This window comes from Typopeltis vanoorti, chromosome 13 (genome assembly GCF_054136105.1).
Source record: "Typopeltis vanoorti isolate ZY-2024b chromosome 13, IOZ_Tvanoo_1.0, whole genome shotgun sequence".
NCBI lineage: Eukaryota > Metazoa > Arthropoda > Arachnida > Uropygi > Thelyphonidae > Typopeltis > Typopeltis vanoorti.
In genome coordinates this window covers 68,551,115-68,615,303 of record NC_143561.1, presented here as the reverse complement: position 1 = coordinate 68,615,303, position 64,189 = coordinate 68,551,115, and the positions used below count along the sequence as shown (strand labels likewise).

At 35.9% G+C, this 64,189-nt stretch overlaps 1 protein-coding gene across 2 annotated transcripts; it reads right to left on the bottom strand.

The window, feature by feature from the left end:
• Window positions 1–3,705: 3,705 nt before the first annotated feature.
• On the bottom strand, window positions 3,706–61,003 carry Alg11 (ALG11 alpha-1,2-mannosyltransferase). 2 transcript variants are annotated; one of them, XM_090402755.1, is made up of 4 exons: window positions 60,761–61,003; window positions 41,342–41,581; window positions 24,689–25,614; window positions 3,706–5,000 (listed from the first exon to the last, which is right to left on the bottom strand). In XM_090402755.1, exons 1-4 carry the CDS (start codon window positions 60,808–60,810, stop codon window positions 4,723–4,725), a joined length of 1,494 nt encoding a protein of 497 aa, XP_090258881.1. In that variant the 5' UTR covers window positions 60,811–61,003; the 3' UTR covers window positions 3,706–4,722. The 2 variants fall into 2 exon arrangements, with proteins under 2 accessions (XP_090258881.1, XP_090258882.1); XM_090402756.1 differs by having other exon boundaries at window positions 60,690–60,824.
• Window positions 61,004–64,189: the final 3,186 nt, after the last annotated feature.

Sequence of the window (64,189 nt, the reverse complement as noted above, 5' to 3'; positions counted from 1 at the left end):
TACCACGAGTTGCCCCAGCTTGCACTACCCTTTGGGATCAGTGCTGCAGTATCCAGGTATTTGCTTACGCTTGGAATCGCCGAACTTTATATATATAGTTTCTACTATATTCGGCATGAAACTCTTTGAGTTTCTTATTCGGCTAAGAAACTATATGGGATGTAATATCCCTTAACTTAACTTGTGACTGTTGTTCTTCCTTTGGACAAACAGGATGCTCAGTAGAAAAGAGAATGCATTAACATCCAGACATCTTATCTAAATAAGATGATGTGCTCACACTACATGCTCTATACCTAAACAATTACAGCAAGAACTCTTAAACATCAAACAATATATGAAACTTGATGGTTTCTCAGGACTGTACAACAGCTTTTTAATGCCTTTAATCCTAGCTCAAATAACAAGGAAACAATATGCCACATCCCAATCCCATACATTTTGGCATTTCAGAACCCATTTCCAGAATTCTTAAGAAATACAATTTAGTGACCACTTTTCTTTCTATCAACAAATTATCATGGTTTCCATCTTTCTCCTCTGGTTCTTCCTGATATCTACTAAGTTCCTTGTGACTGTTGTTCTTCCTTTGGACAAACAGGATGCTCAGTAGAAAAGAGAATGCATTAACATCCAGACATCTTATCTTAATAAGAAATCTAAGAAATATGGCTTAACACAGCACAGAATAGATATAGACCACAATATCTTATGGTCAGAAACAAGCTTACTTCATCGGTGTTGCTATAAATTTGAACATTTGTTTAAAGAAGACGGAGAGACCTTACTTTACCATCCAAACTTAAACTGGAACAACTGCCTCTCGCTATCTAAGATAGGGAAAGTCTTATTCTAATCACACAAAGTTTTTTTTTTAAATACAGTTAATGAATAATTAATATGAAACCCTCAGTTTTATAATTGTATTGTTTTATGCATAACATAACCAGCTCTTACTGTTTCAAATCAATCCATTGAGTAATACCCTATAATAATTATCATTGCCACTGATATATTCTGGCTGAAATATATGACATTAAATATTCTTACTCATTTCCTTGTGTTTTTCCGGAGAGAGGTTAAAGGAAAGTAAATTGCAAAGTTTGAATATGTGGAAAAAGGTGATATGATAGACATTTATACTAGTGAGGGGGGGGGGGGTATTACTGGATTAATATGACTATAAGGGATAGAAAGTGCAAGAGGAAAAAGAGGCTATCCCTGGAGATTGTATAAAGGTGAGGTGAAGAGCTAAAGCATTTGACTTGTGTCAGGTGGGAGGACTTGTGGAAAATACTAAACAAAATGGGGATCCCAGAACACTTGAAACCCTTTTAAAATAATTATGATAGGAATCATGCTGGAGTGAAGATGGATGGAAAAACATCTCAGTGGTTCAAAATTGAGAAAGGCGTGAGACAAAGATGCATACTCTTCCCTGCTCCATACACTCTTCATGGAGAATACATTATGAGAAAGGCACTTAACCATGCTACTGGCCATGACGTCTATAGGCGTCATGGTTATCATGGATGCGAAGTGCATATTAAAATTGTAATACCATTGATATTACATTGAAATATATGATGGATACGAAGCATATGAGGATGCGTATTTGATCTATAAGTAGATCAAATACGCATCTATAAGTAGGGCAAATAAGTTGGTAAGGTGGTTAATGGACGTGATAGTGGTTTCTCAGTTGGTGGCAAAAAGATAATCTCAGGTATGATGACGAAACCGTTCTTATTGCCAGCAGCAAAGGAGAACTGGAGTCCCTCATTAAGAGTTGAATAGGAAAGTCTGAAATATGGTTTAAGAATTAATCGTGATAAAACAAAATACAGGGCTATAGATGAAAATGACAATTTCGCCCATAACACTGATTTTGAGAAGGTGGATGAATTCATTTACCTTGGAGCTCTAATAAGCACCAAGAGTAGATGTCAACCAGAAATTAAAAGAATTACCATAGAGAGGTCAGCAATATTGCAATTGCAGAAAATATAGAAAAACAAACATTTCTATCATCATTAAATCAAGACTGGTCAAAAGCTGTGTTTTCGATTTTCATTTATGGTGCTGAGTCTCCTGGATAGACTGAAAGTCTAATGAAAGTATAGCAAGTCAACTAAAAATCAAGAGGCAGCTATGTGATATTGTAAATGAAAGAATTCTCAAATATTTCAGTCACATTTCAAGATGTGAAAATGACAATCTGGAAAAACTTATCATCCAGGACAAAGAAAAAGAGGATGCCCAAGATGGCTGGGACCAGATTAAAAAGATCACCACTGCTGCAACAAAAGACAACGAAATGGAGGAGACATTGTGGCTAGGGTCATGTGTCCTCAGACATGAAGAGCAAATTTTTAAAGGTTCCCCCTCACCCACAATTCTCCATTGTGGGTGAGGGGAACGCATTACAGGAAAGCATTGTGGATGCTAGAAGTGTTAAGGATTTTAAGGCTCAATAAAATGTATTGTTGGTTTCATGGAGGTTGATGTGATAACAATAAACTATCACCCCACCTCTCATCTTATTGCTCTCAAAAATAATTGAAATTAACAGTATCATCACGTGAAGGCCTACCAAGCCTTCTCGGTGAAGTATGAATACTGGTACTTTCAATCCACAGCAGCACATTACCTACCTCTGAACATAGTGATGGAAATATGAGAAACTTATGTGGTCTTTCCTAATATTTTCAAAGCATTTGATTGTGTGTGTAAATTGAAACTTAATTCATATAGTTACCAATTATGGTTTACCTTTTGTAATCAGGTGGCAAATTTCCAATCCTGGTGTTCACTAGTGGAATTCTATCTACAACTATCTAGCCAATGCCTCATTATGAAGCAATGGCTAGACATCTAAAGATAGGAATAATTTATATATACCACTGTGGTGTGTATATATATATATATATATATATATATATATATATAAAAATGACCTTAAATCCTATCCATAGTTTTGCAGATGATGTTGCCCTATTCCTCCCATTCATTTGAGAGATTTTACAGCACTTAAAACCTGGTAGATCTTAGTGTACTTTACTCACATTTGGAGCATTGCACAGAAAATCTTAAAAATTTTTGATTCTATTCAGAAGAGAACAATCCAGTTACTAGATACACTTCTCTCACACTCATAAGCTCACTACCACCACTTTCCTCCCAATATTTTGTTTCTGTGTTATGCCTTTTCTGAAGCATTTTCATAGAGGCTTTTCTAATGAAATGATTTTCATCATTCCTCCCACTTTCTTTTAGGGAGCAGATGCTGGTCAACATTTACTCACAGGGATGACTTCAAACCATACATTTAAAGTTAACCTGTAAGTAAATATTTTTCTCAGTCTTTTCTGGCTCTTAAAAACTTCGATCTTTTATTTGATACTTCCTACCCATATGTGGCACTAGTGCTGTAAGTTTTGCAATCTCTGGTAGAATTAATAGGTTAAAAAAACTTTTTTTTTTATTCCAGCATAAGGCTTTTGTTCTAATATTAAGAAATATATATTTCATAATATATGGCCTTTTCTCTGTCCATAATAATCTGCAATTTTTTTTTTTTTTTTTTTTAGCATTCAAAGCTGCTAATATTGAAGTTCTTACCTGTAACCCAAGAAAATCAGCTTGAAATAGTGGTGCTTGGTAACAAGAAACTTTTAAAATATACTGATAAGAGACAAATTCTTTGGCAGTTCACATCTTTTATTAATACAATATCACAATGTATGTATTGCAAAGGTCTTAATTTAACTGCACAGTCACACAGAGCTGCTAATGTTAATAAAAATTGGTTATTAATAGGATCTCAAAGAAAACATGCTTTTTATTCTTATGTGCGACTTTGCACTAACAGAATAAATACCTAATCCATCTTCTTATGTTGTAAATGGCTGAATTTCTATAATTTTGTTTCATTTCACATCCTAATTTACAATGTACCATTTTTAGTCATTTTTTTTTTTATATAACAATTGAAAAATCCTTTGTTTTATAGCACAAAAAAAAGTTGAAATAGTATGCCAGCATTTAACCACAAAATTCTGTGATATAGAAAACCCCATACATTGCTTAATGTAAGAACTGATTACTGCAATTGTAGAAAGCATTTTTTTGGTATAGTAGGTCAGTTATAACTTTCTGCAATAAGATCCCCCATACTATTATATTATAAACTTTGGGACTAGATCATCATATAATGATAATCCTAACATGAGACTATCATATGAGAGAGTAAGCTGGTGAGGCCTTAAAAATTAGTAAGCACATAAATACATCTTTGCATAATGCTTGGTTCATTTCGATGCCACTGTTAAATGTACTACAATTAACAGTGGTGTAATTATTACATTATACTCTTACAATAAAATGTCAATTAAAAAATCAAAAAGACAAAAGCTCCATAAGACTTTTAAAAAACATACCTTAAACTATTCTTTTGGTCAATTCTTAAAGTGAACCTTTAGGGAAAGGTTCGCTATAAGAATTGACTGTAGTAATAAATGCTGCTGTAATCAACTGAAATTGTGGAATTCATTGAATATATATAGTTCCTAACAAACATATCTGCAGATATAAATGTTCATATAAAGACCATAAAAATAACAGTAACCAGCTATTGCTAGCAAAACTTTGATTCTGTTATTATTTCTTTCTCAAATAGCAGCATCTGAGAAGTGGTCTATATATTAACATAGCTTCTGTTAACTAAGAGTTAGAAAATAAAGCAGTTGTAACATTTAAAAAATTTCTTTCAAACTCTTCATCAGAAAAACGTTCCACACAACACCGTGAATTATTTCTAATTGCCATTTTTTCTTCATCAGACATACTTATAACATTTTTCATTGCATCAGCATATGTTTGTACATCTTCGGCAAGAAATCCTGTTTTCTGTCCATTGTAATTCACTATTATGTCCATTTTTGGTCCTCCAGAATTATGTGCTATCATTATCATTCCAGCAGCCATACATTCCACCACACCTATTAAAAATAAATGTAAATTTACTAAACGAACAGAGGTATTTATTTGATATGTAATGCAAAAGACTGTTTTTAAATATCAATTTAACCTGTCTAAAGTAGTGATGAATTTTATATGCTTGTGCTACTCTTCTTGGTATAATGTTTTCCATTTGACATCATAAAATCTATTTTTTTTATTAAAATACTGAGTTTTTTTTTTTTTGCTTTAAACAAAGCAAAATTATAAGTTTTGCAATTAAAACCACTTTCTTGCTCTTCAAGAATTTGCTTATCCCCTTCGATTTGTAAGCTGCTAACACAGGTTCCTACCTACCACTAAATAGACTCTTAAAAATGAACAACCAAAATGTGATTATGTCAGCTCTCGCAGAGATTATGTTTTCTATTTCAGCAAAACCAGTATACTGAAATATTCATTTCTTGCATTTCTGCGAGAAAGGGATCAAAACCTCGGCCAAAGTGTGTTGGAACCTGTGGTACAGCCCTTGAAACAACACCTTGTTTCATGAAATTTACAGAATTGATATTTTATTTTCTATTTTTGCATTTAAACTAAAATGCTGAATAAGTTCATGTAAAGATCTCACATGTTATATATACAGTCCTGCCATAAATACACCCCCCCCCCCACACACACACAGAATTGCTCAAGCATGGTCACATTAGTGGCACTGTGTACAGCCTACATTTGCATGTTTGTTAGTAGAGACAGTTGTCTGGCTGTACAGGTTAACATGCAGTGGGAAGATTATGAGAATTGTGTAGCTGTAATAGCACTTCACAAGGTTAGAATGCAGCCAGCTGTTCCTTCGTGTTTCCATAATTTTCATAATGTGGCAGCCACCTGTTATTTTCAATACGCTGAAAACACTAGGGATCAGTAGGATGTTGGTGTATTGGAATATTAACCATTACAACGATACAGAAGATGTATCTGACAGCCAACGAACAGTTCAACAATACTACAACAATAATTGTGCCTCCAATACTGGGGCACAACAGCTTATGGGCATGTGAAGGCATGCTTTTGATGTAATCCTGTGAGAAAGCAGAGATGAATGTGTCACAGAGGTAGACTCTCACCCCTAGGTCACTCATTAATGACCTGGGGTGAGAGTCTATCATCATTCCATTGGATGCTTCCTACTATTCCCACAACTTATGCATCAGAGGGTCATAAAATCAAAAGGCACTTCTCTGGCAGCATGCAAACAACAGCCACAGAAATGTCTTCTTCAAGATTTTATTTTCACCGGTGAAGTGTCATTTATCCACCAAGATGACCAGTTATTTGTCCTGGATGGTCACACAGCATGGGCCATAGCAGAGATATCATCACCCCCTGTATCAGTGATGGTTTGGTGTGTATATATGTGTGGGGGGTGGGGGTATCAGGAGGCATCCAAGTTGCATTTCTGTGAGAAAGGGATCAAAACCTCGGCAAAAGTGTATCGAGAGCTGGAACCTATGGTACAGCCCCTGAACAACACCTTGTTTCATGGTAGGCAGTGGATCTTCCAACAGGACTCAGCTCATGCACACGAGGCAAGGACCACACAACAGTGGTTGGAGGCAAATCTGAATCCATCATCATCGTCAAATTCCTAACATATACCCTCAAGAGCTATACAGGATATGATAGTACTACAAGAAAAATTTACATTATTACTAACTTCCTATCTACAATTTTCCTCCAAATCACTCTGTAACCTGTCAAGACTCAAACATTATCAGATCTTATATTTCTATCTTTTAAGGCATTTTTTACTGTATCAATCCACCTATGTTTTGGTCTTCCTCTGGGTTTTTTTCCTGTCAACTAGGCAGAGAGAGCACTTATTTTGCTAATCATTCCTCTCCCATTCTGTTTACGTGATGATACCACCTGAGATTAGTTCTGCTAACGCATTCCTGGATGTCGACAATGTCAAGTTCTTTCCTAATAACCTCATTTCTAATATGATATTGCCATTGATGCCATCTATTCATGTAACTAATCTTTCTCAGGACTCTCATATCTGCTGTCTCTAGTCTTTGGTAAAGCGTTTTACTTCTGACCCAGCTCAGATCCATAGGTTAAAATTGATTTCAACACTGTATGGTATACAGCTAATTGACTAATTTCTCTCTTATTCCACATAAATTTATTCAGTTGACTTCCTACCATACCAGCTTTGTTGATTCTGTTGTCTATTTCCGTATTTAATTCACCATCTTCACTAAAAATCATGCCTAAGTAGCTGAAATGTTTTAACTGTTCTATAGGTTCTCCATTCACAATGCAGTTGATATTTTCAATGCTTCTGCCTATTTTCATTGTCTTTGTCTTGTTATTGCCGACCTTCATACCATATCTATTACAACAGTTATTCAATTTAGTCAGAGAATCTTGCAGACTTGTATCAGATTTATTTAGAAGTATAACACCATCCACATAAAGCAAAGAGCTGAGATTAACATCTCCAATTTTGATATCAGGTTTAATACCACTTTCCTTCATAATGTGATCCATATAATGACTGCTGACTTACAACTCAAATAAAGACCAAGTATCACTATCACTTGATATAATGCTCGATTGACAACCATATAACTGTAGCATTTTGAATAGCTTCTCTCTTGGCACTTTGTCATATGCCTTTCCCAGATCTACAAAACTTAAATACAGATCGCTGTTATATTCTCATGATTTCTCAACAATTTGTTGTAAAGTGAAAATATGATCCTGACAGCCTCTATTTGGTCTGAATTATACTTGTTCTTCACCAAGCTTCTCTTCCACAATCCTTCTCAACCTTTTCTCACGTATACTTGCATATATCTTACCAGGTAGGGAAATACCTCTGTAATTCTCATATTCAGTTTTATTTCCCTTTTTATATATGGATACTATGAGAGCTCTGCTCCAATCATCCGGAATTCGTCCCTCTGGCCAGGCTTTCTGAACTATGCAGTGCAGCCACTGTAAGACGCTTATACCACCATACTTCAGCATATCTGGTCGAATATCATCTACTCCTGCTGCCTTTCCACATTTCAAGCCTTTGATGGCTTTTTCTACTTCAAGCATAGTTATGTATTCCTGATTGTTGAGTGTTTTTTTTACCACTGTGCTGTCATTACTGCTTGTTTCATTTAATTTTTTGAAGTAATTACTCCATACTTCAAGGATATCTATATTTCCTGTTTTCATGTCACCTTTATCATCTCTAATTCCTTTTACAGCACTCTTTCCTCAATTTCCGAGCTTCTTCAACAACCTGCAGAATTATCTTGCCACCGTCTTGATATTTATTTTTTATGTTATGTTGGAGGTTTAATGGGTTTTTTGGACACTACCCACAGAGTATCATGGAAGAAAACCACCATGCTCCACCACAGCAAATTCAAGAAAGAGAGACTTTTCTTAGAAGCAGCAGCAGCAGCTCTCAAAAACCAACAAAATCTTAACAAATACGGTTGTATTAAGCTTCCGAAGATTTGGGAAACGGTCATCACCAGAGGTCCCACCTTACATTCCAGGCCACCTACAACTGCCCTTAGAGGGCACTCCACCTAGATAGGACTTTAGTGTCACCCACGTGGTTGGGCTTAGTATTGTAAGTTTTTGTGTGCATGTTACATTAATTGTCTTTGTAATCCCCGTAGATGTCCTAGTGACTAGGACGAAATATAGGAAGTATTAAATTCTATTTTAATTCTTTTTGAGTGTTGTAAAAAAACCCATTAAACCTCCAACATAATGTCCTCACAGCACTTAAGCCTCTACACAAGAATATTTTTTATGTTCTTACCAAATGCTTCTCATGACTTTTGTTTAACTAGTTTTACACAGTGTTTAGCTTTCTTACATTTGTTGCTGTATTCTCTGAGAGCACAATCTGACCTATTTACCAGGAACTTTTGATATACTCTCTTCTTTTCTTTTACTGCCTCTTTAACTTCCAGTGTCCACCATGGAGTTCTGATTTTTTCTATCCTTACAGACAACTTTACCACATTCCTCTCTGGCTGAATCAATCAGTTTTCTTCAAGGCTTGCCACTGAATCTCCAAGGTTTGGTTCCTGTTCTCAAACTCTAATTTTTTCTTGAATGGTATTTGCGTATTTTAGTCTGCAGTTCACATCTGAAAGTTGCTCAACTTTTATTCACTTTAAAACTTTCTTACATGTTCTTCTTTTCAATATGAAATTCATTTTATCCTGCTCAAGATTAATGGTGATCACTTCCAATCTCAAATCTTCTGTACACTCTGGTGTCCTACACCAGGGAGAAAATATCACTATCAAAAATAACATAATCAACGAGACTTTTCTTATTTTTTGCCTCTTTTCTCCATGTATATTTGTGCACATTTTTATGTTGGAACATGGTGTTAGTAATAACCAGTCCATGTCCTGAGCAGAAATCCAACAAGTATTTGCCATTATTATTTTGCTCTTTTCTCCAAATTTTCCCCAAAATATTTTGTATGTCTAACAATCGTTTCCTACTCTGCTATTTAGATCATCAACAAGGACCAACTTTTTCTTTTTCATTGTGTTCAGTTGCTTTCTCTAAAGTCTCAAAAAATTCCTCCACTTCTACCTTAGTAGAACCTTCTGTGGAAACTTAGGCACAAATAAGTCTCACTGTCCAGTTCTCCATTCTCATATTTGACCACATTACTCTACTTGAGACTGGCTGCCATTCAAGAAGATTAGCCTTGTATTTTGTGTTGAATACTATGGCTACTCCTCCTTTTTCTGGATTGTCATTGCCTGAATATAACATTTTGTACTTATTGCTCAGAAAGATCTCACCAGTTTTTGCCTTTTTTGTTTCAGTCACCTCTACTATGTCGATAGGTACTTATCCAATTCCTCAGCTAGCTCCATTTCTTTGCCATTTAGGCTTCTTACATTTGATAGTACCGATCTTGAACTCTGGTGATGCTGAGTTGGGGTGCGTTTTAGGATTTGTTCCAGTAGCTGACTTTGAACCCAATGAACTTCAAATTATGACCAGAGCTTGAGGGAGTAGCCTGCAAGAAAAAGAAAAAAAAAACATCCCAGCACTGCCAGTCTGAAGGTGGATTTGAAGTGAGTAGTCGCAGCACATTTGGGCCTGTGTGAAGGCAAAAGGGGGACATTTTGTGTGCTGCTATATGCACCTTATATATGTGGTTTGTGTGTGTGTGTGTGCACGCTGAAAATGATTTACTGATAAAGATTTATGTGTTGTTCAAGTTGTAACAGTATTAATGGCAAGACTAAGTATAGTCAACTCTCCCAACAAACTCATAGGTATCATCACATTAATAGTTTGTGAATTTTCTTTTGAAAATTCATTATGGCAATCATTTGGCCTATAGGTTTCAATTAGGATGGTTCGGTAGGCAGTTTTTTTGGGCAATTCTGTTATAACCATATGCTTAAATTCCAACATGCAATTACCACTCCATAATAACAAGAATATCATGTTAGTACAAAACCTATATGTGAAACATAGATGAGTTCCAAATTTTGAATATTCTGATATTACATAGAATCATATTCTTGACTCATGGCTATGCTAATTTCACAACCTTCTTCACCCAGATACATAAATACAACATTGCACTCAATCTAAGCCAGTGTTTCCCAAATTTTTCTGATGACAGAACACTTCACAAATCCTGAAATTTTCAGGGAACACCTTGGTTATTTTGTAATGCATTAATTAATCATTAATTAAACATCAATGAAACATAAACATCATTGAATTAATTTGTGCTGACTTTCATTGACATATCCATTCTGATCACCAAAAATTTATAATATAAGTACTTATGAGTGAATGCAGACTTTTTCTCCTTTGTGCTGGTAGTTTTCCCCTCCTTTTGTTCATCCTGGAGATAGCTTTGTAGGCTGGTGGTGGATGACTCAGTATCTGTTGCGTCATAAACACTTTCAATAAGAGATTTTTTAATACCAAAATTAAACAAAGCCTCTTGTCTCTTATTCATATTAAAATTTAAATCTATTACTCAGGCCTATTACTTTTAAAAAAGCACGGCACTACGGTTTCGAAACTTTCACCCTACAATACGAACTTGTGAAGAAAGTATTCAGCATTACTAGATTTGAGAACTGGATACAGACTACCTTGATCTTCAATTTTAGATCAAGGTAGTCTGTATTTTCTTTATACTGTGGAAAAATTTTCTTTATACTTCCTTGTTGATTGGTTACTAACATTTGCAACACAGATGTTATTTCTTTCAGTTTTGAGAACAAAGGATATGCCGCCCATTGTTGCAATCTTTTTTTTTTTTTTGACAAACATATTGACATATCCGCAAGGAGATGTGTTTTGCATTATAGGAGATACTGAGATAGGAATGTTGGTAGCTTGCTCCACCTTTGCAACGAGTTTCCCTGGTGTTGTACCACCTTACCCCAGTCCTGAAGATACTTTCAGGCACAAACTTTGTTTGCTCACACTTGGATAAAGGATTAAACTAATTTTATTATTACATTGTTGTAATTGGCTTGCAGGCAATTTTTATGATCAGTCATAAACAGCAGTATTCTCTTTCCCGATTGTTAAAAGATTTCAATGTGTGAAAATTAACGATAATTCATGAGTATTTCCATGTTTAAAAATATGCCGCTTGGTCACTGACATTTGCTACACAGATGTCATTTCCTTCAGTTTTGAGAACAGAGGATAGCCGCCCATTGTTATAACCACTTGCAGGCAATTTTTATGACTGGTCATAAACAGTGGTATTCCCTTTCCCAAATGTTGTAAGGTTTCGATGTGTGAAAATTAACGATAATTCATGAATACTTCCATGTTTAAAAATGCATTTGCTTAATATGCAAATTAAAAACTTGGTCACTAACATTTACTACACAGATGTTATTAGGTGTTCTGGGTCTGAGGTTTGACATATTCATGAATATTATTGTCCTCAGAATATTTCCACTATAAAATATTTATTCATGAAAAATGCTTAGAAAACTAAAATGACAAATTTCAGGAGAACTTCACAGAACACAATTTGGGAAACTCTGATCTAAGCAATGACTTTGTAATGTCAGTTTGATAATGCATGCCCCCCCCCCCTCCTTTTTTTTTAATGATATCAAAACTAACAATTTTGTTTGAAGGGAATTATGGCTTATTATATGCAGAATATCAAAAACCTGTATAGTATTATTGTGGTTACTGCTGCACTTAAAAAACTGATTATTAATTTCTGAGGATCATTAGCTTACTGCACTGACATTGCTGGCCTTCATGTCAGCAGATTTAATGTATTAATTTGTTCTTTATTAACTGTACAAGAAACAATACACAATCAAAATTAATATTCAGTGTACCCAATATGAATAAATCTTATTTTGTTTGTACTTAGGTTATCACTAATTTTAATGTGTAACATACCCTCTACCAGCCAAGCTAATCCCACAAACAAGGTTAATTGAACCTGGGAAGTACTGCTCAGAGAGTATATCTTCTTCATATTCTGAAGCTAAAGGAAACATCAAGATCTCTGGGTGATATATACCTTTCAAGTGCATGGTAAATATCACCACCTTGTTTATTGGAGGCCTGAAATGCCTGCTGTCATGTTTGGTTTCGAATTTGTTTTCCACCTTTTTTTACATAAAGCATATCACACAAACATGCTATACAAACCCAAACCTCCCCAATTCAAGGTAAAAGCAGCAATGTGGTTCTGCAGGCTGGACACAGCACTGGAAAGATAGTAATATGCATTATAATTTGATATCTGAACACAATTATAATTTCCAGAAGAATTTCAAATGGTGTCCCCAACTATCCAAACCACACTTAGCATAAGTTGAGTTCATACATCATAAAGGATGATAACTGTGCATTTATCAGACATGAAATTCCATGTTAGAAAATGCCAAATAGATGTTGAAAGTTTTTTCACTTGGTTATACTATAAATTAAAGATGCCAAGAAATTATATTCTTGGTTTAATCCTTTATAAGAAGTTCCTTTCCTTTTCCAAATATTATGTACTAATGTTAATTTGATTTGCTTGTTGCTAAACTCAGTTAAACAACAGAGACAAGGTTGGACCTTCTGCAACTTTTGTCTCTTGGAAACATGCAGAAAAGAAGAGAAAGAAACTAGGGAATATAAGACAGATATTATGAAAATAGCATATGAAGAAGACACCTTAAAACCTCTGGGGAGGGTATCTCCTGATCCTTCACATCTGAAAACCAAGAATCTTCTCTTAAGGCTTACAACTTGGAATGTAAGAACCTAATATGAAGCTGGGAAGTTAGGAAACCTTATATAAGAACTTGAAGCAATGAAAATTGGCATTGCTGGTATCAGTGAAATCAAATGGACTAATAGTGGAAAAATAAACAGAAAAAGTCATTCAATCATATACTCATGTGGAGACAGTCATATGAATGAAATAGCATTTGTAAATGCCCAATCCTTACTTGGATTTTGGCCTAAATTGCTCAACCTTTTAATATTTTTATTGTCCAAATATATGCACCTACTTCTGATTACCCAGATGAAGATGTAGGATGTTCCTATGAAGGCATTCAAATTGCACTTAACGCAAAATCAAATGACATAACAATCGTTATGGGAGATCTAAATGCTAAGGTAGGCTCAGAAAAGATCTCTTCCTGTATGGGAAACCAGGACCTGGGATATAGAAATAGTATTTGCTATTACCAGGATCTGGTAATAGCAAATACTTTATTTAGCCAGCCTCCTAGAAGACTGGCTAAATAAATGAACAGATTGACTATATAATGATTAAAAAAAGATTCCGGAATAACATCTCACAATCCAAAACATACCCAGGGGCTGATATTGGATCAGACCACAACCCTGTGGTCATTAAAGCAGCAATAAAATTAAAGGAAACAATGAAACCTACACACATAGAAAAATATGATCTTGGCTCCCTTAAAAATCAAGAAATACAAGATAAATTTTTAAAGGAACTGGCACAATCCACTGCTGTTAACGTTCCTGATTCCACCAAATATCCTTACCCTAAAGATGACATGGCAGAAGGATAAATAGAGGATAGATGGCAGAAATTTAAAGAGGGCATTAAAAAAAGGCAGTAAAACAAACAATTCCCAAATTTGAGAAAAAGAAGATGGGTAAACCCTGGATGAATGATAAGATACTGAAAATGATGGAGGTAAAAAAGAAACACAAAAATCGTCCCGAATACAAGCACTTAAACAAGGAGATCGGGAAAGAATATAGGATTGCAAAAAAAAGAAATATAATGAGTGGTATAGGGAAAGGTACCCAGGGAATGGAAGGAAGGTAATATAATGCCACTGCATAATGGTGGTAGCAGACTGGAAGTGTCTAATTATAGGCCTGTTTGTGTGTCATCAGTAGTTGTTAAGGTCTTTGAGAAATTTGTGAGGGACTATATACAGTGTTGGGCAGATGAGGGTAATGTTATCTGTGAGAATCAACATGGATTTGTTAAGGGGGTGCTCTTGCTTTAGTAATACGATTGCCGATTATAATAAAGTGACAAGAGCAGTTGATGAGGGAAAGGCATATACTGCCATTTTTTTTGGATTTTGCAAAGGCGTTTAACAGGGAGCCATATGATAAGCTGATATTTAAGTTGCAGCACATGGGTTTACATGTCAGGTTAGTCAAATGGATTCAGGATTGGCTAACTGATAGGTATCAGAGAGTTGTGTATGGTGGGGCAATATCAAGGAAGCAGAACGTTACAAGTGGGGTTCCACAGGGCTCAGTACTGGGACCTATATTGTTCAACCTTAATATCAATGATATTGTCAATGGATTGCAAGGGAAAATTCAGTTGTTTGTGGATGATGTGAAGCTGGAAAGGGTTATCAGTAATAGTGCAGATGTGGCAGCCCTGCAAGAGGATTTGAATAAGCTAGACAGATGGGCAAATGAATGGGGGTTTCAGTTCAATGCAGCAAAATGTAAAGTCTTGAGGTTTGGGATCCATCAATGGGAGGATGCGTACTCGATTGGAGGAGCTGTACTGAAGGAGGTAGGGGAGACAAGAGATCTGGGGGTGATGATTGATAGAAAACTGAAATTCAGGGAGCATATTGCAAAGGTGATGAGGGTAACTCAGAGGATTGCTGCAATACTGAGAAGGATGCTGACCTGCAGAGATAAAAGAGTTATCATTCTGTTGTATAAGAACCTGATCACACCACACTTAAGACTACTGTTCTCAGATTTGGTCCCCAAGATTTGAAGGGATAAATTGACTGTGGAAAGGGTACAGAGGTGGATAACAAAGATGGTTTCAGGACTACAATATGAGTTATGAAGATTGACTAAGGGAATGTAGACTGCAGAGTTTGGTGGATAGAAGAAGGAGAGGGGATATGATTGAGACTTTTAAACTGTTCAGAGGCAGTTACAGGGTGAACATTGGAGAGTTCTTTCACTTGGTGGAACGGCGGGGAGGAGCGATGGCAAGGGACCATCCCTGAAAGTTACGAAAGGAGGCTGTGTGCAACAGGGTGAGGAGTAGTTTCTTTGTGTGGAGGGTGGTTGAACCTTAGAATGCATTGCCTGAGAGAGAGTGGTTGGAGCAGGAACAGTCAATGGGTTCAAGGAGTGGTATGATAAACTTTGTGTTTTCTAAAAACGACCTCCCGCGATGAGGCTTTTGACTCCATGGAGGCCCAGATAATAATAATAATAAATATGGCTTAACAACAAATGCAAGGAAATTGAACTTTTGGACAAAAAAGCACAAAACCAGAGAACTTCATGAAAAAGTTAGGGAGCTAACTAGCAAATCTTGCAAAAGGGTAGGCTCTCATTGCATTGAAGATACCAATGGAAACATCCTAATGGAGAAAGACAAAATAAGGGATAGATGGGTAGAGTATTCAAAGGAACTCTACAATCATGATAGAATAGATAAGCCATTGCAAGATCTGTAGGGCCTACTATTCTTACTTAGGAAGTAACAAATGCCATTAGGAAATTGAAACTAGGAAAAGCTCTAGGAATGGATCGAATTATGGCAGAATATCTATTTAAGAATATTTATAATAAGGCTATAAGATCACTGACTGACATATGTAACAAAATATATGAAACTAGACACCTGCCAAAAGATTTTAAGCACTCGACATTCCTACCAATACCTAAAAAAATTGAAGACAATCAAATGTGAAGAGTACAGAACAATCAGTTAGCAAAAGTTATGTTATATATCATCCTAGAAAGAAATAAACATAAAATCAAATTGGAAATTAATGAAACACAATCTGGTTTTCAGGAAAATAAAGGAACTAAAGGAGGACTCTTCAACATTAGAACTATTATAGAAAGATATCTGGAGAAAGAAGTCTACTTATGTTTTATTGACTACACAAAGGCCTTTGACAATATACAACATGAACAACTAATCGAATGCATCAGAAAATTAGAAGAAGATAGTAAAGATATCAGATTACTGATAAATATATATTGGGAGCAAACTGCCTCAATAAAAATATCAGGAGAAACCTCGGAGCAATTTCCAGTAAAGAAGAGTGTCAGACAAGGCTGTGTTCCTTCTTTTGTATTGTTTAACCTCTATACTGAAAATATCTTCCAACAATTAGAAGAATTTAAAAGAGTCAACATAGGAGGCAGAAATATAAACAACTTAAGATATGCAGCCAATACAGTACTGCTAGCTGAAAATAAAAAAGCTCTTCAAAACCTGCTAGAAGAGACACTGAAACTGAGTGAAAAAATGGACTTAATTTCAACTTCAAAAAACCCAAAACCATGCTGATAACAAGAGAAAAAGGGAAAATACCTGATGTAAATATTAAGATCAGAGGAAATATTAGATCACGTAGAGAGTTATATATATTTGGGTCAACTAATTATTGAAAATGGAAAGTGTGATAAGGAAATATTAAAAAGAATGGAAATTGATAGATCAACCTTCATTAGCATGAAAAACATTCTGACCTCAAGGAAAATTCACAAAAACAAGAATTAGGCTGTCCAAATGCTACAAATGGTCAACACTGCTATATGGAGCAGAAACCTGGTTTTCACAATTTTATATGAAATATCATATAAAATTTGATATTTCACAATATCAAAATATTATGAAAATAAACTAAAAGCCTTTGAGATGTGGATCCTCAGAATAATTCTTAGAGTCCCATGAACTGCCAAAAAAACTAATTTAGAAATATTAGAGATGACCGGAGAAGATAAGACTCTGTTGAAACCATTAAGAAAAGGAAAACCATCTACCTTGGTCACATACTAAGGCATGGATCCCTATAAAAAACACTTCTAGAAGGAATGATACAAAGAAAAAAAAGAAGAGGAAGACAAAGAACAGATTGGATGGGAAATATTAAGGACTGGACCTTTTGGCCCTATGAAGAATGTAAAAGAGAAGCACAAAGCCATACATGGTGGAAGCTCATGGTAGTTAACCTCCTGGAAGGAGATGACATCTGACAATCATAAACTCAGTTATGTAATTCATATTTTTCCTCGTCTGGTGAAATGTACTTTAAAAAGTTATCAATACATGAAACCAGTTGACACTGATTGCTATATCAATCTCCATGTGGAATTAATACTAGACTTAAACAGTAATATTAAATTATGGAATATCAGGGAATTCTCCCCCCCCCAATTTCTTTTGTGCTAGTTGTTGATTTATGTTTTTTTTTTTTTGTTCAGTCATGACCAAGGTATAAAAAACATTGCATCAACAAGGAATACAAATTGTTCTCTTCCCTCTGTACACAATTATCTTTTTAGATCTCCAAAACTATATCTAATACGCCATAATATGATAATTCCATAATAGATCTTAATAACCACTTCCTTACTTAGAAATCAGTTTCTCATTGTTCACAATAATCAGAATACCATATGTAAGGAATTTCATTTATTTATAAATGATTGCCATCTATTTGGACATTCCAACAGAGGAACTATGAATTGTTTTTACATTCAAAATACATGTTTATGAATAACGCAGAAAACTAGCATATTATAGTTGTTCCACAGTACATATAGAATGGTGTACTGCAATATCCCTGTGAATAAGAACGATTTTTAAATAAGTATGTGTTTGAAAGAGATATATTTTCATCTCTACATATAGAAACTGCCAATGTTTTGAACAGCAAAGGATTAAAAGTTGAATATAATTAGTTCTAAAAATGCACTGCATCAAAATATCAATACATAATTTGACATAAATCTTCTTGGATGAAAGTAAATTTGTCTTTTAATATATATCCAAAAGGAATGTACCAGTTGAGTAACAACATCTCTTAACTAGTTTCCAATCAACTTGTCCTCAAATTTGTCATCATCATCATCATCATCATCAAATTCCTGCCATGTACCCTAAAGGGGTGTACAGGATATGACAGTACTACATGAAAAAATTACATCATTACTAACTTCCTATTACAATTTTCCTCCAAATCAGTCTGTTACTTGTCAAGACTCCAACATTATCAGATCTTATATTTCTATCGTCTAAGGCACTTTGTACCGTATCAATCCACCTATATCTTGGTCTTCCTCTGGGTCGTTTTCCTGCCAACCTGGCAGAGAACACTTGTTTTGCTAATCTTTCCTCTCCCATTCTATTTAAGTGACCATACCATCTGAGATTAGCTCTGCTAACGCATTCCTGGATGCTGACAATGTCAAGTTCTTTCCTAATATCCTCATTTTTAATATGATATTGCCATTGATGCCATCTGTTCACGCCTCTAATCTTTCTCAGGACTCTCATATCTGCGGTCTCTAGTCTTTGGTCAAGTGTTTTACTTCTGACTCAGCTCTCAGATCCATAAGTTAAAATTGGTTTGAACACAGTCTTGTATACAGCTAATTTAGTGTTCCGACTAATTTCTTTCTTATTCCATATGAATTTATTCAATTGACTTCCCACGATACCAGCTTTGCTGATTCTGTTGTCTATTTCTATATTTAGTTTACCATCTTCAGTAAAAATTGTGCCTAAGTAGCTGAAATGTTTTACTTGTTCCACAGGTTCTCCATTCACAACACAGTTGACATTTTCAATGATTCTGCCTATTTTCATTGTCTTTGTCTTTTTATTGCTGACCTTCATACCATATCTATTACAACAGCTATTCAATTTAGTCAGAGAATCTTGCAGACTTGTAGCGGATTTATTTAGAAGTATAACATCATCCGCATAAAGCAAAGAGCTGACATTAACATCTCCAATTTTGATATCTGGTTTAATACCACATTCCTTCATAATGTGATCCATATAGATAATGAATAACAGAGAGGATAATGTACATCCTTGTCTCACACCAGATTTAACATTAAACCACCTTCCTGTACTTCCTTCAATTCTAACTGCTGACTCACAACTCAAATAAAGACTAAGTATTGCTTGATATAATGCCCCATTGACACCATATAACTGCAGCGTATTGAATAGCTTCTCTCTTGGCACCTTGTCATATGCCTTTTCCAAATCGACAAAACTTAAATACAGATCTTTGTTATATTCCCATGCTTTCTCGACTATTTGTCGTAAAGTAAAGATCTGATCCAGACAGCCTCTATTTGGCCTGAATCCAGCTTGTTCTTCACCAAGCTTTTCTTCCACAATTCTTCTCAACTGTTTCTCAAGTATACTTGCATAGATCTTGCCAGGAACACTCAGTAGGGAAATACCTCTGTAATTCTCACATTCAGTTTTATTTCCCTTTTTATATATGGGTACTATGAGAGCTCTACTCCAATCATCGGGAATTCGTCCCTCTGTCCAGGCTTTCTGAACTATGCAGTGCAGCCACTGTAAGACTCTTATACCACCATACTTCAGCATTTCTGGTCGAATATCATCTACTCCTGCTGCCTTTCCACATTTCAAGCCTTTGATGGCTTTTTCTACTTCAAATATGGATATGTATTCCTGACTGCATGCCTGGTCAGTGTTTTTTATCAATGTGCTGTCATCACTGCTTGTTTCATTTAGCAGTTTTTCAAAGTAATTACTCCATACTTCAAGGATATCTTTTTCTCCTGTTTTCATTTCACCTTTACCATCTCTAATTCCTTTTACAGCACTCTTTCCTCCATTCCTAAGCTTCTTCAACAACCTCCAGAATATTTTGCCACCTTTTTGATATTTATTTTCTATATTCTTGCCAAAGTCCTCCCATGACTTTTGTTTAGCTAGTTTTACACACTGTTTAGCTTTCTTACATTTGTCTCTGTATTCTGTAAGAGTAAAAGCTGACTTATTTGCCAGGAACTTTTGATATGCTTTCTTCTTTTCCTTCACTGCTTCTTTAACTTCCTGTGTCCACCAGGGAGTTCTAATTTTTTTATCCTTGCACACAACCTCACCACATGCCTCTCTGGCAGAATCAATCAATGTTTCCTTCAGAGTTTGCCACTGAATCTCCAAGATTTGATTCCTGTTCTCAAACTCTTTCATTTTCTTTTCAATAATATTTCTGTATTTTAGTCTACAGTTCACATCTGAGAGCTGCTCAACTTTTATTCGCTTTAAAACTTTCTTACATGTTATTCTTTTCAATATGAAATTAAATTTTATCTTGCTCAAGACTAAATAGTGGTCACTTCCAATTTCAAATCCTCTGTACACTCTGGTGTCCTGCACCAGGGAGAAAACATCACTATCAACAATAACATAGTCAATGAGACTTTTCTTATTCCTAGCCTCTTCTCTCCATGTGAATTTGTGCACATTTTTATGTTGGAACATGGTGTTAGTAATAACCAGTCCATGTCCTGAGCAGAAATCCAACAGATATTTGCTATTATTATTAGCTTTGCTCTTTTCTCCAAATTTTCCCAAAATATTTTTATATGTCTCACAATCATTTCCTACTCTGCTATTTAGATCCCCAACAAGGACCAACTTTTCCTTTTTCATTGTGTCAGTTGCTTTTTCTAAAGCCTCAAAAAATTCCTCCACTTCTACCTTAGTAGAACCTTCTGTGGGACCATAGGCACAACTAAGTCTCATTGTCCAGTTCCCCATTCTCATATTTGCCCACATTACTCTACTTGAGACTGACTGCCATTCAAGAAGATTAGCCTCGTATTTTGTGTTGAATACTATGGCTACTCCTTCTTTTCCTTGATTGTCATTGCCTGAATATAACATTTTGTATTTATTGCTCAGAAAGATCTCACCAGTTTTGGTCTTTTTTGTTTCAGTCACTCCTATTATGTCGATCTGGTACTTATCTAATTCCTCAGCTAGCTCCATTTCTTTGCCATTCAGGCTTCTTCCGTTGATAGTACCGATCTTTAACTCTGGTGATGTTGAGTTGGGGTTTGTTTTCAGATTTGTTCCAGTAGCTGACTTTTTGCTGTTCGCGCTGGTTCCCTGGCAAAAACAACGGGGGCCTTGTTTAACCGGGCGACGCCCCAGCCGGCATGAAATTTTGTCATGTTGTACCATCATTTTTTATTTTGGTTTAACCAATAAGAATACAATTTGGTCGGCTAAATCCCAAATTGCCAGCCCATCCTCGTTCGTTCAGTATCAAAGTAGATACCCAACAGGGTGCACCACGAGAAGGTGAGGATTGGACATTAGGTCAGAAGCCCTGGTTGGTTCTCCGCATTCCTTTAAAGGCTATGTGGAGGTCTCCTCTCAGTTATACAGCTTTGACCCTTAAGCACCCCTCAAATTTGTCTTTTATCTAATATGGATATGATCTGATCAGCTGTTACATTCCATCTTCTAAAGCACTCCTAACTGCATCAACCTATCTATGCCATAATCATCATCTGGGTCCTTTTCCTGTTATTTTTGCTAATCTTTCATCACCCATTCCTCTCGAGTGACCATGCTACCTTAGGATGGCTCTGCTTATACATCCTTGAACATCAGTGTGAAGTTCTTTTCTGATCTTGTGTTTTTAACATGATTAAAAACAAAGGCATCAGAAAAGAACTTGAGAACTCTTGTATCTATAATCTAAAGTGTTTAATCAAACTTTCTAATTTTGCCATAACAAAGAACTGAGCACACAAGTATTGCAATCCTCTATGTGTACGTGAGAAGTGGAAAGTGGATTGATAAAAAAATCCAGCTCCGATCTGTATGTTAAAACCAGTTTTGAACATTCTTCAATCTTGAATACTACATTCAGATATCGTTCACATTACATGTAAACTGTTCAATTAATCTTTATACTATACATCACTTAAGTATTCTATTCATCCATTTTTATATTTGATTTGCCTTCTTTGCTAAAAATTATTATTATTAATTATAATGAAGAGTCAAAGGCTTCAATTTGGCGACATGAACTTATTTAAGTTAAGGGATATTATATCCCATATTGTTTCTTAGCCGAATAAGAAACTCAAAGAGTTTCATGCCGAATATAGAAGCTATATAAAGTTCAGCGATTCCAAGCGTAAGCAAATACCTGGATAGTGCAGCACCTGACCCTTGAAGGTAGTGCAAGCCGAGGCAACTCATATAAAGGGTGGAGCAAGCTCCGATCACTATTCTTGATATTTACCCATAATGTGAACTTAACTCCTAGGAGATGTATTTTGTTCAACATTATGAGAGAAGGTCACTTCCCAGACCGGGTATGGGTAAATATCAAGAATAGTGATTGGAGCTTGCTCCACCCTTTATGAGTTGCCTCAGCTTGCACTACCTTCAAGGGTCAGGTGCCACACTATCCAGGTATTTGCTTATGCTTGGAATCACAGAACTTTATATAGTTTCTATATTTGGCATGAAACTCTTTGAGTTTCTTATTCGGCTAAGAAACAATATGGGATATAATATCCCTTAACTTAAATTATTATTATTTTTTTTTATGTTGAGCCCATACATGAGAGGTTGGTAGACCAACCTATAGCATATTAGTATCATGTATGGGTTAAAATTAAGTCTAAAGTGCTAAAAATTATGTCTAAAAAATGTGCAATTTATTTTTTAGGTTCAACTAAGAATGCAATTGATATTTTCTACTTTCCTATCTACTTTCACTTAGTTTTTATTTTTTTGTTGATTTCCATACCAAATTGAAAATAAATAGGTGAACTTTCAGAAGTGAACTGTAGACTGAAATATACGAATATTATTGGAACTTTAATATAAAGAACACACTGGGCAATTCAGCCAGGGAGACATGCAAAGCTGTTTGCAAGTATAATATTCTAATTTCATGGTAAATTTTGGAAGTTAAACAGGCCGTCCTGAAAAAGAGGAAATCACACTGAAAGCGCCTCATGAACAAGTCAACAGAAGTCCTCAGAAAATGCAGAGAGAAATATAAAAAAACAAAGCAGTGTGCAAAAATAGCTAAACATACGTTGTGAGAAGACTTTGGTAAGAATATAGTAAATAAATCTCAAGAGGGTGGCAGAATATTTTGAAGGAATTGAAAAACCTAAGAAATAAAAGAATGAGCACCGTGAAAAGTAATTAGAGGTGGGAATGGTGACAAAAACTGAACATTAAGCTATTCTGCTTGTCTGGAGTAACAACTTTGGAAGAGAAATGAGAAGTAGTAGTGACAGAACAGTGGCATTAAATATTCAAGAAGAATGAAATCAGGAGTACCTATCAATACTTAGGAAGAAAAAGCAGCCAGAGAGACAATATTCAATCAGGAATGCTCAAATATGGAAGTATAAAAGTACAGTGACTGCACTGCATTATTCAGATGATTCCTGATACAACCATCAGAAAAGTTCATAGTACTTATCTATAAAACTGGAATTAAAACTAAATGTGAGAATGATGGAAGCATTTCCTTACCAAGTGTTTTCTACATAAGACTTATGCAAACATACTTGAGAGGCTAAGAAAAATATACATAAACAGAAACTTGGGGAAGAACAAGCTGGGTTTAGACTAAACAGCATCTTTTCAGAATCAGATTTTTATTTAAAAAAAAAATCAAGAAATCATGAGAATATCTCATCTTCTTTTTACCCTCTTTTACCTTGTGGTGTCAAGGGTTTATTAATCATCGGACCACAAACTGTTCACAGGATAAGGTGGTCAGTCCTACACCCCAGTGTATCCTATGTCCTGAGTTCTCAAAGCCGGTTTGCCTGCTTTGCAGGATGAAAAACCCCAGGATAACTGGGGGGAAACCCTACTGCCCACGCCCAAGGCTGGCTAACTTGGCGATGGCTGAGGAAGATTCTTCAGCTCCTCACGTCACCGACGGGAATCGAACCTAGGACTCTCCTTCCCCAGGCATACGGTTACAAAGCGCACAGCCACTAGGCTAACCACACAGACCTCATGAGAATATATGTGTAAATTTTATAGACTTGGAAAGGCATACAATAAGAAAAAATATGGGACCAATGGGACATTATACATTAATTTAGAAAGACTATCGTCTTTCTATTAAATATAGAAAGCCTGATATAATACCTGGTACTCCTATGGTGATAACTAAACACCAAAATAAATAAAATCATAGTAATATTTTTATATAAAAGATTAACAGACATTACCTGAAGTATTTAATACACTACTATGGAAATTTTCTTTAAAACATAATTGGTGATGCTGGCAAAACCAAAGAACAACACACTAATACCTTTTTTAAAAAAATATATATATTTCTACAAAATTTTAAAGAAATTTATAATTAAAACAAATTTTATGACAAAAGCTCACCTATTCCAAAATGTTCATTCCACATGGTGTGAAGTCCGATTACAGATTCTTGCATTTCTTGTATTAATTCTTCAAAATCAATATTAAGTTTGAATACCACATATTTATCCACAGATAATTCTTCGCACAATTTCTTGAGATTTGACACTCTTTCTATATCTTCATCATTTCGACAACTTCCCACCAATGTTAGTCGTAGTCGTGCCTTTTGCTCTTCTGACAACCTTTGCATAAGTTCATGGAATGATTTAATTTGTAAAGCATGATTCTTTTCTGGACGGAATTGGGCAATTGACAAAATTTTACATACTGATACATCAGCAAGTGGAGTGATCTTTTGAAATTCTTTAACATCACAAGGTGGATAAACTAAAAATGTCTTCAATTTTCTATTCCATAATGAAAGAATATGTCCTTTGGTCCAACTAGAATTCACCATTATTATATCAGCACTTCTTCCAGCAAGAGCATACAGTGTGCCAAACATGTGATAGTAGAATAACTTTAATGTTGTTAAAAAGGTACTATGTGCTATTAATTCATTATTATTATGTGCTTCTTTTTGCTCAGAAACTTTATGAAGCATATCAGTACTGATTGTTGGGTAATGGACATAGCAAGCTACTTTGCAACCACCTATATATTTAAAAAGAGGAATAGTAAAAGCATAACCCATACTGTCTATGTAAATATCAGGAATAAATGATGTTATAGCTTCCAATCCTAAGTAGAGAGAACCCAAACTTTGACCTAGGAGTGTGAAAACAGGATACATATTTGCTTCTACCCATTTTCTCTTGGTAAGGAAAATAAATTTTGGTTCAGTAACCAAGTTTATGTTAAAGCGTTTTTTGGCACGTTCTAAAATCTGGCTCTCTGAAACATCGACATCACCAGTATACACAATACACTGGATATTTGAATATCTGAAAATTGAATAAGATAATTAGTTACAACATACAAAACTGCATTCATTAAAGAATATATTAACTTTAAAAAAGAGCTTATACATATTTCTTGAGGTTTGTTATTATTGTTACTACATGATCCACCAACTACAGCGAATCGCATCATCTGCACTAATGCTATTTACTGCCCTCTACCACAACTAGTATTTTTACAGAATCATAACATCAATGCCCATGGCAGGATTCAAACCTGAAAGCTGTTTGGCTGGAGAGCAGAAACACTAACCACTCAGCCAGCCAGGCCAGCATGACACCCCCAGAGAGTCCAAAGACTCATCTACTCTACAATTCTCCATCTCCAACACTGAATTCACCGACTACAATTATCTACACCAATGCCATCTACTGCCCACCACCACTAGTATTTTTTGTCTATAAATTAAAGATAATCACAAACATCCATGCCCATGGCTGGATTTGAGCCTGCAACCTTTTGGCTGGAGAGTGGATACAGCGACTACTCAGCCAACCAGGCCGGCAAAAAAAAAAAAAAACTGTATGCAGCAGGTAGGATTAGAACCTATGCAAGGAAACCACAATGGATTTCAAGTCCATCACCTTAACCATGACTGCACATGGGGTGAACTGGCCATGTGAAACTGGAATTAGAGATATTTTTGTTTAATCTTAATGTTAATACCTTATACTTTAAATGTTGCAAGCCATGCTGAACATTTGTGTTTACATTTAACCCCTTAAAACACTCAACCAACTTAACTTGGGTCCAAGAAACTGAATTTTTTCCACACACATGAGTTAATACGTGTGACCGTAAATTTTGTTGAAAGTTTAATCCAGAGTAATTTAATAAAAAGGTGGCACACCGTTTGGTAGCTCCTATAGGAGGAGATGACCTTGCTAATGCTTCTGCCTTGGTATCTCCACTTGGGCCTGGCTCCCATTGAAGAGACCTCAATAAAGGTCGAAACTAGTCTGGGTAGTGGCCCTTCCCTTAATGCATAAAACACATATCCGCAAGGAGATGTGTTTTGCATTATGGGAGATACTGAAATAGGAGTGTTGGTAGCTTACTCACCTTTGCAAGGAGTTGCCCGGTGTTGTACCACTTTACCCCAGTCCCAAAGATACTTTTAGGTGCAAACTTTATTTGCACACACTTGGATAAAGGATTAAACTAAATTTATTATAGTCTAACCAAGTGAAAAATAAACTTTCAACATCTTTCTCAAAATCCAGAGTAATTTAATAAAAAGGTGGCACACCATTTGGCAGCTCCTATAGGAGGAGAAGACCTTGCTGATGCTTCTGCCTTGGTATCTCCACTTGGGCCTGGCTCTCACTGAAGAAAACTCAATAAAGGTCGAAAATAGTCTGGGTAGTGGCCCTTCCCTTAATGCATAACATTATACATATCTGCAAGGAGATGTGTTTTGCATTATGGGAGATACTGAGATAGGAGTGTTGGTAGCTTACTCCACCTTTGCAAGGAGTTGCCCGGTGTTGTACCACTTTACCCCAGTCCTGAAGATACTTTCAGGCGCAAACGTTGTTCGCACACACTTGGATAAAGGATTAAACTATACGTAAATTTTGGTTTCACATATAAATACAACCGAATATACACGCTAGACAATTTTGTGCCTATTTTCTTTCAGCCAAGAAAAGTTGACAACGACATGTATCAGCTATTTCATTTGCGTTTGCACATTTTTTGTCCACTATTGCCTGCTGCATCATCACCTGTGAATGTCAATTCTTTGTTTTGCAATTGCACATTTGTTCACTATAGTGCCATTTACATCGAGGCCGTTTATATTTTATAACATTTGTTTGTTATTTATTTTTACGTTATATTTATTACCCTATCATGGATAGTGATCAAGGATGGTTATTTAGTTCAGAAGATGAAACTTTAGAACACAGTGGCAGTGATTCAGAAGTTGATGCTATATCAGAGGATGAAAGTACTGATGATGAAACTCTTGCTTTAGCCCGACAATGATATCCAATACAACAAGATGCTCATCCACCTCCACCATTCGCTTTCACAGAACTCCCGGTATAAAAAATATTGATGTTGGCGATTATAACTGCCTAAATTTCTTTGAGCTTTTTTTTTGATGATCAATTGATTCAACGTGTTGTGGATGAAACAAATAGATATGCGAAGAGTCGTACCCTTGGTAAAGAAAAGACTTCTTGGTATGACACAAATCCAAATGAAAACAAAGTATTTTTGGCTGTTGTACTTTTGCAAAGTATAGTAAGAAAACCAGAATACAGTCATTATTGGACAAAAAAATCCTTTATTATATACACCATTTTTTCTGGATTATATAAGTGGGAAACGCTTCAAGGCCATAAAACAATTTCTACATTTTTCAAATAATGAAGAATTTGATCCAGCAAATCACCCTCACCAAAAACTCAAAAATCTGGCCAATTTATGAAGATTTGAATAAAAAATTTGGCAATTCGATTACGCCAGAGAAATTGGTGACTACTGATGAAAGTTTATTGCTTTATAAAGGTCGTCTGGGATGGGTGCAATACATTCCTCTCAAAAGGGCCAGATTTGGCATAAAAACATACTTATTATGTGAATCATATAATGTCTATATGGATATGTCTATATTTTATAATCTATACTGGCAAGAATACCATTCTGGACAGAGATTTTAGCAATCTTCCAATGTCTTCACAAGTGGTGATGACTTTGATAAAACCTTTATTGAATAAAGGCTATTGTTTGACTATGGACAATTTCTATAATTCACCTGGATTAGCGGATCTATTGATAATAAATACGACTGATGTTCATGGAACCATTATGCGTATCACGAAAAGAAGTACCTAGCAAATTGAAGAATAAAAAATTGAAAACTGGAGAAGTAATTGGTTTTCAGAGAGGGAAAGTGTGCGTGTAATGAAATGGAAGGACAAGAAGGATATCTCCCTTATCTCTACCATTCGCACTACATCAATGGTAGATATAGAGATGCGCAAAGGAAGAATAAAAAAAAACCACAACTTGTGTTGGATTACAACCATACCATGGGTGGTGTTGATCGCGTTGATCAACACCTGTCTTCGTATGTTGTACCTAGAAAAAGAGGCAAGAAGTATTATAAAAAGATTTTCTGTCATCTCTTAGACCTGGCAGTGTGGAACGCTTTCGTACTTTACCAAAAATCTAGCGGTAAGATGGATTCACTTGATTTTCACCTCAAAGTAATCGAACTCTCCATTGAAAAATATAAAGCTACAAGCATTTCAAGAAGTGGATGTCCATCAAATATCCCAACACCACTGAGATTATCTGCACGACATTTTCCATGTTTCATACTACCAACAGAAAAGAAAGAAAATCCAACTTGCCAGCGTTTCCTCTGCTCAAGAAAAAGGAATGAACACAATAAAAGGGTTCGCAAAGAAACAAGATATATGTGTACTGACTGTGCTGTTCCTCTTTGTGTCATCCCGTGTTTTAGAATTTACCACACGGTGGTAAATTTTGACTAAAACATTATTATTTTCAAGATTTTTTTGTTGCCCGAGTTAAGGTTAGCGAAGTAGATTCAGTTTAGTGAACCTTTTTTTGGAAAAAAAAAAAAAAAAGAGACATTTTTTGTGTTTTTTTTCCAAGATTTGTTAATGTTCTTTTGTGTACAAAGAAAATAAAGAAAATAAAAAATTTGGCAGAAAAACAACTGCTTTCTGATTTTTAATTGGTGCATTAAGGGATTAAAGTATTATCATTTTTATTTTAAGTTTTTCACATAGAATCTATAGTCACACTCAGGTTAACAACATGACAGATTCTGAAGAAAATTTTAAAATATGACACTCCAGAAATTAAGGAAACAGTAATTATAATAAAATTTATTATAACAAATGTCCCAAAATGCCAAAATCAAAATGTCAAATTATATATGAAGTTAGATATAAAAAAGAGGACTGAATTTAAGTGAAGACTTTTGAACTTTGGCTTCATAATTATGTTTTTTATTTATCTCAATTTTTTTTTATTTGCATATTGCTTAAACTGTGAGGCCCTAAGTCGTAGCTTAGTTGGCTGAAGTGCATATCCAGGAATTGATAAGTCATCTGGAGAAACTAACAAACACAAAATATATGAAAAATGTCAATAAACCACAACCTCTAGGTGGAGGAAGAAATCATAAACAACAAAGAAGTGAAGAAATAGGTGAGCAGGATGAAACTGTTTATTATATGTTCAACACAAAGAAATAAGTCACTCAAGGTTATTCTATAACTGAACTGAGAATAAGAATAGTCGGTTATAATTATAGTGATCACAGAGACCACGAGAAAAGTCTACGTCCTAGCATTTTTTGCAAAAATTTAATGTCTCATGAAAACTAAATGTCTCCATTTAAAAAAGGCCTCAAAAACCTTGTGGTAATCTAATCAGCAGTCTAAGGATATTTTTTATACATTACAGAATACAATATTTCTGTTTTTGTAGCATAGCCACTTGAATTGCATGAGCTATCCATGTCAAAAGCATGTTTTTTTTTGTTTTTGTTTTTTTTAATATATATATTTTCTGGTCACTAACCTTTGCCTTCAATTTTGCACTTCACAAAACTAAAACATGTAATTTGTATTTCCCTTCAATAATTTATATAAACTCGTCCTTCATTATGAACAACAAAAATGACAGATGAGTTTATATAAATTACTCATCAAATAATTCATTAGAAAAGACAAATAATGAAGTTTAGGAAAACACAACAAAAAATAGTCCACACTAGCAATTCAGGCAGACTAACTTTTCATATCATGTCAATAATGCTATCCAGTCTATGACTCATCTTTATAATATATAATCTTCTTCATAGTGTTTTTTTTGAATAATAATAATAATAACCTTTTAATAGAATTATTTAAAAAATAATTCTATTAAAATGCTATTAAAAAGCCTTTTCATCATGTAAAATGTTCAAATATATATATACTTGAATATTTTATACTAAGCTAATTCATATTGTGAAAATAAGCTTACTCCAATACTACATCACAATTACATACCTAGTTAAGAGTTAAAAAAGGGGCTGGGTATTCTTAATTTTTTTTATTTTAATGGTATCTCTGATTTTTTATAAGAATGGTGATAATTTCCAAGTTATGCAAAATGTTGTTGAGAATACTTGATTATTTATTTCAAAATCAATCTGTGGACACCAGGTAAGCTTAACTTAATAACAGAGGGTGAGAGATAAATCGTGCCACCTGTTATCATAGATTGAACTTACTTCATATTTCAGAAACAGCAGCGAGGCACATCTTTGAGAGTATCTTCATGCAACCCGACTAGTAGAGGGAGGAAAAAAAAGTCTACCAAGGAATTAACTTATTAATTACATAAGTTACTCTCCCCTAGTTGAAAATAAAACTTACTACATTCATTGAAAGCCACTGTGACAGAATAACTTGAGAGTGAATAAGATAACTCCCTCCCTCCCTCCATTTTTAAAAAAGTGTGTTATACAAAGAAAATATATTTTGAATGCATTAAAATGAGGCTGAAAATTCATTCCCCAGTTGTCTCTGATAACTTGCCTGTGGCAAGTGGATTTCTGGAGAGAAGGATTACTTATTAAGGTGATCACCATCTTTTGTATATATCATCAAGAATTCTTAGAGGTTATAGGTGCATCACCCGAAATGTGTGAACAGTATTCTAAGGTTGGTCGGATCTGAAGTGTTAGGAGGTTGAGATATTATTATCTGAGTAATGTTTTGAATATAAACAAAAAAGTTTTTTTAAAGGCTGAGGAGGCTATGAATGCGATGTTTGTGCCAGAGTAAGCTGGATATAAGTCAGCCCAAGAAGAGAAAGCTGGTCTTGAATGTATATTGGAATATTATTAAAAGTGAGAGTGAAGTAGGATCTTTCTTGTGTATAATAAGACAGGCCAGAGTTTTTATAGCATTGAAATTCACTAAGTTGTCTTCACTCCAGTATTTAAGTCATTGGTTATGGAAGATTTTGAAGCTTCGATCATTTCAGTAAAAAATGATTTCTTGAATGAGGGAAAAGGAACAAAGGATCTGAAAGCAGAGAGTATGTGAGAGTATAGTTTTAATTATGGTACTATTGTTATCTGAAACCTCCAGGGAGTCAAGGACTCATCGAGGGAACCTATAAATCACCCAAACCAACTATCATACCTTCCCTTAAATTCATTCATACTACCCCTAAGGGAAAAATTATTCCACTGCTCTCTGGGAGAAAAACCTAGCATTTACCCCTTTCCTGACTGTGAAAGAACTTAACTTCCATGGATGCCTCTGTGTTCTCTCCCCACCTTCCATATAACGAAAATTTTCATCAGTTGATATCCTATAACAACTTTCAAAAGTTCATAGATCTCTATCGTATCACTCCTCTTTTTCCTGTTAACCAGAGTCTGCAATCCACATACTCGCAATCTGTCCTCATAATCTAAATCCCATAATCTGGATATAATTTTTGTAACTCTTCTTTGCACCCTTTCCACATCTTCTTATCCCTTTGGAACCTGGGAGACCAAATCTGCACACGATAATCCAGGTGTGGTCTTATCAAAGTCTTATAAAGAGGCAAAATGACTTCCTTATCCTTATGTGTCAAGGTTCGCTTCAACATTGCAATTATCTTCTGAGTTGTATTTGCAACTTTTGCTATGTAACCTTTGAACTTTAAATTCCTATCCACCAATATGCCAAGATCCCTTGCCTCTTTACTTTCTTGTAGCAAAACCCCACTAATATAATATGCTGCTGGAACTCTAATCACACCAAAGTGCATAACTTTACACTTACTAACATTAAACTGATAGCCATTGTCGTTTACCCAAATTTCCAGCCTATTCAAATCATTTTGTAAGTGCTGAATATCAGTAGCATCCCTAATTGCTCTGCCTATCGTCACATCATCTGCAAATAATTGTACATCTGATGTGACCCTGCCTGATGTCATTAATGTATAGATTGAACAATAATGGCCCAAGGACTGAACCCTGAGGTACACCACTGGTCACCTTAAATCTGGCAGATTCACATCCACTATATACCACTTTTTTGATATCTGTCTGTCAACCATCCCCTGATCCAAGTCAAGAGGTTATATTTCAATCCCATATTCTCCAGTTTATGCAACAGCCTTTTGTGTGGTATCCTATCCATTCCCTTTATTCAACTCTGCCATGAAATTGTCATAAAATATGAGCAAATTGCTAATACGTGACCTTCCTTTAGTAAACCCATACTGCTACTTGCAGAGTATAGCATGTTTGTCTACCTATTTCTGTATGCGAGTTCTTACCAACTTCTCTAAAACCTTCACTACAACACCAGAGATGATGATGATAGGCTGGTAGTTAGATCAGTTATACAAAGTTATCAAGTTATACAAACATGTGAAAGGCCTAGCCAATTTGGCTGAATATTCCTTTTGCAAACAGGCTGATATTCCATCTATCTCTATAGACAAATTCTTGTCCAGGTTATGCACTCTTCAACTTCATTTTCATGAACCTCTAACTTTTCATCCAATGTAGCAGTAGCACTGTGCATCATGTTACATATACCTGGTTGATATATCTTAGTAAAGTGAGCACTCATTAACTGAACAATCTCATTAGCTTCCTACACTCAAGTACCAACTACATTCAATAAATTTAATCTTTTTCTGCAGCACTACTGTTTTCCACCAACAAAATCTGTATCACCACAAATCTTGCAACTAGTGAGATTTTTTTTTAAATCAAAGTAATCATTATAAAATATTCAGAGATGACAACAAACAATAATGGAATGAAATTAAAATAGTCAACAGCTAGCTAATGAGTCACTATGCTACCACAGATATGCTGTTCCTTTCCCATATCTTATTTGGTGGTAAATTCTGAATGGACCTTGCTTTCTGGACATGTTTCATACTTTACTTATAAACATCTTTGTTTTGAAGAAAGAGTATCATCATATTAGCATTCCATTTCCCCCCCTGGTACTATTTATAGGAAAGAGGTAGAAGTAAAAATGGAAGAAGTAAATCTTCAAACATCCTCACTTCCATCCTGTAGTACAAGTTGATCACAAGCAGTTCTTTATAAATTTGAGCTTTACTATTGCTCAAAACACTTCAAAACAATATCTCTAAATATTGCTAGGCTTCTATTTCTATTTTAGTGAAACCCTTCATTCTCTTCATATTAGAGAAATATTTCACACCAGGGCTGCCTTATCCATCAAGCACTGTAGGCACAGTGCCTAGGTCTTATGAAAACAGAATTAACAAAACATTTTACAGGAATTGGGAAAAAAAAAAAAAAAATTTCAAAATACAGATATTTTATATTTTCATACACAAAAATTATAAATAGAAATAAGTTTATTAAACAACAATTCTGGAAAACACAATCATGAATCACATTTTCTAAAAAAAAAAAAAACAATCACATCTATTACATAAAAATCACATTCAACATATAAGATTGGCTATTAAAGTATATTTACGTGGCATTTTTTTTTATTCACAAATTCTTTTTATAATTTCATCAACGGGCAATTGTTTTAATATTTCACTTTCTATAGAAGTACTGATAAAGATGATAATTTTGACTCAGATAATCCAGATTATTATCTAATAATAATCTGGATTATCTCTGGATTAAATAGTATAAAAATGATTTTTATACTATTTAATGCTGAAAATACTTGTCCACCTTCTGCATTAATCCCCAATATTGATAAGTAAATTCAAACTGCAATATTTGTACTTGGGAAGCTTGCCACCAGATTTCATTCAATTTGTTCTAACAATAATCCTGATGCAGTTTTGCACTCTGGAAATAATTTTGAAAATAATAAAAATTCGTGCACAAAAGAATCTTCAAATTGGGGTGCTTAAGGGTCAAAGCTGTATAACTGAGAGGAGACCTCCACATAGCCTTAAAAGGAATGCAGAGAACCAACCAGGGCTTCTGATCTAATGTCCATTCCTCACCTTCTCGTGGTGCACCCTGTTGGGTATCTACCTGGATACTGAACGAACGAGGATGGGCTGGCAATTTGGGATTTAGCCGACCAAATTGTATTTTTATTGTTTAAACCGAAATAAAAAATTATGGTACGACATGACAAAATTTCATGCCGGATGGGGCGTCGCCCGGTCAAACAAGTCCCCCGATGTTTTCACCAGGGAACCAGGGCGAACAGCGAAAAGTCAGCTACTGGAACAAATCTGAAAACAAACCCCAACTCAACATCACCAGAGTTAAAGATCGGTACTATCAACATAAGAAGCCTGAATGGCAAAGAAATGGAGCTAGCTGAGGAATTAGATAAGTACCAGATCGACATAATAGGGGTGACAGAAACAAAAAAGACAAAAACTGGTGAGATCTTTCTGAGCAATAAATACAAAATGTTATATTCAGGCAATGACAATCAAGGAAAAGAAGGAGTAGTCATAGTATTCTACACAAAATACGAGGCTAATCTTCTTGAATGGCAGTCAGTCTCGAGTAGAGTAATGTGGGCTAATATGAGAATGGGGAACTGAACAATGAGACTTATTTGTGCCTATGGTCCCACAGAAGGCTCTACTAAGGTAGAAGTGGAGGAATTTTTTGAGGCTTTAGAAAAAGCAACCGACACAATGAAAAAGGAAAAGTTCGTCCTTGTTGGGGATCTAAATAGCAAATATCTATTGGATTTCTGCTCAGGACATGGACTGGTTATTACTAACACCATGTTCCAACATAAAAATGTTCACAAATTCACATGGAGAGAAGAGGCAAGAAATAAGAAAAGTCTCATTGACTATGTTATTGTTGATAGTGATGTTTTCTCCCTGGTGCAGGACACCAGAGTATACAGAGGATTTGAAATTGGAAGTGATCACTATTTAGTCTTGAGCAGGATAAAATTGAATTTCATATTGAAAAGAATAACATGTAAGAAAGTTTTAAAGCGAATAAAAGTTGAGGAGCTCTAAGATGTGAATTGTAGACTAAAATACACAAAGATTATTGAAGAAAAAATGAAAGAGTTTGAGAACAGGAATCAAACCTTGGAGATTCAGTGGCGAACTCTGAAGGAAACATTGATTGATTCTGCTAGAGAGGCATGTGGTGAGGTTGTCTGCAAGGATAAAAAAATCAGAACTCCCTGGTGGACACAGGAAGTTAAAGAGACAGTGAAAGAAAAGAAGAAAGCATATCAAAAGTTCCTGTCAAATAAGTCAGCTTGTTCTCTTAGAGAATACAGAGACAAATGCAAAAATGCTAAACACTGTGTAAAACTAGCTAAACAAAAGGCATGGGAGGACTTTGGCAAGAATATAGAAAATAAACATCAAGAAGGTGGCAAAATATTCTGGAGGTTGTTAAAGAAGCTTAGGAATGGAGGAAAGAGTGCTGTAAAAGGAATTAGAGATGATAAAGGTGACCATGAAAACGGGACAAAAAGATATCCTTGAAGTATGGAGTAATTACTTTGAAAATTTGCTAAATGAAACAAGCAGTGATGATAGCACAGTGGTAAAAAACACTGATGAGGCATGCAGTCAGGAATACATATCCATACTTGAAGTAGAAAAAGCCATCAAAGACTTGAAATGTGGAAAGGCAGCAGGAGTAGATGATATTCGACCAGAAATGCAGAAGTATGGTGGTATAAGAGTCTTACAGTGGCTGCACTGCATAGTTCAGAAACCCTGGCCAGAGGGACGAATTCCCGATGATTGGAGTAGAGCTCTCATAGTACCCATATATAAAAAGGGAAATAAAACTAACGTGAGAATTACAGAGGTATTTCCCTACTGAGTGTTCCTGGCAAGATCTATGCAAGTATACTTGAGAAGCGGTTGAGAAGAATTGTGGAAGAAAAGCTTGGTGAAAACAAGCTGGATTCAGGCCAAATAGAGGCTGTCAGGATCAGATTTTCACTTTACGACAAATAGTTGAGAAAGCATGGGAATATAACAGAGATCTGTATTTAAGTTTTGTCGATTTGGAAAAGGCATATGACAAGGTGCCAAGAGAGAAGCTATTCAATACACTACAGTTATATGGTGTCAATGGGGCATTATATCAAGCAATACGTAGTCTTTATTTGAGTTGCAAGTCAGCAGTTAGAATTGAAGGAAGTAAAGGAAGATGGTTTAATGTTAAATCTGGTGTGAGACAAGGATGTACATTATTCCCTCTGTTATTCATTATCTATATGGATCACATTATGAAGGAAAGTGGTATTAAACATGATATCAAAATTGGAGATGTTAATGTCAGCTCTTTGCTTTATGCGGATGATGTTATACTTCTAAATAAATCCGCTACAAGTCTGCAAGATTCTCTGACTAAATTGAATAGCTGTTGTAATAGATATGGTATGAAGGTCAGCAATAAAAAGACAAAGACAATGAAAATAGGCAGAATCATTGAAAATGTGAACTGTGTTGTGAATGGAGAACCTGTAGAACAAGTGAAACATTTCAGCTACTTAGGCACGATTTTTACTGAAGATGGTAAATTAAATATAGAAATAGACAACAGAATCAGCAAAGCTGGTATGGTAGGATGTCATTTGAATAAATTCATATAGAATAAGAGAGAAATTAGTCTCAGAGCCATAAGTTTTAACTTATGGATCTGAGAGCTGGGTCAGAAGTAAAACACTTGACCAAAGACTAGATACCGGAGATATGAGAGTCCTGAGAAAGATTATAGGCGTGAACAGATGGCATCAATGGCAATATCATATTAAAAATGAGGATATTAGGAAAGAACTTGACATTGTCATCATCCAAGAATGTGTTAGCAGAGCTAATCTCAGGTGGTATGGTCACTTAAACAGAATGGGCAAAAAAAGATTAGCAAAACAAGTGTTCTCTGCCAGGTTGGCAGGAAAATGACCCAGAGGAAGCCCAAGATATAGGTGGATTGATACGGTACAAAGTGCCTTAGACGATAGAAATATAAGATCTGATAATGTTGAAGCCTTGACAAGTAACAGACTGATTTGGAGGTAAATTGTAGATAGGAAGTTAGTAATGATGTAATTTTTTTCATGTAGTACTATCATATCCTGTACACTCCTTGAGGATACATGGCAGGAATTTGATGATGATGATGAAGAATCTTCTAAATCTTGATTACACATGTGGAAACAATTTCGCATTCTGACATTGATTTATCAATAAGAAAGTGAAATCTGTCATAAAGAGAATTATAGGCGGCTTATCTTTTATCAAGCACCTTTATTAATCTTTCTATAACTGGATAAAACACTTGAATTCAAAATTTATATGAAGGATTCAGATTTGTGGTTTGATCAGTTTCACTATTTATTTCATTATGAAATATTTTTCGCTTCTGTTGTCTTTCAAAAATTTTAAATTCCAATTTTGGTGCAAGTTCTTTGGCAGAATTTTAAAACAAAAAATTATTTTGAGTACTTTTTAAACAAGATAGAAGACTATCAATAGAGGTTTATAACAGTGCATAATTCAATGCCAGGCTGCTGTAATGCTATCTTTATAATACTGATGTTTTGAAGAATGTCTTTCCAAATAGCACATAGAGATGTTTCAAAATGTTCAAATTTAACAAAAGCTTTTGCTTCGTGTTTAGCACTTAGCGGTTGTATTTTACAATCAATTATACTTATCAATGCTTGCTGAATTCCATCATAATTATCATAAAATGCTTTAGCAGCATCATGTCTAGCCGATCACCTAGTTTCAGACAGTGCAACATATCTGTATTTTTCTTCATATGTTCTTTTAACTTTAGTTAAAATTCCAACATTATTAAATTACATTAATAATTTTAAGCATGAATTTTTTTAAAATCATTATTCTTTTTTTTTGTTTTGTGCCCTTCCCCACCTTACCACATCCCATATGAGGAAGGACACACAAGGGCTAAAGAATCAGAAAAATTTCTGACTTCTGGTTTTTAACAGATAGGCAAATTATGAGGTCCAAAGAGATTGATAGGACAGCTTCTAGAACGATGTCTGTCTGTTCCTAATGGTACGTCAAGGCGAGGTGGTGAGTCAAATATAAGAGTGCCTAGGGCCTTTGAAAACCTTAATGCGGCCCTGAGTGCAACAAAATATCTTCAAGTTTGGCTTCCAAATTTTTAGAAATTTGGCAGTTAAGTATTAGAATGCAGGTATATTTCAGCTTAATGCTTTAACAGTTTTTTTATGAGATGTTTAAGATGTAGTAGTAAGAGAAACATTTTCTTAGGGTAATAGAAACCGAACCTCAATAGCTCAGTGGGTTTCGACTGAGTCCTTTGACTGGAAAGACCTGGGTTAAAATCCTGTTTATGACATGAGGCAGAGGGTTTCTTCTCCTGGACATGCTTGTTTTTATCCCTCAAAACAGGTAAATCAGCCACACGAACACATTGGATACTGAAGGAAGGAAGGCAATGTGAAACCATTTTATTCTACAATAATTACCTGGTAAACATTGCTACCTCCACTAACCACTAAGTTGAAGGAAAATACACAACAGAAACATTATTACCACTGCATGTTAAATCCAGTTTAACATGTAGTGTTAAACTGGATTTAACAGTACATGTTAAACTGGATATTTTCTTGACATAATGTTCCATCATTGCTCTACTGTTGAATAAATATAAAAACAGCATTATTTTGCAAATGCTCCTTAAATATGTAATGCAAATACTTTTATATTGGCACAAACATTACAATAGTGGAATTGAGTTGCCAGTATTTTTGCCACAAAAAAAAACTGGTGCTAAAGTTATTTATTAAGACATTCGACTAGTTTCCTGAAATTCCTGTATTTCACATTAGGGGATAAAGCTAATAAACTAAAAATACAACAGATACCAAACATCAAGTAATGTGATAACTGTGATGATCCACTAAGGTTACAATTTCTACTGAACAGCCTTTAAAGAATTGGCCGAAATAATAAAACATCCTCAACAGCATAACAAGCAAGGCATAATTTTAAAGTCTGGACCTCTCTTGTATACAACCAACAAAAGCAGGTGCAATATTGTGCAGAATGCCAACAACTATCAAATGTTCGCATAGCACATGAGAGCATTCCATTGTTATTCTTGTTTTCAAAAAGTTTACTGTGACTGATACATTTGTAATTTTTATTTTAATCACTTTTTATCTCCTGATGATGTAAACCAGGGCTGTCCAAACTTAGGTAATACGAGGGCCACATTAAAAAAAAAATTACCTGAGGGCCACATCACAATGCTATCTAGTAATTTAGTGAGCAGCAGCAGCGACACAACCTCAATAGCTGAACAAACGAACAACACTAATCACGCGTACTAACGTTTCCCGTGAGCAGCCGGAGCATGTGCATTTGAACAAAACAGTGTAAAGAATGCTTCTTTGACATATCTAATATTTGAAAAACACGTGGGTATATAGTGATGTAAAAACACCAAATTAAATTACCAACATCAAGATGATCAATTAGTGATAGAATTAAAATATCTAATAAGCATTCGATTCAAATTATTTTATTTTTTCGATCGTAAAAATCAAAACCCACAGGTAGGCCGCACAAAATTGCACCGCAGGCCGCATGCAGTGCTTTGGACAGCCCTGATGTAAACCACAGGAATTACTTTCGTGAAACTAGTTAAGTGTTTTATTAAATAACTGGTGCCAATTGTCCTATCTGGTGAAACTACTGGCAACACAATTTCATAATGTCCTCTTTCTATATAAGTTTATGTATCGAGATTCCAATAATGGGTCCTGGAGTTAATAAGGTCCACTGTGAAGACAAGATCCAGAAGAGTGAAATATGACTAATTAATTATTTCTCCCTCACATATCCACTTCAATCCATCTTTCACAGACATAAGTTTCTGCCTTGTGCCTCTTCTATAGATACTTTTATGAACAGTGCTCTACTTAATTGGCCACTATTTTTCCTCCACTTTCCTCCAAAATCATTAGAATAAGAGCCACTACTAAGAAACGTCTTTTTATAGTCCATCTTGAAACTCACTAAACCAAATTCACTGCCACCTCTTTCATTCTCTCTACTTCTGTTCTTTGGAAAAACAGTCTCTCCAACTCTTGCCTTCTGCAAAGAATACAACCACCAGCTGTTCAAACAAAATGTAAACAGACTCCTCCTTTTCATCTGTTCCTCTTGCCCACACATAGCACTAATATGACATAGGTCTTGTGACCTTTCATGTGTGGATCAGATTTACAAAAAAAATCTATCAGTGAAAGGCATTCACAAACATACCCACCACCTATTAGATGGACAGTGATGAGATTACAGACTTGGCCAACTTTGCCAGCAAATCTTCCAAAAGCCTATGATGCATACCTATCAGTTTAAAAAAAAAAAAAAAAAGAATTCTTATATGGAAATTTTCTTTTCTTTCTTTTTTTTTTTTTAGATTGCAGATTTGGATTCAGCATCCTTGAAATATTAGAATCACTTAGTTTGTTGTCCAGCGCTTTAAAACTGAAAATATTTATTGGCAGCAAGGTAGGTAATAAGCTTTCCCTAAAAAATTGCTGAATTCTTATAAAATAATATGGTTATTTCATTTCTAAAGCACAGTAAACATCTTACATACAATGCATACAACCTTATATAGTTACTTTTCACACATTCATAAAAAAAATTCAGAAATTAAGGTAAAATGTAATGAAATATTTAAATGATACTTACTTTTTCTGCAATGCTCGTATTGCAGCCCACAAAACACGTTCACCACCACCACCAGCATTACAGTATGGATGGAAAAAACCTACAGAAACTATCCCTTTGTCAATGCCATACTTCTTTCTTTCATTACCTTTCTTTAAAACTACACGAACATACCACTGTAATAGTAAATAAAAACATACTGCCACAAGAACCAGGAATGTGAACAGCAGAGAGAGGAGTGCAATTATTCTTGCAAGCCAACTGAAACAGACAAAATATTTTATATTTAACAAAAACATTGAACACTATAATATACAAGAAGCCAATTAGTCACACCAAAATATTAGGAGAATAAAGTTTAATATGTTACTTATTGAATTATTGTTCAATAAAATTTGTCTAAGCTGCAGAGAAAAGAAACCTATATGGAACAGTTATAATTCTTTCATTCTTTATAAATAAATGACCCAATTAAAAATATTTCAGATTATATATGAGAATGACCATTGTTATTAAGTCAATATAATAATTATGTCTTTTTCGTTTAATGGAGAAGAGTTCTATCTAAACAATGAACATGCAATAGACATGGATATTATGCTTTACAGAAGTAATCCCCCCCCCCTAAATCTACTCATGAAACACTGCCATCCCTAGCTCATATCATAATGTGGTACCTGATATCATTCAAGGTCTAATATACTGAAAATTCGGTTTTTATGTTAATTGAGACACACACATATATATATATATATATATATATATATATATATATATATATATATATATATATATATATATATGTTAAAGTAGCTTTTATTACAGGAATCAAGAGTTTATCAAAGGAAATTAAAAATTATCATGAACACTATCAAAATATTTTTGATTTTTCTATTAGTACATTTTGCTAACTTCCATATTTTAAAAACTGAAGAACCAGCATTACATCATTAAAAAACATTCCATGATTTCAAAGTAATTTTTTTTGTATTAGACCTTGTTTTCTCTTTAGTGGAACAGTTGCTTCTAAGATTCAAGCTTGAAACAGTAAATATTCAATCAATAATGAAAGCGTCTGAGGGACAAATGGAGCAGTATAAGAGCAATCGACCACATCCGAATGGTTTTGGAATGAGTCATTTGGGAAGGTTGCTGCTGGAGGGAAGTGTAATGAGTGATGGAAACAAGGTATCAATGGAAGTCAAAAGATATGAATGAGCAGGAGAGTGGACTAGGTGAGACTGATGTAATTGCAAATGGAGAAGAGAATGTGATAATAGGAAAGCAGGTTGAAATTGGGCCAAAGATGTCAGGAGGACACAGTTTAAGGAAAGTGGATTCTGAAAGTGATAATGAATGTGCATATGTGGATGATCAGCATAGGAGTGCAATGGCCAGGTATACATGGTGGGAGGATGAGTATGGGAGGCTATATGAGGCAAAAGATGAGCAGACAGAAGCAGTTGAGAAGTCACAGGCAGGGGGTAGCATGCGTAGGACTGGCTATAGACCAAGAAATCAACTGTTATGTTTATATATGAATGCCAGGAGGGTAGGAAATAAGGGAGATGAAATTGTTGCATTGATTGAGTTTATTTAGCCGAAAATAGTTGAAATAAGTGAAACATGGTTGGATGAGAATGACATATTTACAGGAATAGGTGGGATATGGTGTTTTTCATGAAGACAGGAAAAGCAAGAAGGGAGAGTGAGTGCTACTGATGATAGCAGGGGAATTATTTCCGAGCAAGGCTGAGATACAAGGAGAAAAAAGTGGCTTTTGAAGCAGTATGGTGTGGAGTGGAGGTTGATAGAATGAGATATAGCAATCCCTCGATTAGTACGCCTAATGCGTTCTTTAAAACAGGCATATTAATCGAAAATGCACTAATCAAATACAATAATCTATGGAAAAAAGTATAATTCGTTCCTCAAATTTCTTTTTTGAACCTTAATTTTTTTTATAAAAGAATTAAGGTATGTCTCAGGGCCTAGTTAAACGAAAACCACGAAGCTGAAAGACAATAAAACATATTCAGATTATAAATTTTATTATTCTACTTCTTAACAAAGAATTGAGCTAATGTAGTTTGGCAGGCATTTTGTTTCTTTTTTTCATACAACCGACAGTATGGCTCTATTGCCTCTCCTACTCTTCTGCAAATTTTACTGCTTCTCTCTTCACCAGGGTCAGTCTCTAAGCATTGCTGCTTAAAAACTTCGATTGTACGAAAAATATTTTCAAATTGTTTCTGTGAAACCTCTTTTGGCTGACTATCAGTGGTTAAATTTTCTTCATATTCTTCGGGACCTTCTCTCTGTGCATCTAAATTTAGCAGGTCGGAATCACTCAGTTCTTCAGAATAATTATATAAAGAAACAGACATGCTAATTAGCTTCGACATCGTCTCCCGCTTCGCTAATATTCCTAAAATAATACTAATAAAGAAAACAGTGGACCTGTTAACTCAAAAATTTCCGTCTGATATTGTTGAACTATTCAAATTTACAATTACTTCCAGTTACTTCACTTGGAAAGAAAAAATCTACAAACAAGAGGAGGGAACAGCTATGGGATCTCCCTTATCACCTAACTTGGCAGACCTGTTTATAGATCTTGAAAAAATGTTTGCATTTCAACCCAAACCAAAAATCTGGTTACGTTATGTCGATGACGTCTTTGCAGTCTGGGGTCATTCCGAACAAGAGCTACATTTGTTTCTAGATAAAATAAACCTTCTTCACCCCCGCATCAAATTTACGTTAGAAAAAGAATCTCCACAGGGTATCTCTTTCCTGGATTTACACATCCAAAGAAAAGAAGATGGTTCCATCTCAGCTTCTGTCTATCGAAAGCCGACCTTTTCAGGTCGCTACCTCCACAACTCTTCTGCTCATCATCCTTCTAAAAAATTTGACATCATCAAATCACTGGTAACCAGAGCACACAGATTTTGCTTCGCTGAGGAATCTCTAAAACAGGAATTGGAAATAATCAAAAGCAGAGCCATTCTAAATGGATACAATCCTAAAGCTACTCAAAAAATCATCAACCACTTCTCCACACATCAACCTAGACAAGAACAAGCCCATAGGATTCCAATACCGTATGTCAAAGGGATCTCAGAGCAACTTTCAAAAATTATGAAAAAATACAATCTTGCTGTATTTTTGTTGTATTACTACCTGGCGTGTACGAGGTACCATGCTCCTGTAAACTGTCATACTATGGGCAGACAGGCAGATCTGTTCTTAAACACATCTGTGAACATCAAGACCACATCTGTCTCATCAAGCATCATGTTGGAGGCTTAATGGATATTTTTACAACACTTAAAAAGAATTAAAATAGACTTTAATGCTTCCTATATTTTGTCCTAGTCACTAGGACATCTACGGGGATTACAAAAAAATTAATGTAACATATGCACAAATAACAAACAATACTAAGCCCAACCACGTGGGTGACACTAAAGTCCTATCTAGGTAGAGCGCCCTCTAAGGGCAGTAGTAGGTGGCCTGGAATGTAAGGTGGGAACTCTGGTGATGAGTGTTTCCCAAATCTTCGGAAGCTTAATGCACCCATATTTATTGAGATTTGGTTGGTTTTTGAGAGCTGCTGCTGCTTCTAAGAAAAGTCTCTCTTTCTTGAATTTGCTGTGGTGGAGCATGGTGGTTTTCTTCCATGATACTCTGTGGGTAGTGTCCAAAACATGGTCAGCCAAGCCTGAATGGCCATAGTTGCGTTTGAAGATGTAAGACTTGTGTTCCTCTAGATGGATGGATGCTGATCTGCCTGTCTGTCCAAAGTACGCCAGCTTACAGGAACAGGGTACTTTGTAAACTCCAGGCAGAGAGAGAGGAGGGAGCTGATCTTTTGTAGAACGGATAAGGGTAGCCAGTTTGCGGTGGGGCTTGTATGCTGTGTGTAGATTGTATTGTTTTAGTATCTTGGCTATTTTTTCAGATGTGCCACGGATGTAGGGTATGGTGATGGCATTTTTAAAATCTTGTTGACGAGAAGGAAGGGGAATGGGGGAGGAGTTGATTATTTTTTTGATGCTGTGATCGCTGTAGCCATTGGAGAGGAAAGTGCTGTGTATGTGGTTAAGCTCATTAGTGAGGGCGGTTCCACTGGAACAAAGATTGTGGGCTCTCTTGGTAAGAGTTTTAATAATGCCATATTGTTGAGAGGGGTGGTGGTGGGAGAGTTTGTGAATGTATCTGCCTGTGTGTGTGGGTTTTCTGTATACGGTGAAGGTGAGTGTATCATTAGGCAGGCGTGTGACTAAGGTGTCTAGGAAGGGTAAACAATTGTTCTTTTCCTTTTCCATAGTGAACTGGATTCTTGGATGTAGACTATTGAGATGACTGAGGAAGGAGTCTAACGTGTCTGGGCCATGAGGCCAAATAGAGAACACATCATCTACGTATCTTAGCCAGATAGAAGGTTTGAGTGGGGCTGAGTCTATGGCTCGTTTTTCGAAATCTTCCATATAGAAATTGGCAAGGGGGGGTGAGAGGGGGGAACCCATGGCAGTTCCTTCTATCTGCTTGTAGATTTTGTTGTTCCAAGAGAAATATCCAGAGTTAATGGCAAAGGAAAAGAGATCTAAGATGTCAGAGGGAAAAACCTTTTCTAAGAGAGATAAGGTGTCAATTAAGGGAATATTGGTAAACAAAGAGGAGATATCAAAGCTTACCAATATGTCTGTCTTCTTCAAGGTTAAATTTTCTGTGAGGGCTTTAAAGTGGGTCGAGTTTTTTATATAGGAAGGGGACCTTCCGGTGAGGGAGATCAGAGAGTTAGCCAGCTGTTTAGATAGTCTATAGCAAGGTGCATTGGTAGCATCTACTATAGGCCTGAGTGGGGAGTTGGGTTTGTGGATTTTTGGTAAACCGTATATTCGGGGGGGACGGGAGCGGAAAGGTTTAAGTTTTTTCGTGACATCTGGGGGCCAGGAAGATACTTTTTTGAGTAAAATTTTAAGTTTCTTAACTTGTGTTTTTGTGGGGTCGTGTTCTAGCGGGATGTAGGTAGCGCGATCGCGGAGGATGATGTTCATTTTACGCTTATATTCGCTGGTATTAAGAACGACTGTGGCGTTACCCTTATCCGCTCTGGTGATGACGATACTTTTTTCTTTACGTAGTTTCAGGAGAGCCGTGCGTTGGGCATATGATAAATTACTTTTTGGCGGAGAAGAATGCGCGAGGATGTTGGCTACGTCAAGCCTGATGTTGTTAGCTGTCTCCGACGGTAAGCGACCGATTCCACATTCGATGTTCACCATTACGTCAAGCACCGGCACTTCCTTCGGAGCGACGGCAAAATTATGGCCGAGGCAAAGGGCGCTGACGGCATCGTCGTTGAGCCTTTTGGAAGAGAGGTTTATTACTCTCTGGAGAGGTTGAATTTGTGGTTGTGGTTTGTTTTTCACAAGGTTGCTAAATTTCTTGATATGTTTATTTTTTATTTTTTGGAATTCTCTCTGTGCGGAAGTTTCCGAAATGCCAGAACCATGGAAGAAAACCACCATGCTCCACCACAGCAAATTCAAGAAAGAGAGACTTTTCTTAGAAGCAGCAGCAGCTCTCAAAAACCAACCAAATCTCAATAAATATGGGTGCATTAAGCTTCCGAAGATTTGGGAAACACTCATCACCAGAGTTCGCACCTTACATTCCAGGCCACCTACTACTGCCCTTAGAGGGCGCTCTACCTAGATAGGACTTTAGTGTCACCCACGTGGTTGGGCTTAGTATTGTTTGTTATTTGTGCATATGTTACATTAATTTTTTTGTAATCCCCGTAGATGTCCTAGTGACTAGGACGAAATATAGGAAGCATTAAAGTCTATTTTAATTCTTTTTAAGTGTTGTAAAAATATCCATTAAGCCTCCAACATGATGTCCTCACAGCACTTAAGCCTCTACACACGTGTCTCATCAAGCCTCTCCCAACACGGAGTTGAAAACCCAAACCATAAGATCCACTGGGAAAAGGCCAAACTTCTACACAGATCTTCATACAAACATGAATGTTTATATAAAGAAAGTGCTGAAGCCCTACATCACAGACCCCAATCTAAACTGCAATGATGTACTTGCCATTCCTAAAGTATGGGAAATTGTCATACAAAATTGTGTAAAATAATTCAATTTTAATGCAATCTAAATAATCTAATGTTTTTTTTTAAGCGAGGAAGCGCTGCTGCAAGCATTTGGATTCCATTTTATTCATAGGCTCTATCTGTATGTTATTCCTAGTATTGTTCCCAACTGTACTGACAATGTTCTAAGACACTTAGGTCGAAATATTTACGTATTAAAAAACCCATTACTGTGGTTTTACGTGTGTTTATTTAGTCACGTTCTTCAGAATGAGATCTAACTCTTGGACATTATCATTGAAGGCGAGAAAGAAATGAAGGACGTATAAATTTCGCCAACATGCGAAATCACGTGCTTTATAGATAAAATTTTCCAACTGTTATATAAGCAAAATAGTTACCACTTTTAAAATTACAATGATCATAAAAGAGAAGTTAATTTTCTGACGTGTAATAATAAACAACTCATCCCAGAAGACAGATTAATTACCTTATTATCGGAATGGATTCTTCTTTTTATGACATGTGCAGAAGTGTGGAACAGTCTCGAATCTGTGGGCGTACTATAGCAGACATCATAAATTTTGGCGATAAAAATTTGGAACATAGTGTACATGGAAGTAGTGCAGTATGGCATTAAAAATAACCTTATAAAATGTTTTAAATCGGTAACTCAATTATTTCATTCTGGTGAGCGATTTTTTTAAAATAGTTAGCCATAAAAATGTATAGATAGAAAATTTGTAAAATATGTAACATTTATTTTTAAGATGTATATCGGCACACTAATCGAATTTGGGTATCAAAAAAAAAAAAAAAAAAAAAAAAAAAATGACGCACTAATCGAGGGATTACTGTATTTGGTGGGGTGTTGCTACAAGCCAGAGAATGAAGAAGGTGGAGACAAAGAAATGTATAGACAACTTGGCTTAGTGAGCAAGCATAGGGTGATTTCAACTATAGCAATATTGACTGGAATGAAAGGATAGAATCATGGAATAAGGAGAATGTTTTCTTTTAAGAAAAAGGAATTCAATCTTAAGCAGTGCATAACAGAAGGCACACAAGGGTAAAGAGTCTTAGATCTGGTTACATCATCAAAGGATGCTATTATGAATGGAGTGTCTAATCTAATCTTCTCCCAGTTGGAGAGAGTGACCATGAAATGACCATATGGGTTGCAGCCAGTCACATGAGAACTTCTATAAAGAAGGGATATATGTGGAACTACAAAGCTGGTGATTATGGAAAGCTTAGAAGACAACTGGGAGTATAGTGGAAAAAGGAAATGAGTAGGAAGAATATAGATGCTGCATGGACATTGATCGAGCTATTAACAGCAGCAATATCCGAGTGTATTCCAAAGATGAAAAGGCTAAACAAAGCAAGAGTAAAATGGATGAAGAAATTAAATGTGAAATCTGGAAGAAGGCAACTCAAGATGAATGTAAGTAACGATCAGTTGTACAAGGAGTAAAAGAACTAGGCCAAGAGGTGAGTTGGCTGGTAAGGGCAGCAAAAGTGGAGTATGAGAAGAAATTAGCCAATCAAGCTAAGAAAAGCCCAGAACGTTCTTTTGATGTACTGCAAGTAGAAGGGAAAATGACTATGGGAGTACGACGCTAGTTGATAGCACTGGCAGATTGGTAACCAATATAGAGGATATAGTTGAATTATTAAAAAATTAGTTTATCAGTGTATTTTATCCTCATGAAGGCAACATCAAGAGAAGATAAAGTATAAGATAAAGAAGGAGGAGGGACTGAATGAGCAGAAAGTATATGAGGAATTAAGCAAACTTAATGTTAATAAGGCTAGGATTTGACAATATATATCACCATGTGTCATTGAGGGAATGCCTTTTGGTTTTAATGGCACCTCTGGCACAACTATTTAACATGAGTCTTGCGACAGGATGAGTTCCAAAAGGATGGAAAGTGGAAAAAATTATTCCACTTCACAGGGGTGAGTGATAAAACTAAGGTTACAAACAATCTGTGTGTCTGGTTTTTTTAAAGCATTAGAGAAGTTGGTGAGGATTACGATTGAAAAGTGAGTTAATAATAGCAGTATTCTTCATGATGGTCAGCAAGGATTTGTTAGGGAGAGGTCATGTTTCAGTAATCTGCTTATGTATTACAACAAGGAGATGCACATACAGTGGTGTACTTGGATTTGTCAGAGGCCTTTGACAGACAGCCAGACGACAAGCTGGTAGCTAAACTGAAACTGATGGGATTAGATAACAGACTGGTAAGTTGGATAGCTGATTGGCTGTCAGACAGGTATCAGCAGGTTGTATATGGAGGAGTGTTATAACTAATATTTAAGGAATTGACAGCGTATACTGGAAATATAGATTAAATAAACTTTAATATACACTTTCCGATATTTCGGCGAACGTTACGTTGCCATCTTCTTGGGAACTTACTAAAAAGACACAATCACACAAGTACTAATACAACAAATGAGACTGACGCTAGGATGCTAGCTTTTTCCTAAAGTCCTGATGGTGCCGCCTGGCGGGCTATATTGGTAGTTCTTGGCCTTTGGGCTGAAGTTCTTTTGATAAAAGTTTCCCAAATTTGGGGCAGTTTCATGCATCCAAATTTGTTGAGGTTTGGCATGTTCCTAAGGGCCGAGGCTGATTCCATGAATAGTCTTTCATACTTGAACTTGCTGCGGTGTATTACTGTGGCTTTCTTCCATCTTATTCTGTGGCGAGTATCCAGAGCGTGGTCTGCAAGCCCAGAGTGGCTGTACTGGTGAAATCGGATGTAATCTTTGTGTTCTGAGATTCTGATATTTGCTGTCCTGCCTGTTTGGCCAAAGTAGGATAGTTTACAGCTGCAAGGGACCTGGTATACACCAGGTAGGTCTAGGGGAAGTGGTTGGTCATTGGTGGAGCGGATAAGGGATGCCAGTTTTCTATGTGGTCTGTAACAAGTGGTCAAGTCATGTTTTTTTAAGATTTTATTGATTTTTTCTGAGGTGCCTCTGATGTAGGGAATAGTGATGGATTTGGAGTAATCTTTTTTGTGAAGGGGAGGGGGTGGTGGGTCGTGGATAACTGGGTTAAGTATTTTTTGGATTTTTTTGGAGGGGGTAGCCGTTGGCTGAGAAAGTGTCACGGATGTGATTTAGTTCAGTGGTTAGGGCTTGATCATTAGAACAGATTATTTTTGCCCTGTTGAATAATGTTTTAATAATTCCATATTGTTGTGAGGGGGAGGGGGGATTGTTAGTGAATGTATCTGCCTGTATGGGTGGGTTTTCTATAAACAGAGAAAACCAAGGTTCCATCAGGTTGGCGGGTGACTAGTGTGTCTAGGAAGGGGAGGTTATTGTTTTCCTCTTTTTCCAGGGTGAATTTGATTCTAGGGTGTTGGTTGTTCAAGTGTGTTAGGAAGGAGAGGAGTGAATCTGGGCCATGTGGCCAAATAGCGAAAACATCATCAACATAGCGAAGCCATATGGTAGGTTTTTGTGGGGCTGAGTTTAAGGCTTTCTCTTCAAACATCTCCATGAAGAAGTTGGCCAAGGGTGGGGAAAGTGGTGAACCCATGGCTGTCCCCTCTATCTGTTTGTAGAATTTTTCCTGCCAAACGAAATAGCCTGAGTTCATTGTAAACTGAAATAGGGCTGAGATATCGGGAGGAAATTTAGCTTGGATTAGCTCTAAGGTTTCTTTGAGAGGGACATTCGTGAATAGGGAGGAGACATCAAAACTGACCATTATGTCATTGTGTTGGAGTGTAAGGTTTTCTATACTGGCTTTGAAGTGGGCTGAGTTTTTTATGTGTGATGGTGTATTGCCAGTATAGTGTGAGAGCACTTTGGCTAAATGCTTGGCTAGTTTGTAAGTGGGGGAATCAATGCCATCCACTATGCGATGTAATGGCACATTTTCTTTGTGTATTTTTGGGAGCCCATATATGCGGGGGGGTCTAGAGTTATAGGGTTTTAGTCTGTTAGTAATCTCCACAGGCCAAGAAGTGACCTTCTTAAGGAGCCTATGGAGTTTTCTAATTTGTGAGTTGGTGGAATTGTCATTAATGGGGAGGTAAGTGGAACGATCTAATAATAAAGCTTTGAGCTTACCTGTGTAATCTTTAAGATTAAGTACCACAGTGGCGTTTCCCTTATCCGCTTTGGTGATCACTATATTTTTGTTTCTTTTCAATTCTTGTAGTGCCTTGTATTCACTACTGGATATGTTGGATTTTGGAGGTTTTGCTTTGTTGAGAACACGGGCTACATCCAATCTCCTCTCAACAAGAATATGGAGGAGTGGTTTCCCAAAAGAGAAAGGTTATTAGTGGTGGCACAGAGATCTGTTTTGGGACTATTATTGTTTAATTTATATATTAATGACATTGGAACCAAGTTAACTGGAGATGCAGCTATTCGCCAATGATGCAAATTTAGGAAAGTCTAAGAGAAGTAGAGCAGACATTGTGGCCTTGCAGGATGATCTGAAAAGACTATGTGAGTGGGCAAATGATTGACGCTATTAGTTCATCATCAAATTCCTGCCATGTACCCTCAAGTGGTGTACAGGATATGATAGTACTACATGAAAAAAAATTACATCATTACTAACTTCCTATCTACAATTTTCCTCCAATTCAGTCTGTTACTTATCAAGACTCCAACATTATCAGATCTTATATTTCTATCATCTAAGGCACTTTGTACTGTATCAATCCACCTATATCTTGGTCTTCCTCTGGGTCGTATTGCTGCCAGCCTGGCAGAGAACACTTGTTTTGCTAATCTTTCTTCTGTTTAAGTGACCATACCACTTGAGATTAGCTCTGCTAACGCATTCCTGGATGTTGACAATGTCAAGTTCTTTCCTAATATCCTCGTTTTTAATGATATTGCCATTGATGCCATGTATTCACGCCTATAATCTTTCACAGGACTCTCATATCTGCGGTCTCTAGTCTTTGGTCAAGTGTTTTACTTCTGACCAGCTCTCAGATCCATAAGTTAAAACAGGTTTGAACACTGTCTTGTATACAGCTAATTTAGTGTTCCGACTAATTTCTCTCCTATTCCATATGAATTTATTTAATTGACTTCCCACCATACCAGCTTTGCTGATTCTGTTGTCTATTTCTATATTTAATTTACCATCTTCAGTAAAAATCGTGCCTAAGTAGCTGAAATCTTTTACTTGTTCCACAGGTTCTCCATTCACAACACAGTTGACATTTTCAATGATTCTGCCTATTTTCATTGTCTTTGTCTTTTTATTGCTGACCTTCATACCATATCTATTACAACAGCTATTCAATTTAGTCAGAGAATTTTGCAGACTTGTAGCGGATTTATTTAGAAGTATAACATCATTCGCATAAAGCAAAGAGCTGACATTAACATCTCCAATTTTGATATCATTTTTAATGCCACTCTCCTTCATAATGTGATCCATATAGATAATGAATAACAGAAGGGATAATGTACATCCTTGTCTCACACCAGATTTAACATTAAACCATCTTCCTGTACTTCCTTCAATTCTAACTGCTGACTTACAACTCAAATAAAGACTAAGTATTGCTTGATATAATGTCCAATTGACACCATATAACTGTAGCGTATTGAATAGCTTCTCTCTTGGCACCTTGTCATATGCCTTTTCCAAATCGAAAAAACTTAAATACAGATCTCTGTTATATTCCCATGCTTTCTCAACTATTTGTGGTAAAGTGAAGATCTGATCCTGACAGCCTCTATTTGGCCTGAATCCAGCTTGTTCTTCACCAAGCTTTTCTTCCACAATTCTTCTCAATCGTTTCTCAAGTATACTTGCATAGATCTTGCCAGGAACACTCAGTAGGGAAATACCTCTGTAATTCTCACATTCAGTTTTATTTCCCTTTTTATATATGGGTACTATGAGAGCTCTACTCCAATCATCGGGAATTCGTCCCTCTGGCCAGGGTTTCTGAACTATGCAGTGCAGCCACTGTAAGACTTATACCATCATACTTCAGCATCTCTGGTCGAATATCATCTACTCCTGCTGCCTTTCCACATTTCAAGCCTTTGATGGCTTTTTCTACTTCAAGTATGGATATGTATTCCTGACTGCATGCCTCGTCAGTGTTTTTTACCACTGTGCTGTCATCACTGCTTGTTTCATTTAGCAAATTTTCAAAGTAATTACTCCATACTTCAAGGATATCTTTTTCTCCGGTTTTCATGTCACCTTTATCATCTCTAACTCCTTTTACAGCACTCTTTCCTCCATTCCTAAGCTTCTTCAACAACCTCCAGAATATTTTGCCACCTTCTTGATATTTATTTTCTATATTCTTGCCAAAGTCCTCCCATGACTTTTGTTTAGCTAGTTTTACACAGTGTTTAGCATTCTTGCATTTGTCTCTGTATTCTCTAAGAGCACAAGCTGACTTATTTGACAGGAACTTTTGATATGCTTTCTTCTTTTCCTTCATTGTCTCTTTAACTTCCTGTGTCCACCAGGGAGTTTTGATTTTTTTACCCTTGCAGACAACTTCACCACATGCCTCTCTGGCAGAATCAATCAATGTTTTCTTCAGAGTTTTCCACTGAATCTCCAAGATTTGATTCCTGTTCTCAAACTCTTTCATTTTTTCTTCAATAATCTTTGTGTATTTTAGTCTACAGTTCACATCTGAGAGGTGCTCAACTTTTATAAACTTTCTTACATGTTATTCTTTTCAATATGAAATTCAATTTTATCCTGCTAAACTAAATAGTGATTACTACCAATTTCAAATCCTCTGTACACTCTGGTGTCCTGCACCAGAGAGAAAACATCACTATCAACAATAACATAGTCAATGAGACTTTTCTTATTTCTTGCCTCTTCTCTCCATGTGAATTTGTGAACATTTTTATGTTGGAACATGGTGTTAGTAATAACCAGTCCATGTCCTGAGCAGAAATTCAACAGATATTTGCCATTATTATTAGCTTTGCTCTTTTCTCCAAATTTTCCCAAAATATTTTTGTATGTCTCACAATCATTTCCTACTCTGCTATTTAGATCCCCAACAAGGACCAACTATTCCTTTTTCATTATGTCAGTTGCTTTTTCTAAAGCCTCAAAAAATTCCTCCACTTCTACCTTAGTAGAACCATAGGCAGAAATAAGTCTCATTGTCCAGTTCCCCATTCTCGTATTTGCTCACATTACTCTACTCGAGATTGACTGCCATTCAAGAAGATTAGCCTCGTATTTTGTGTTGAATACTATGGCTACTCCTTCTTTTCCTTGATTGTCATTGCCCGAATATAACATTTTGTATTTATTGCTCAGAAAGATCTCACCAGTTTTTGTCTTTTTGTTTCAGTCACCCCTATTATGTCAATCTGGTACTTATCTAATTCCTCAGCTAGCTCCATTTCTTTGCCATTCAGGTTTCTTACGTTGATAGTACCGATCTTTAACTCTGGTGATGTTGCGTTTGGGTTTGGTTTCAGATTTGTTCCAGTAGCTGACTTTTCGCTGTTCGCCCTGGTTCCCTGGCGAAAACAACGGGGGGCCCTGTTTAATCGGGCGACACCCCATCCCCCCATCCGGCATGAAATTTTGTCATGTCGTACCATAATTTTTTATTTCTGTTTAACCAATAAAAATACAATTTGGTCGGCTAAATCCCAAATTGTCAGCCTATCCTCGTTCGTTCAGTATCCAGGTAGATACCCAACAGGGTGCACCACGAGAAGGTGAGGAATGGACATTAGGTCAGAAGCCCTGGTCGGTTCTCCGCATTCCTTTAAAGGCTATGTGGAGGTCTCCTCTCAGTTATACAGCTTTGACCTTTATCCAAGTGTGTGCAAACAAAGTTTGAGGCTGAAAGTATCTTCAGGACTGGGGTAAAGTGGTACATCACTGGGCAACTCCTTGCAAAGGTGGAGCAAGCTACCAACACTCGTATCTCAGTATCTCCCATAATGCAAAACACATTTCCTTGCAGATATGTATAATGTTATACATTAAGGAAGGGCCACTACCCAGACTGGTTTCGACCTTTATTGAGGTCTCTTCAGTGGGAGCCAGGCCCAAGTGGAGATGGAGATACCAGGCAGAAGCATTAGCAAGGTCATCTTTACCTATAGGAGTTGCCCAGTGTTGCACCACTTTACCCCAGTCCTGAAAACACTTTCAGCCTTTTTTTTTTTTTTTTTTTTTTTTTTTTTATTAAATTACTATGGATTTAGAGAAAGATGTTGAAAGTTTATTTTTCACTTGGTCAGACTATAATAAATTTAGTTTAATCCTTTATCCAAGTGTGTGCAAACAAAGTTTGCACCTGAAAGTATCTTCATGTTGCAAAGTGCAAGGTTTTGAAATTTGATAGGCAAGGTTGGGACGCAGAGTTTACAATTAATGGAGAAATTTTGAAGGAGGTGGAAGAGATGAGAGATCGGAGTGATGGTGGACAAAGACTTGAAGTTTAGGAGTCACATTGCTAAAATTGTAAGAACATTCCAATGGATTATGACAATAATGAGGACACTGTCATTCAGTGGCAAAGAGGTTATGGTTCACCTGCATAAGGTCATATATGGATTACTGTGTACAGATTTGGTTACCTGGTTTTCAGGGGGGGGGGGATGTATTGGAGAAGGTTCAGAAGTTTAGTAAGTTAGTGTCAGGTCTATGGAACGTCAGATACGAGGAAAGAATGAAACTTATAGAGCCTTGTGAATAGAGAAAGTAGAAGAGGGAATATGATTAAGAAATAATTTGGTGAGGGGTTGTTACCAGATTAATGTGGAAAAGATATTTCATATGAGTAGAGGGTGGCAAGTGTAGAACTAGAGGCCATCCATGGAAGCTGTATAAAGAGGTTATAAGCAAGGGATTGAGAAGTAGGTTCTTTGCATGGAGAGACTAGTAAGTGGCATGCATTGTCCAAAAGTGTAATGAGTGCAGAAACTGAATGGGTTCAAGGCCGGGTATGATGATCTTTTATCATGAGAGATGAGTCATTTGAAGATCAGATAATAAAAGAATAATAAATTACCATATAGCTTCAGTCTTGTAATAGCCATAAGTAATCAAATGATAACTGTATGCAATAATACACTAGCGAAAAAAAAAGGGAATACAAATAATGCATGTGCAGCTATATTGCCTTTAGGAGCCAAGAAATTAATTAGGAATGCTTCTCAATGAGTGTGTACTACTTATTGCTTTGGGATGCACACATACTTAGTCAATCTATCAATTCCATAGGCATTTCACATATTAGGCAAACTTGCATACATGCCTGTTGCAACCAAATAAGTTGGCTTTTTAGTTTTATTGATTCTGTCCTATAGTACAGGATGATTAATTCTAATCTCCATAATTTGTCATGCCTTTCAGATGCATGCATCTGACAGGCATAATAAAATAAAAAGTAAAAATAAAAACAAACTGGCATTATAATATTTTAGTTCAAAGGTCACATAGCAAAAACTGCAAATGCAACTCAGAGGATAATTGTAATGTTGAAATAAAGATTGACATCTAAGGATATGGAATCATTTTGCCTCTTCACAAGGCCTCGATACAACACCACATCTGCACTACTGTGTGCAGATTTGATCTCCCAGGTTGTCAAGGGATAAAGAAGCTAAAGGCAAATTATGGGGATAGATTGAGAGTATGTAGACTGCAGACATTGGTAGACAGAAGAAAGAGGGCAACATAAGAGAGGTCTATAAACTTTTGAGAGGCCATTTAGAATACTGGTTGATAAAATCTTTCATTATATGAAAGGTGGAGGAGAGAACATGATGGAAGTTATTTTGTGTGCAGTTAAACGGATAAGAGCTGGATTTTTCTCTCATATAACTGAATGAAACAGTCTGCCTGTAGAAGTAGTAGTGCAGCTAATGTGAATGAGTTTAAGAGAATGTATGGCAGCTAATGTGAGTGCTATATAGGCTCTCTCAGTGAGTCCTTGACTCCCTGGAGGAGTAATAATAAATTTTTAAAGCTAACTATGCTTCAATTAAATTTCTTCAAATATCTCCTATGACCTGCTAGAAAATACAACAAACAGATAACTAATAATTTCCATGATATAATTTCTACTAAATGTGGGTGAGTAAACCTGTAAGCTATAATCCACTATGAGCTTTAACTTTCAAACTTTAACCTTCAGCTTTAACTTAGCTAACTTTCTTCCCTTGTCCATTTTCCACCCCCTCCCCATTTTTTTTATATTATTCAGTAAAGATTAAAGCCATCCAGTTCATCTGCACTGATGATGTACAACTCTTCTTATCTGTACATCATCAGTGTAGATGGACTGCATTTACAACCACAAGTGTTTACCATTAGACTAGATAACATTCTACAATCCACACTTTGTTATTCACCACTGTTTCTAAATTCTTTTCCATTAATTTCTATGTCCTTTGCATATCATTTCTTTCATTTGGTAGCAATGTGTTATTGCTTAAACCTGTCCTTTGATGACACATGAGAAAAGAAAGTGATGTGAAGGTTCACCATGCTGCACACTACGTAGGTCAAAATCACAGTGCGTCGAAACTACATTGTTTCTGCATTAATGTTTAACGGCAATTTCAAACCCATGTTTTCATCAAATAAATAGTTATTCTTCAAAAAGGCATTTCACACAAATCATTTTTCCAGAATGAAAATAGCATTTATGTGAACTGTTGGGATTTTCACTAATTAATATAACTGGTCACATTGAAATGCATTAGCATCTGACCATATTTAAACTTTTATACCTACTATTCGAGCATTAATGGTTGGAATATCACTTACTCCAACTGCCTTTCCACATTTCAGGTTTATCATGGCTTTTCTACTACCTCAATTCCAGTTATTCCATACAGCAGAAATATCGTTATCTCCAGTTGATTTTTTTTTATGTCCTCGTTTTTTTTTTAAATAGTACTCTTTAAAATGATTACAGCATAATATAAAAAGCTTAGTAAAAAAGGTCAAATTCCCGATGATTGTAGTAGTACTCTCAGAGTATCCACCTTTAAAAAAGAGAAAAATAAAATTATATTTAAAAAATAAAATTCTAGGAATATCCCTCATGAGTGATTTATGCAAGCATACCTTTTTTTTTTTTTTAGTACTGATTTTCTATATGTTCTTGCATGGAAAATCAGCAATAAAAATGGAAACAGCAAAATTGACTGCATTCTGATTGGAGATCCCAGGATCTCCACCAGACATATGTTCTTTTGGTCTGTTTTGCATGAAGAAAAATTCTTCATGCAAAACAGACCTCAGCATGAGACTAGCTAACTCACCTTCAGTTGAAAATCCTTATAAAAGTTTTCTGCCTCTTGGATAGGTTTGAACATAGAGAATACCTAAATTAATCAGAATTACTTTGGCCTAATATGCAAGGTTAATAAAATAGATTATTGTATATATGAAAAAAAAAAAAGTGCTCCACACTTCTTGAAATGACTGCCAAAATATAACTGCCAATAAAAATTCCCTAAGGTATATGTCACTTAGAAAATGCCAAGCTGATAAATTTAAATATTGAACTCCTTGCTCAGTCACCAAGTTTTTAAGCTGACCAAGTGGGTAGTATCTGCTTTTCAACTTAGAAATAGTGAATTAAAAGCCCACTGGCTGCAAGGGTATCACAACATTTGGCACTGGAAAGACTTGGATTTCAATGCAATCAAAGAGTTTTTCCATCTTGCAAAACAGTTAAGCCATCCTAGGACACATGCAGTTAACATACAAAATATATTGTCCTCATCACCAGTTGCTTTGGCCATAACATCAACCATGAAATCCCACTATGGCATGGATGTGTGTGCGCAACGTCCACTTTACAGAAAATTTTCATCCTGAAGCAAAATCATCACATTGCTTATTAGAGGCCTTAAGTGTCTTGAATAACGGCATGATATTTGGTTTCTCCACTGGGTTTCTAAATTACCTATCCACAGTATGCTCAGTATTTAAATGATTCCACCTATGTCATTAAATTATATATCTACATGCATATCACTGGCTGCACCTTGAAACAGTGACATCAATTAAATGTAACTGGCCTGGTTGGTTGAGTGGTTAGCGTATCCACTCTCCTGCCAAAAGGCTGTAGGTTCGAATCCAAGCGTGGGCTTGGATGTTTGTGATTGTCTGTGAAAATACTAGTGGTGAACGGTAGATGCCATTGGTGTAGTTGTGGTTCATTGCAGTTGGTAGATTATGTGTGGTGGAGGTCCTCCCTCGATTAGTCTTTGGACTCCCTGGGGGTGTCAAGTAATAATAATAATAATAATAATAACTATTATGACCTAAATTACCAAAGAATGGTAACAGAAGTTTGGGGGAAAATACTTGTTACAGTGTATGTTAATCCATTAACAAATTTTGTAATTTTCAATATAATTAGGAGTGGTGAAATTATTTTAATGCAGTCAGCAGAAAGACGATCACGAGTATAACTTCAGCATGCTAATTATTTTTCAAAATTACTAAACTAAATTAAACTTGCTGTGCTTGTTAATCCATTTTTTAAAAAAAAAAATACTTAAGTGCAAATTACTTGAATTTTTGAGTAATACTGTCATTTTGAATAATAGCCTATGGGATTGATGCCTGTTAACTATGTGTGGTCTTCTACCTGGTTTGTGATTAGTGGAGACAAATACAAGTACAATATATATGTCCAACTTTTCATTGTCAGGATTAACATGAAAAATACATCATGCCAGAAATTAACATTATATTATAAAAAGGTACTACTTCCTACATTTTTGATCTACACAGGAATAAAATCTCAACTTAAGCAAACTGAGCATTTTTACTGCAACTGATTATACTCTCTCAAACATCACACTTATGTGGTATTTCAATGGGCAATCGATTATATAGAGTTTGCAAGTCTTAATTTTAAACTGAATGTTTCTGATGTATAAACATTTATTAAATAAAAGCACAGATTTTATTACTGTGTGCCCTTCTGCCAAGTTGGTATTTTTGTCATTAAAAGAATATGAGAACCATGACTGCCCAGTTACCACAGCAAATTTTTAACCAACATAGTTTCTCAAGTATTAGAAAATAGCTACCACATTGTTTTATTTGGAAAACAAATCCAATTCATTAAATAATATCACTGCAATAGGTTCGCAATAATATACTATGAAATTAAGATGTTCGTTTAATTTCAAACAAGCAAAAATTATTTACATAATAAAAAAGATAGATGGGAAGACATATGTATTATTTAATATCGCATAATTACCCAGTACTGCATTTCATGTTCACAACGAACTACCACACTGATAAGACTTAACTCTGACAGATACCACTTACTTGCACATCCAATACAGCTCTCCAAAACCATATGTCAAATATTCAATCATCACATCTAATATCACGAAAGTGATGTCGCTAGTTGGAAAAATATTTAGAGAGAAGACGAAGGTTCCAAATATAGAAAAAAATAGATATAAAATACGAATATTAAAATCATATTAAAATATCTACAATAAAAATATGTCTAAATGACATATTGCACACCATCCACACATTATTTTTGACGACAACGCTTTACCGGCCGGCCACCTACTGGGTACAATTAATGATATAATGAAAAGCACTTTGGATATTTGTTTACCAGAATACGACACTCATAGCTCGTGGTCGATCGGGTGAAGGTCATGCTTACGAACAGATGAAGATTTTGATTGATTTTTTTATTAATAATATCAATATGATAATTGTTTAGCTTCTTTCGTGCATCTGGGGCCCTTTAGTGAAAAAAGAAAAAAAAAACGTAACAGACATATTAAACTGACTTTTCATTATTAATATAATTAACGGCTATTTTAGCCTGTTTTTGCTTAGGAGTGTCCCTTATATTTAATACATTGGCTAACATAACTCAAAAAGGGGACTTTTTGAGTTGTGTTAGCCTGATTTTTCATATTTTTACTGTATTTTTTTAAAAGAATCAAAACCTTCTTCTTACATTCATACTATTTCGATCTCTGAACTTATTTATTTATATTCATTTAGTGTATATTTAACTTTTTCACATAATATCGATAATAATATAATCAAAAAAGAACCAAAATGCTTCGTTCCGACTAATGAAAATAAAGGATATTAACGATCCGTTGGGCAGTCGATCGCTTTCTCAATCTCAATGATCAGACTTTCTCTAATCATTGACTGCGCAGCAAATCAACAAATGCTAATTTGCTGTGCAGTCAATGGCAAAACGAACGTTACAAAATTACGAAATGAGCAAAATGGACATCATGGAAAAAGTAAGTGGGAGGAACAAGCCTATGCATCCCATTCACTTTCTCTAATCATTGACTGCTCAACAAATGCCAATTTGCTGTGCAAGTCAATCGCAAAATGAACAAAATTACAAAATGGACATCATGGATAAAGTAAATGGGCGAAAAATGCCATTGCATTTCATTCACTTTCTCTAATCATTGACTGCTCGACAAATGTTAATTGGATGGGCAGTCAATCGCAAAGCGAACGTTAGAGAATTACGAAATGAACAAAATGGACATCATGGAAAAAGTAAGTGGGAGGAACATGCCTGTGCATCCCATTCACTTTCTCTAATCATAGACTGATTGACTGCTCAACAAATGTTAATTTGTTGGGCCGTCAATCGCAAAGCGAATGTCAGAAAATGGACATCATGGAAAAAGTTAGTGGGAGGCACATGTCTGTGCGTCCCATTCACTTTCTCTAATCTTGACTGCTCAACAAATGATAATTTGCTGGGCCGTCAATCGTAAAGCGAACGTCAGAGAATTGCGAAATGAACAAAATGGACATCATGGAAAAAGAAAGTGGGAGGCACATGCCTGTGCGTCCCATTCACTTTCTCTAATCATTGACTGCTCAACAAATGGTAATTTGCTAAGCCGTCAATCACAAAGCGAACGTTACAAAATTACAAAATGGACATCATGGAAAAAGTAAGTGGGAGGAACAAGACTGTGCGTCCCATTCACTTTCTCTAATCATTGACTGCTCAACAATTGTTAATTTGCTTGACCGTCAATCGCAAAGGAACATTATAAAATTACAAAATGAACAAAGTGGACATCATGGAAAAAGGAAGTGGGAGGACCATGCTGTGCGTCCCATTCACTTTTCACTAATTTGCTGTGCAGTCAATCGCAAAATGAACAAAATTACAAATAAACATCATCGATAAAGTAAATGGGCGGAAAATGCATTAGCATTCCATTCACTTTCTCTAATCATTGACTGCTCGAAAAATGTTAATTTGCTGGGCAGTCAATCGCAAAACGAACGTTACAAAATTACAAAATGAAGAAAATGGGCATCGTGGAAAAAGTTAGTGGGAGTAAAATGCTTTTGCGTTCAATTCATTTCTCTAATCATTGACTGCTCAACAATGTTAATTTGCTGGGCAGTCAATCGCAAAGTGAACGTTGGACATCATGGAAAAAGTAAGTGGGAGGCACATGCCTGCGCGTCCCATTCACTTTCTCTAATCGTTGATTGCTCAACAAATGGTAATTTGCTGAGCAATCGCAAAGCGGTTTGCTGGTCAATCGCAAAGCGAACGTTACAAAATTACAAAATGGACATCATGGAAAAGTAAGTGGGAGGCACATGCCTGTGCATCCCATTCACTTTCTCTAATCATTGACTGCTCAGCAAATGGTAATTTGCTGGGCCGTCAATCGCAAAGCGAACGTTACAAAATTACAAAATGGACATCATGGAAAAAGTAAATGGGAGGCACATGCCTGTGTCCTATTCACTTTCTCTAATCATTGACTGCTCAACAAATGGTAATTTGCTAAGCCGTCAATCACAAAGCGAACGTTACAAAATTACAAAATGGACATCATGGAAAAAGTAAGTGGGAGGAACAAGACTGTGCGTCCCATTCACTTTCTCTAATCATTGACTGCTCAACAATTGTTAATTTGCTTGACCGTCAATCGCAAAGGAACATTATAAAATTACAAAATGAACAAAGTGGACATCATGGAAAAAGGAAGTGGGAGGACCATGCTGTGCGTCCCATTCACTTTTCACTAATTTGCTGTGCAGTCAATCGCAAAATGAACAAAATTACAAATAAACATCATCGATAAAGTAAATGGACGGAAAATGCATTAGCATTCCATTCACTTTCTCTAATCATTGACTGCTCGAAAAATGTTAATTTGCTGGGCAGTCAATCGCAAAACGAACGTTACAAAATTACAAAATGAAGAAAATGGGCATCGTGGAAAAAGTTAGTGGGAGTAAAATGCTTTTGCGTTCAATTCATTTCTCTAATCATTGACTGCTCAACAATGTTAATTTGCTGGGCAGTCAATCGCAAAGTGAACGTTGGACATCATGGAAAAAGTAAGTGGGAGGCACATGCCTGTGCGTCCCATTCACTTTCTCTAATCGTTGATTGCTCAACAAATGGTAATTTGCTGGGCCGTCAATCGCAAAGCGAACGTTACAAAATTACAAAATGGACATCATGGAACAAGTAAGTGGGAGGCACATGCCTGTGCGTCCCATTCACTTTCTCTAATCATTGACTGCTCAACAAATGGTAATTTGCTGGGCCGTCAATCGCAAAGCGAACGTTACAAAATTACAAAATGGACATCATGGAACAAGTAAGTGGGAGGCACATGCCTGTGCGTCCCATTCACTTTTCATTAATTTGCTGTGCAGTCAATCGAAAATGAACAAAATTACAACATAAACATAATGGATAAAATAAAT

Coding starts and splice junctions, on each gene's coding strand:
- Alg11 (XM_090402755.1), bottom strand. CDS start 60,810: ATGATTGAATATTTGACATATGGTTTTGGAGAGCTGTATTGGATGTGC. Junction 41,582..60,760: donor GAGCTGTATTGGATGTGCAA/GTAAGTGGTATC, acceptor TGTCTGTTTCAG/TTGGCTTGCAAGAATAATTG. Junction 5,001..24,688: donor GAATGAACATTTTGGAATAG/GTGAGCTTTTGT, acceptor TATTTTTAATAG/GTGTGGTGGAATGTATGGCT.